At 37.2% G+C, this 72,089-nt stretch overlaps 1 long non-coding RNA gene across 1 annotated transcript; it reads right to left on the reverse strand.

Moving 5' to 3' along the window:
* Positions 1 to 29,475: 29,475 nt before the first annotated feature.
* LOC131424282 (uncharacterized) lies at positions 29,476 to 53,175 on the reverse strand. The gene is made up of 3 exons (XR_009227048.1): positions 52,960 to 53,175; positions 41,905 to 41,973; positions 29,476 to 30,804 (listed from the first exon to the last, which is right to left on the reverse strand). It is a non-coding gene; the product is annotated as an uncharacterized LOC131424282 (long non-coding RNA).
* Between the last annotated feature and the right edge of the window lie 18,914 nt (positions 53,176 to 72,089).

Raw genomic sequence — 72,089 nt, forward strand, 5'->3', positions numbered from 1 at the left:
CTAAAATTAATGTAATTGTTGCCCTTTCCCTTTAATATTAACATGATTACCATATTGTGTCCTCAAAAACTAATGCTCTGTGTCCTTTACTACTAAAATGATATCCATACTATAGAATCTAATACTAACAAAGCAGCTGCCCTGTGGCCTTGAATATTAATATAGTATCCTTAATATAGTATCTAAAATAATATAATTGCTCCCATGTGACTATTAGCACTTACATGATATTCACAATATAGCATTAAAATTAATGAAATAGCAGTTCTGTGGTCTTTAACACAAATGTAATATTTATACTCTATCATCTTAAATAATATAACAGCTGCCCAGTTGTCTTTAATACTAATGTAATATCCATGGTACAACCTCTAAAAATAATACTATAACTGCACTATGGCCTTTAGTACTAATATAATATCCATATTATAGCATCTAAGGGAAATATATAACTTTTAATATTGATATAATATCTATAATATGGCATATAAGCTAATATAATAACTACCATTTGGTTTTGATACTCATTATTATGTCCATAGTGCAGCATGTAAAATTAATATAATAGCTTTCTTTTGGCCTTTAATGTTAATATAATACCCCTGCCATATTATCCAAAACTAATATAATTGCTGCCCTGTAAGTTTTTTGATAATATAATGATATCTATATTGTAGCATTTCAAGCTAATATAATAATCATCCAGTGGCCTTTAATACTAATGTTTTATTAATAGTATATCCTCATAAACTGATATAAGCTGTACTGTGGCATTTAATATAATATACTATCCATATATATCACCAAAACTGATGTACTAACTGCCCTGTGGACTGAATATTTATCCTTATTATATCAAAAATTGATATTATGGGTTGGGGTTGTAGCTCAGTGATAGAGTGCTTGCCTGGCACCATATTTTTATGTGGTGCTGGGTTCAATCCTCAGCAACACATAAAAATAAATAGGTGAAATAAAGGTATTATTTCCAATTACAACTAAAAAATAAACATTAAAAATTGATATTATAATATCAAAAAACCCTATAGCTATTTTTAAAATTTATTTATTTATTCTAATTTATTATACATGACAGCAGAATGCATTTCAATTCATAGCACACATGTAGAGCACAATTTTTCATTACTCTACATTTGTGTCTTCATACATGTAATTATATCCATCTCATTCCATCATCTTTCCTATCCCCATGCCCCTTGCCTTCTCCTCTCTCCCCTTTGCCCTGTCTAAAGTTCCTCTTTTCCACCCATGCTCCCCCCCTACCCCCATTATGGATCAGCATCCACATATCAGAGAAAACATTTGGCCTTTGGTTTTTTGAGATTAACATACTTCACTTTGCATTATATTCTCCAACTTCATCATCATGCAAATGCCATGATTTTATTCTCTTTTAATGCAGAGTAATATTCCATTGTGTATCCTATGGCTTTTCATAGTAGTAAATTACTTATACTTTAGCATCTGAACTGATAATGATGCTGTCTTGTAACCTTTAATGCAAATATAATGTTAATACTGTGGTGCCTAGAATTAAATTGTCCTGTGGCATTTTAATAATGTAGCATCTAAAACTAATATAATACCTGCCTTGTGGCCTTTAGTACTAATATGATATCCATATTACAGCATATAATTCTAATATAACAGCAGTTCTCTCAACTTAGTACTATGATGGTGTCCATAATATAGCATCTAAACTAATATGATAGCTCCCTTATAAACTTTAATATATGTGATATCCATAGTAAACATCTAAAACTCATAAAATAGCAGCCCTGTGGCCTATACTACTTTGTCATCTTAAATAATATCAAATCTTCCATGTTGTCTTTAATACTTATATCATATCCATAGTATAAATTTTTAAATTAATACCATATCTTCCCCATGAACTTTAATACTAATATTATATCTATAACGTTTCATCTAATACTAAAATAATAGGTGCCCTCTGCTCTTTAATACTAATATGACATCCATACAAAAGCATCTAAAACTGTAATAATAGCTGCCAAGTGGCCTTTACTATTAATAGAATAGGCCTATAAATAGATACAATGGCTTCCCTCTAGCCTTTAATACTAATATGATATCCATATTATGGCATCTAAAACTAATATAATAGCTTCCTTCTTGTGGTTATAATTAATATGTTACCCATATTATAGATTCTAAAACTAATACAATTTGTGCCCTGAGGTCTTGAACAGGTACTATGATATCCATACTATATAATTAAAAGCCAATATAATAATGCTCTGTGGCCTTTAATTTTAATGTAGTATTCATATTATAGCATCAAAACAAATGTAATAACTGCCTTATGGCATTTAATACTAATGTGATGTCCATATAATAGCATTAAAATGATATATTAATGCCCTTTGGCTTTTATAATAATACAACAGCTTTAGTAGAGCATCTAATACTGAGGTAATATCTGACCTGTGGTCTTTAATGTTAATATGATATAAACTAAAATAAATATATCTGCCCCATTTCTTTTATTCTTAATATCTATACTGTCTGAAAAACTAAACCTGTTCTGTGGCCTTTAACATAAATACAATATCCATGCTGTGGCCTCCAAAACTAATGTAATTTCTTCATTGTTGCCTTCATTGTAATATGGTGTCTATAGTATAGCATCTAAAACTAATACAACAGCTGCATTGTGGCCTTTAAATCTATTATAATATCAATAGCATGGCATCTAAAATTAAATAAATCGGTGCCCTGTGGCTTTTAATACTAATGAGATTTCAATACTATAGAATCTGCAACTAATATAACACTTTCTCTGTGGCAATTAACACTATTATGGTATTCATAAAATATCATCTAAATAAAATGGAATAGCTGTCCAGTAGACTTTAATATTACTGTGATATCCATACTATAGCACCTAGAACTAATAAAAATCATAACCTGTGGTCTTAAATATTAATGTAATATTCATACTGTAGCATAGTAAACTGATATATGTTCTGTGGTCTTTAATACTAACATGATATCTACCTTCTACCATCTAATATTAATATATTAGCTGCCACATGTCTTCTAATACTGATAGGATATCCATGTTATAGCATCTAAAACTAATCCATACATGCCCTGTGACCATTGATATTAAAGTAATATCATACTACTGCACATAGAACTAATACAATATTTTTTCTGTTACCTTTAATACTAATATAATGTCCATAATATAATATTTAAACTTATGTAACACTTATCCTTTGGCTTCTAATAGTAACAAAATGTCCATAGTATAGTATCTACAAGTAATACTTTAGTTGCTCTGTAGTCTTTGATATTGATATCCATACAAGAATATCTAGAGTAAACATAGTAATTGCTCTGTGGCCTTTAATATTTATGTAATACCCATGATATAGCATCTAAAACTAATATAATAGCTGGCCTACTGCATTTAAGATCAATATAATATCCAAGTAATATCATCCAAAACTAATATAATAGCTGCCTTGTAGCTTTTTTACTGAAATGATATCCATACTATACTATCTCAAGTTAACATAAAAACCGCATTGTGGCCTTGAAAGCTAATGCAATACAGTATCCATAATATAGCACCTTAAACTCATAAAATATGGTCTTTAACATTAATGTAATATCCATACTTCAACATCTAAAAATACTAAAAGTGTTCCCTGGGTCTTTAACTTAATGTAATATTCACACGGTTACATCTTAAAGTAATGTAATATATGTCATGTGGCCTTTAATACTATTATGACATCCATAATATACCATCTAAAACTAATATAAAAATTGACCTGTGGCCCTTCATACTACTATATCCATAGTGCACCATCTGAAACTAACATAATAGCTGCCCTGTAGCCTTTACTACTTATGTAATATTCATACTAGAGCATCTAAAATTAGTGTAATATGTTTCCAGTGTCCTTTATTATTAATGTAAAATCATACTGTAACATCTTAATCTAATCTAATATAATAGCTGCCCTGTGGCCTTAAAATAATGTAATATCTATACTATAACATCTAAAACTCATAAAATAGCTTCTTTGTGGCCTTTAATATTAATATAATATCCATACTATGCCCTATGATACTAATATAATAACTAATGGCCTTCAATATTAATAGAACATCCATAGTATCATATCTAAAACCAATATAATTTCTCCTTGTAGCCTTTGAAAATAATATGATATTCATGCAATAGCATCTAAAATTAATATAATATCTGCACTGTGGGGAGAGGTAATTTTTGTTACATACTGGCTAAGAAGTTATGTACATTCTGCCTATGTGTGAGACTACCTGTGGAGCTGAATTTAAAGGTGATGGAGAATTAATCTGATGAAGAAAATTTCAAGGCAACACCGCATTCAGGCATGAATATTACTTGACTTTTAGCCAAGTTTACTGTGATAAGCAGGATAAGGAAGCAGAGCAGAAAGATTTGAATATCTTTCAGTTTGGCCAGAAAAGTATGAGTAAAACTGGGGCTAAGGAAGTTGTGGTTGCTAAAGACATTATAACCACTAAATAGATGCTAAATACTAGAAGGGACATAGGAGAGACGGCTTGAGGGCACCTCAGAAATTTGCAAGAACATCCCCATCTCAGGATCAAGGTTATAAAATGAAAAATTCCCTTGAAAGGAGACCAGTGAAGCCTCCTGCTTGCACAGAGGTGCCTAGGAGGTGATTTCACTATGCTAGGCTGTCCAGGCACTCAGAGGCTGTTGCAGCCTTTGTCTCAGGAGGCTTGGATGACTGTGGTCTTTAAACTGATTTAATATCTGTACTATAGCATCTAAACCTAATATAACAGTTCACTGTTGCCTTGAACACTAATATGATATCCATATTATCTCATCTAAAATTGATATAATATTTGCCTGTGGCCTTTAATACTAATATAATATCTATTGTAAAGCATCAAAAACTGACATAATAATAGTTGCATTGTGATCTTTGGCATTAATATGATATCCATACTATAGCACCTAAAACTAATGTAGTAGTTGCTCTGTGGCCTTCAATATTCATGTATTATGTGTAGTATAGCATCCTAATGTAGCATTATAGCTGCACTGTGGCCTCCTATACTAATATGATATCCATACTATAACATCTAAAACTAATATAACAGATGAACTGTGGCCATTAACACTAATATTAGATCCAAATCATAGCTTCTAAAACTGATATGAGTTGCCCTATGACCTTTAGTATTAATGTAACATTCTTACTATAGCATTTAAAACTAATATAATACCTTCTCTGTGGCCTTAACATTAATTAATTTAGTATAAACATAATATCATGTTAAACTAATATAATACCTACACTGTGGTATTTAATACTAATATATTATCCACAGTATAGCATATTAAACTAGTACAATATTTGCCTTGTGTTCTTTAATAGTAATATAATGTTCATACTATAACATCTAAAACTGACTTGTGTCCTTTAATACTAATATAATATGGGTACTATAACATCTTAAAGTAATATAATAACTGCATTTGTCCTTCACTACTAATGTAATACCCATACCATAACATCAAAAAATTATATAATAGTTGACATATGGCATTTTATCATAATGTTATATGTATTCAATAGCAACCAAAACTATTAAATTGACATGCTACATGACTTTTAGTATTAACCTAATATCAATACTATGCCATCCTAAGGCAATATAATAGCTGGTCTGTGGCCTTTTATATTAATGAATATTGACACTATAGCATCTAAAACTAATATAATAGCTGTGGCCTTTAATAGTAATTTTTTATACATACTATTATCTTATAATAATACAATTAATGACTTGTGGTTCTTAATACTAGTGTAATATTGATACTATACCATTTCAAAGTAATACAATAGCTGTCCTGTGGGATTTATTATTAATATCCATACTATGGCACCTGAAACTAATATATTAGTGTCTGTGTGGCCTTTAGTGTTAACTCATATCCATAGTGTGGCCTCCAAAAGAAACATATTTTTTCTTTTTTTCTTTTGTATCAGGGATTGAACTCACAGGCACTTAACCACTGAGCCAAATCCCTAGCCCATAATTTTAGTTTTAATATTAATGTGATATTCATAATTAGGCAAGTAAAACTAACATAATAGCTCCATTGTGGCCTCATTACTATTAATATATTCATATGACAGTATCTGAATCTGACATAAAGCTCACCTGTGGCCTTTAATACTAATATAATATCCACACTATAGTATCTGAAACTAATACATTACCATTACTGTGGTCTTTAATACCAATATGACATTCATACAATAGTATATGAAATTAATATAATTGCTGCCTGAGGACTTTAATACTAATATAATATCCATACCATAGCATCAAAAACTATACTATACCATTGAAAACTAATGTAATAGATACCCTATGGCTTTTATACTAATATGATATACATGCTATAGCATGTAAAACTTATACAATAGCTGCCCTCTGTCCTTTAATATTAACATAAAATTCATAATCTAGCATCTAAAACTTATATAATAGGTGTTCTGTGATCTTCAGTATCAATATGATATTCATACTTCAGCATCTAACAATGAGAGAATGTCTAGGAATGATTGGAATGTGGGATAGCTGACTGAAATGAGGACCCTTCCTAAGCATGGTCAGCGCTGACCAATAGAATGAGGGCTTGGATGGAATAAAAGTTGGAAGCAACAGCAGATGCAAGCTCAATTCTTTTTGAACAGTTTTTAATTGCTGCTGTGATCATCTGAGGATATTGGACTCTTGCTACTTCACTCTTACAAAGCAGATGTTGCCAGTGATTCTCCAGAAGCCTTCAGTCTCAGGCTAGGGTAGCACCATTGATCCCTCTTTTTCTGGGGCTTCAGCCTCTTGGTTGTGCAGCTGCTGGTTCTTCCAGCTCTCTAGCCTGCAGATGGCCATTGTGAACTATCCAGCTTCTGATCATGTAATCCAACCTAAGTTCCTCTGCTATAATTATACTTCCTGTGATTCTGTTCCTCTAGAGAACCCTGACTAATACAAATACTAACTGTTGCCCCCAAACTATTATGTCTGTAGAGTGGATGTGATTATATATTTACTTACCATGACCACTTTCTACTATAATAATAACATCTAGACAGTGTACTTCATTTCTTACATAATACCCACACTCTGTTCTCTCATATTAACATAATATTCACTCAGGGGGTCTCCTATTACTAATAATACTAAAGTGGTGTCCACACAATGGCTTCTCCTGACATAATTTCTTACAAATGCCGTGGTTTCACAGCTTTGCCTGAACTGAGTTTTTGAGGGTCAGCCTTGCTAATGACACTGTATGTGTCTATTTTCTGTCCAGGCATGGACCCTGGTTATTTTAAAAGCAATTGGCTTCCTGACATGCTATAAGCTTATAGGATCCCTGCGGTAGTGTTGCACAGTGCTCTGCATTCTTTCACTCACATTCCCCAGTGGTCATTGCTCTTCCAGATTTGCACCTCTATGTGAAACACTGCAGTGTATTTTAATGAATGCAGGGCTACTCCCAGGTGACCTTCACATAACCTGCAGAACAGGACACCAACAAGTTTCTCCATGGAAGTCAGTCCTCATTCTTACCACCTTCCCCAACTGAGAGAAACACTCCTTTTCCACTCAGATCCAGGGTTCTTTCTCTGGAACTCTCTAAGCCTGTCCCTCATTTTTGTGACTCCAACAAATGGAAAGAGCAAATGCATACATTTTTTGAACACCTCCTTTCAGTTCTTTGTGGGTAAATACCTAGGAACAGCGTTGTTGAGTAGTATGGTAATATTATTTTTAACCCTTTGAGGAAACAGCAAACTATTCCACACACAGGCTGCACATTTTGTATTGTTGCAGTATATACACAGATTTATATATAGCAATTATTTTTCTTCCATTTTGTTGGTTGTTATGCCATAATGGAAAATACTTATTTGGTCTATGCCCATTTCATGGCACTTAGGTCCTGACCATTGAATCTATGAAGCAGTGTATCTGTTTGATGCCAATGAAGTGAATGATGGTCTAGGGATCCTGGGTGGCCCAGGATGGGTGGGTGCAGTGAAACCTACCCTGTGATTAGAGGGTTTAAACTTGAGACCTCCCATGCATTTGGGAAGAATTGAGGAGCTGAAGGTTCAGCTGATCAAAATTGAGCAGTAGGGCTGGGTATATATAGCTTAGTTGGTTGAGTACTTGCATGCACAAAGCCCTGGGATCAATTTCCAGCACACACACACACACACACACACACACACATTTGGGCAATGAATTAATGAATCATGGGTACTTAATAAAACATTAATACAAAGCAAAAGAACATGATTTAGGGGCACTCAGTTGCTGAAGGTTCTGGGAGGGTGCTGTCTGGAGAGGGCATGAATGTTACATGCACTTTACCATCTACCTTTTTCTGTGGGTGTTGTTATCTGCCTGTTCAAGCATTTTATTTAATATATGTTTGAAAGATATACTTTATGGTGAGTTGGCAGTACTAAATACACTGCTTTCCTGGCTACTGGGAGCCATTTCAGCAAATGATTCAAACAGAGAAGGGGTCATTTAAACTCTTCATTTGTGTCCAACCCCAGCACCCCAGCCTCTTTTATGTTTTATTTTGAGAACAAACAAAGCTGGAACCATGAGGAGAAAAGTAGGGCTGAGAGAAATGAAAAATCATTGAAGAAACGTTAAGTATTTCTCTTTTGTGCTTCTTTAGTACAAAAGAAACAAGACAAGAGAGGGTGGAAGAGGAATAAAAGAGAACAAATTGATTTTTTTAATATCTGAGGATTGAATATCAGTGCACAATACTTTGCAGCACCAGCCATTTGTTTTTCTTTAATAGCTTTTTGTGGTAAGCCATTCTTATAGACCGTGGCCGCCATTAGAAGATGGCGCCGGCTTCCACTGTGGCCTGTGATAAACAACTCCTTATATGGAGAATTGGCACGCAATCCCTTCCCACCCTATGAGAGAGATCCACGTGGCAGCTTGGGATTGCTATGCGGGAGGCTTTATTAGGCTGTGCTTGGGTGCTCGGCGGGGGGTCGCTAGAAGATGATACTTGAATCAAGGCCTGAATAAACTGCTGAAAGAAGAATCCTGTGTCGTGTTTTCCCTTGCCGGCGAGGGGTCGCGACAGCTTTTTGTTCTATTTATTCAAGTATTTACTGACTTTTATGTGGTGCTAAGGATTGAACCTAGTGCCTCACATGTGCTAGGCAAGTGCTCCACCACTGAGCCCAAACCCCAGCACCCCAGCCTCTTTTATGTTTTATTTTGAGAAAGGTTCTGGCATCACAGCCCAGGATCACTGCCATCCTCATACTTTCCAGCCTCAGCCTCCCTAGTCACTGGGGAATTTCTTTAAATACAAACATGGGTATCAAAGAAATCTGGGTTTCATCTTTAAGTGAAATAAACAAATTCAGTGTGCCTCTGGTTGTATATATTATGAGCTTTGCATTGTCAGGTAATACTGGGTCCTGTATACCTTAAAGTGCTAGCCTCCTGGGGATTGGGAGAGGACTCAGGGGTAGAAACTGTCTTTGGAATGTGTGATACCTGGGATTAGATTCCCAGGATGCAATATAAATGAGTGAATGAATGAGAACCCCCCCCCCCCAAAAAAAAAACCTCAGCAAAATAAGGCATAACAAAATGTTTATTTGATGCTCATAACCTGCATTTTTTTTTAGCAGAGAGGTTAACTGTGGTTGATGTCATAGTATCAAAGTGTGTTCAAGAGAACACAAGTCAAATATGTGTGGAGAATTTTTGTGCATGATCAGGATGAATAAGTTAGAAGATAATTTGGACTTTCCATAATTAGAATCAGGTACGTGTGGTAGTCTATGGTACCAGCAATTACAGAAGGTGGGACTAGGAAGTGCATTAATGCAGGTGTAGATGCCTAGCTTGGGGAACACAGCCAGGAATCTGAGGAGAAAAGGAAAGACTGAGAAGAATGGAAATTCAGGGAAGAAACCATGAAGGAAAAGTAGAGTGTCTCTCTTTTATGCTACCTTTCTTCCTGGAAGCTTTAGGTTGTTGAGGAACATGAAGACTCTTCTACCTTGAGGTGGTAAACATCCACTGGGGCTGAAGCTCAGTGGTAGAGCCATTCCTTGGAATGTACAATGCCTGGGAATTGTACAGAACTACAGTATAAATTCTCAGGGCTGCAATATAAATTAGTGAATGGATGAATGATGACCAGAAAATAATATATGCTGCACCCCCCAAAAAACCCCCCAATTTATGGGATGCTCATAATCTACAAAAAAGTTTTTTGCTTGCTAATCAATAATTGAGAGTTGTTACTGGAAGAAAGGTCTGTGTGACAGCAACAGATGTGGCAGCCTGTGGTACCAGTAGAAGGAGTGGTAGCCTGGTGTTTTAGTCAGGTTTTTCGCTGTTGTGACTAAAAGGGCCCAATCAGAACAACTAGAGGAGGAAAAGTTTATTTGGGGGCTCACACTGTCAAAGGTCTCAATCCATAGACAGCAGGCTCCATTCCTAAGGGCTTAAGGTGAGTGGAGGCAGAACAACATGGCAGAAGAGTGTGGCAGACTTAGTTAATCCCATCAGGGATTAATTCATTGATTAGGTGAAGGCTGTAACCCAATCATTTCTCCTGTAAATCTTCTTACATTGTCTCACATGTGAGCTTTTGGGGGACACCTCACATCCAAACCATAACACCTTGGGTGCCCACAGGGGTGGTATCCTGTGGTCTAGAAGCAGAGTCTGGGGAGTCATGTGAGTGCAGGAGTACAACCTATGATCAGTCAACTGAATGTAGAAACCTAGGAGGAAAAAAGGAGAGAGAGTTAAATTTCTCTCTTTCATGCTGCCATTCAAGAAAGCTAAATAAGGAAAGAGCAGAAGATATAAGGACAAAGAGCAGAAGATAATTTTTTTTGTGGATAAGAGGATGGAAACAAGGGTCATGCTACATCACAGCTCCAGCCTCTTTTTGCTTTTTTTTAAGTTAAATGTTTTGTTTTCTATTTTGCTGCAAATCTGTTGCTTCAGTGTATAAAAATAACACTGGAAAATGCAGCATATTATAAAATTAAGACAGTTTTTTTTTTCTGACATTATGCAACAAATACTTTCCTCCATTCCCAGTTTTTTCCAATGGGAAGATCGTTCAGTGTATTGACACAAATCCAAGGATTATAACAAGACTTTCCTTGAATTATACAACTTTATAAGTAGTTTTTATCATAGATAATGTCATGAACTCTGAATATCAGAGCCTAAAGCCTACTCTAAAAATCATAAGGAATTGTAATTGTGTTTATCTGCAGTTGTTAGGAAGTTAAAGAGTAGATGATGTAGCCCTAGTTATCCTCAATTTCAGATGCTGAGGCTGGGATTTTTTTTTTTAATTTTTTATTGTTGGTTGTTCAAAACATTACAAATTTCTTGATATATCATATTTCACACTTTGATTCAAGTGGGTTATGAACTCCCATTTTTACCCCATATACAGATTGCAGAATTACATCAGTTACACATCCACTGATTTACATATTGCCATACTAGTGTCTGTTGTGTTCTGCTGCCTTTCCTATCCTCTACTATCCCCCCTCCCCTCCCCTCCCCTCCCCTCTTCTCTCTCTACCCCATCTACTGTCATTCATTTCTCCCCCTTGTATTATTTTTCCCTTTCCCTTCACTTCCTCTTGTATGTACTTTTGTATAACTCTGAGGGTCTCCTTCCATTTCCATGCAATTTCCCCTTTTATCTCCCTTTCCCTCCCACCTCTCATCCCTGTTTAATGTTAATCTTCTTCTCCTGCTCTTCGTCCCTACTCTGTTCTTAGTTACTCTCCTTATATCAAAGAAGACATTTGGCATTTGTTTTTTAGGGATTGGCTAGCTTCACTTAGCATAATCTGCTCTAATGCCATCCATTTCCCTGCAAATTATATGATTTTGTCATTTTTTAATGCAGAGTAATACTCCATTGTGTATAAATGCCACATTTTTTTATCCATTCGTCTATTGAAGGGCATCTAGGTTGGTTCCACAGTCTTGCTATTGTGAATTGTGCTGCTATGAACATCAATGGAGCAGTGTCCCTGTAGCATGCTCTTTTTAGGTCTTTAGGGAATAGACCGAGAAGGGGAATAGCTGGGTCAAATGGTGGCTCCATTCCCAGCTTTCCAAGAAATCTCCATACTGCTTTCCAAATTGGCTGCACCAATTTGCAGTCCCACCAGCAATGTACAAGTGTACCCTTTTCCCCACATCCACGCCAGCACTTGTTGTTGTTTGATTTCATAATGGCTGCCAATCTTACTGGAGTGAGATGGTATCTTAGGGTGGTTTTGATTTGCATTTCTCTGACAGCTAGAGATGGTGAGCATTTTTTCATGTACTTGTTGATTGACTGTATGTCCTCCTCTGAGAAGTGTCTGTTCAGGTCCTTGGCCCATTTGTTGATTGGGTTGTTTGTTCTCTTATTGTCTAATTTTTGGAGTTCTTTGTATACTCTGGATATTAGGGCTCTATCTGAAGTGTGAGGAGTAAAGATTTGTTCCCAGGGTGTAGGCTCCCTATTTACCTCTCTTATTGTTTCTTTTGCTGAGAAAAAACTTTTTAGTTTGAGTAAGTCCCATTTGTTGATTCTAGTTATTAACTTTTGTGCTATGGGTGTCCTATTGAGGAATTTGGAGCCCGACCCCACAGTATGTAGATCGGAGCCAACTTTTTCTTCTATCAGACGCCGTGTCTCTGATTTGATATCAAGCTCCTTGATCCATTTTGAATTAACTTTTGTGCATGGTGAGAGAAAGGGATTCAGTTTCATTTTGTTGCATATGGATTTCCAGTTTTCCCAGCACCATTTGTTGAAGATGCTATCCTTCCTCCATTGCATGCTTTTAGCCCCTTTATCAAATATAAGATAGTTGTAGTTTTGTGGATTGGTTTCTGTGTCCTCTATTCTGTACCATTGGTCCACCCGCCTGTTTTGGTACCAGTACCATGTTGTTTTTGTTACTATTGCTCTGTAGTATAGTTTGAAGTCTGGTATCGCTATACTGCCTGATTCACACTTCCTGCTTAGCATTGTTTTTGCTATTCTGGGTCTTTTATTTTTCCATATGAATTTCGTGATTGCTTTCTCTATTTCTACAAGAAATGCCGTTGGGATTTTGATTGGCATTGCATTAAACCTACAGAGAACTTTTGGTAATATCGCTGAGGCTGGGATTTGACTAATGCAGATGTTTGGGCCCAGCCTCTGGAAGCACAGCTGGGACACCATGGAAACAAAGAGGGTTTGTGAGAAATGGAAAGTCCTGGAAGAAACAGTAGGAAAAGTTAAGTTTTTCTTTTTCATGCTGCCTTTATTCATCATGAGAGAGATATGTAAGGAAAGAAAGAGTGAAGGAGAGAAGACAGGAGAAGTGAGTGAATGATAACCAAAGAAACAATTCAGAAAAAACAGGCATTTATGGGATGCAAATTATGTATAAAATGTGTCTTCAGACTAAAAAGTTAATAACTGTTGTTGGCAGAAGACATGTCAAATTGTTCTCAAGAAGCCACAAGTCAGACCTGTGAAGAGAGATTTCATGTAGTATCAGGGTGAACAAATTAGAAGATAATTCAGACCTTACAAAATTAGAAGTAGGCAGGTGTGGGGAGGTCTATGGTACTAGTGATTCCAGATGCTGAGGCTGTTGGGTCACATGAGCAAGTGTTCTGGCCTACTCTGGTTGAATACAGTTGGGATGCCAAAGAGAAAAAGAAGGCTGAGAGGAATGGAAAGTCATGGAAGAAATGAAGCAGGAAAAGCTGTGTCTTCTTCCTTGCAGCCATGAATAAACCAGTATAAATGGAGAAATAAGGAAAAGAGTGAAGACTGACTTCCAGCTGCATACTTAAATCTCCATGTGTCCTGAGTCTCTGGACCTGGCAAAACACCCACCATCTTCAGAGTCCTATACCAAGTTCTGGTTTCACTTTTGTGCTCTGTGCAGCTTTGGGCCAGGTCTGCTGGTACAAGGAGCCTTGCTGAAAGAGCACCATGTTTGCCCATTTGTCTAATTGGTGCCATAGTACCTCTGGGGGCCCAGTAGATCCAGCCTTCATCTTTCTTCCTGGGATATTGGTATGAGTGATTCCAACAGCCACCCCCTTGCCTGGTCTGGAAAGAGCAACCCTGTTTGGGGATCTATGGATAAATGGTCATATTGGACAGTGATCTCTCTGGGTAGAGAAGAAGCTATGTTTTGAGCCTGGGATGAGTCAGAACATACCTTGAGGTTCTGTTGAAGGTCACTTCTGGCTCACAGGAGGCTGGAAAATGAGTTTGAAGTTATAAAATGCTCTTGGGTAAGAACCCAGACTCCATTGTATGCAGCTTGGCTTCAAACTCATTCCAGACTAGGATTCTTGTGGTCATAGATGTTGAGATGTGTATGGGGTCCAGGCTAAAAGTGAGGATTAGGTCCAGCTGAGTGAACACCCCCTAATGCTACTTAGTTACCCTTCAGCTGGGACAATATCCTACTCCCAGAAGTAATATTTGCTGTTAGAACACTGTCCCTGTAAAGGACTGAAGTCCCTCCTTTCTTGTCTTGAAGATGGTGAAGATGGTGGGGGATCTGAGAGTGGGGTATGGGGTTGTTCCCATTTACCAGCATGTGCCTCAGGGCAGCTATCCCTGTTGAGAGCCACAGCGAAGTGGCCCCAGCAAACTTCCAGCTGATTGGCTCACCCCGGCCACAGCAAACTTCCAGCTGATCGGCTCCTCTGCAGTGATGCTCACTGGGCTGTTTCCCCACCCTTTCAGACCACGGAGCTGCTCATTGGGGGACTCTTTTGCCTCTGCCCTCGCGACCCAGCCAATCTGCCTCAAGAGCGGGTGAGGTGCTTGCCAGAAGAGCCAGTGGTGGCAGTTAGGCTCTTGGGGAATTCCTGGAGAGCTCAGGTGGTGCGGCGTGCATCCAAAAAATAAAGTTCATTCCTGTTTGACAAGTGGCTCATATGGGGATCGAACACGCGACCTTGGCGTTATCAGCTCCCAATGCTCAGAGCCTGTTTTAATACCATTAACAGGATATAAAAATGTTCCAGTTCAAGACTGGTGGGACACTCAGGTGTGGTATTCACAATGACTGTGGGAAAAGTGGTTTGATTATTTCAGGTCAAATCCACATTCATGCAAAATTTGCCTTGAATCTCTCCAACCTGGTCTGGAAGAATGTACTCCAAGAATCAAGCAGATGTGGCCAACTACCCCCTGGACAGAGGGAACAAGACCTGCCTTCATATGTTATCCACACTGAGGCCATCCCCTTCTCAAGGTCAGCTATACTGAAGCCCAGCCACCCCCAAGGTCAACAGCAGGAAACCAAATTATATCGTTAACATTAGAGTTAGGGTGGGAATTATGGTTGGGGTTGGGCCTGAGCAAATCTCTGGTCTGGATTTGTGGTCAGATGTTGGGCAGAGAATAGGTGAGGATGGTTTATAGATTAGATATTAAACAGAAGCACATGGTTTGTGGTCTTAGATTTAGGGTTTCTAGGGTGAGGTAAGAGCTAGTAGAGGGGAAATAAGGTTAGTGTTTTAGAATTATGGATAGGCAAGAGAGGTCAGGATCAGGGTCAAATGAAGACTTCCTTAGAATGCAGCATCCCTGAGATATCATCCTCCATACTGTGTTGTTCTTGACTAGCACCTCCTGTGACCTGCTCTGTGGTCCTACTCCACTTATCTCACAGCTTCCCCTGTAGCCCTCCACCTTCTTTTCTCATCTCCCCATTTAGCCCTCCACCACTTCTTTTTATCCCCTCCTGTGTACTCTCCTGTCACCTCAGTAACGGTCCATGAGTAGCCCGTGATCTATCATGGCCTCTTTTTTGGCACTCCACCAATTCTTCTCATCTCATTCTCTATATCCCTTCAACAACACCTCTCAATTTCTGTGTTTTTCTTCACCAACTGCTCTCATCTCCTTTACATCCCTCTATCACCTCCTTTCTCAGCCCCCTGTGTAAACCTTGACCACAATCTATTATAAGCTAATGTTTATTCCTCCACTACTTCCTCTAAAAACTTGTATGACTATGAACCACTGCCTCTCATGGACTTCTGTGTATCCTCCACTTTCTCCTCTTATCTTCTCCCACCCAGCTGCTCTTATCTCCTCTTGTGCTACCCTGTTCTACCTAGTCTCCTGCCTCTTACATTTACTTTCACAACATTCTCTTCCCCTACTCTGTGTAATTATCTACTCCATCTTCTCATCTCCTATGTATCCCTTCACTACCTCCTCTCCTGGTCTTAATCACCAGCTAGTCACACATCTGGTATAACCCCATACTTTCTCCTTTCAAGGCCCTAGATTAGCCCTCTACCCCCTCTTCTCATATTGTCCATGTCTTCCTCTCACATCCTATGTAGCCCTCCACCACCTCCTCTATTTCTTCCTGGTCAGCCTTCTACCACCTCCTCTCATGGCCGCTATACAGCCTCTCCCTCTGTAGCTATCCACCAACTCCTGTTATCTCCTCTGTATTCTCCCACCACCTTCTCTCTTGACATAGAGATTCTGTCTATACCACCTTCTCTTGCAGCCCTTGCAAATTCCTCTGCCACTCCTTTATCTTCCTGGTTAGCTCTCGGCATGTCCTCTTACAGCCCCTGTGTATCCCTCCATTATACCACCTGCTCTCATGGCCTCCAGTGTAGTCATCCACCATCTCCTCACATTCTCCATAGCTCTTCCCCACCTCTTATCATTTTCTGTGTTTCCTTCTATCACCTCATCCCATGGCCCCATGGGTAGCCCCCCTTTTATTTCCTCCTGTGTCACCCTCCGCCACCTCCTCTCATCTCCCCCTGGGTAGCCCTCCACTACCTCCTCTCATCTCCTGAGATGGCCTCTACCACCTTCTTCCTGTGTTTCCCTCACCACCTCCTATCTCCTCCTTTGTCACTATCTATCACCTCATCCTCTATGGCCTCATGTGTAGCCCTTCATTACTTTCTGTCATGACAAAACTTTGCATCCTATGGAAGCTTAGCCGGCCTCAACTCAACTGTGTTCCTGAGATTTTGACCTACTCCAGAAGTTGTTTAAGATTCTTCATATCTTCTAATGACTTGTCCATGTAATTGTTTTTTTAGGTTTTCTTTAAATGTAATTATTTAAAACACATTACCCAGATTTTCATCAACCTTTGATTTTCTTTATTTGTGTTCTGAGTACCTTCAAAAGGCCAAGATGCTTACTTCTTCAGTGCTGATTCTCAGTATTTCCCCCAGATAATGTTAATACTACTTTTGTAAGTCTATGCTTTTCTTCAAGTATTCAAATATGTCACCTACTTACTATATTATTGTGATGCCTTTGCCAACTCTGTGTTCACTTGGTTTTGCTTTTTGTGGACTCACTTTCCCTCTCTTTCCTCCTCTGCATCTTCTGTGAAGAGAATTGTATCGGAGGGATTGGATCCCATATGGCATGGTACAGAATAGCCATCACTGTTAGGCAAAGGTCCTGGAGCCCTTGTGCCTCCCACACCAAGTAATTCTATGTCTGACAAGGACTTAAGCATGTTGGGCCTCTACTGATCTTTGGTCACTGATGATGAGCCCTGGTGAAGAATCAGCTTCTTCCCTGACCTTATCCTATCCAAGATACATTGCATCCTATGTTGGGACCTGGGATTTCTTCTGGATGAAGGTTGGGACCAGTAGAGAACAGGAGCATGAGGAGCAAGTTTGCCTTCCCATCCCTGAACATCTCATCTCCTGTTCCCTGGCTCCAGATGGGTTACATTGAATTCTCTGGAACTTCAATCCCAATGACTTCACCCTTGGGGGACCAAACAAACTACCCTTTCTGATCCCCTTACCCAGGGGATCTGTCAATGGCTTTTTATTTTCCTCCAGTCCCTGTATCTTTTTCCATTTCTGAAACATTTTGCATTTGGAAGATTCAGATGTGGGGTAGAAACCTTCCCATGAGCACCCCCAGATTATCTGTGGGACAGCCTCAGGACTGGCCCCCAGGACCCTCTCTCCTTGGGACCTGGCACAAAAGAACCAGAGCTGGGGAAGTCTTCCTAATACAGGGTTCAGCTTCATCTCCAAACATGCCCCAACCCTCAAAACATGCCCCACTCTGGGATTTGCATAGTGACTGCAAATGCCCTTGGGTCCTGGGAACATTTCCTCTCTGATGCCCCAACTGATGACCTGGACCCATATAGAATGGGGACCAAGTCCTAGGTAGGGACCTGTTTTAGTCAGCTTTTGCCTAGTGTGACCAAAAGTGAGGTCACAGTGCAACTTATTTTGGCTCACAGTTCCAGAGGTTTAGTCCATGGTAGCACACTCTATAGCTCTGAGCCTGAGGTGAGGCAGAATATCATGTTGGAAAGGCATAGTGAGGAAAGCATCACAGGACATGGCAACAGGAAGAAGAGAGAGTTCAGCTCACCAGGGACAAAATATAAACCCCAAATACACATACCAGTAACCTATCTCCTCCAGACTGCCTACAGTTAGCACCCGATTAATCCATCAGTAGATTAGTTCATAGATTAGGTAAAAACTCAAAATCTAATTATTTCACCCATGAAATGTCTTGCATTGCTTCAAAAGTGAGCTTTTGGGGAACACCTTATATCTAAACCATAACATACCAAAGATAAATTTTTAAATAACAAGTCAAAAACCAATGGCTCATGGTACTTTTTGTGTCCATGACTTTGCAAGCAAGGTGCACAGGAAGGTGGATCCCTAATATAGGAGAGCATGATTCCCTGAGCAGGAGGGACTGGCCTATGAATAAGAAGTTCATTAATAGAAGATCCTAGTTCTCAATGGGTTGGTGGCTGGATAGTAACTTGTCATCTCAAGGCTCACTACATCCTTTTTTTCCATAAGAGATCAGCAATGTGTTGGAAGTAGCCATACTTCCATCTAAGATCATGGCTCTGGTGTGGTCACACAATAAACTTTAAGTAAAGGGCTGTGGGACTTCTATGGAGGAGACTAGAAGGGATGCCACAGTCTCTTACAGCTGTCTGTATTTCCTGGTGCAGGTGCGGAAAATACAAGTGATAGCTTGAGCCCTAGTCATTATGGGCCTTGAGGAACTCCAGAAGAGAAGCTGCAGAGGTTAGCAAAGCTGAGATGCTTAGGGGGACCCTGTGTGGGGTCCACTTTGCTCCTGTCTCTGTCCTATTTGATCTCTCCTATTACATTTTAACAGACCCCACATGCTGTACTCAGGAGTGTGAATTGCGTTGCAAACCTCAAAACCTCTAAGTAAAATGACTTTTCTCTTATTTTTCTATCAGAGTGCCTTCCTGCAAACTTTTGTGGATTCAAGAGAAAAATGAGAGCTTGGCCTCCAGCCTTCCTTCTTGTCCTGTCTTAATTCAATCCAGTCACATGCCCCCCACATCTATCAGCTGACGGCTGGAGCACAGGAGGTGCACATCACACCTGCAGAAAGAAGGCATTACTTGTCCTTGCAGAGGGTGTATCCTTCCACTGGCTTCTCCAGGACACTTGTGCTCTCCAGGCTGGGGCCCCACAGAACCACCGCTGAATCCTGAGGCTGGCCACAGCATGGCCACTGCAGGCACAGGTAGGTAATGGCCTGAGGTCTGAAATTCAGGTTCAGAAGGATAACAGGCCAGGAGGGTGGCAGGAGGACAATAGTCACTGCCCAGGATGCTGCTTCCAGAGGTCTCTGAGGCACAACTTCACTCTGTTTACCTTCAGGAAGGTGTCCTCATCTCACTGAGTTGGAGGGCAGTGCTGCTGTGAGCATGGACCAACTTATACTAAGCAGTGATCACTTCAGGCCTGTGGGTCCAGGAACCTCACTGGACCCAGGCCTGTGTCCTGGACTGTCAGCCAGAGTGGATGATCTCCACTTAGGACTGGGTATAGGAATCCGTGATAGTGGACAATGTCCTCTTGATTCTGTGTCCAGGACTCATTCACAGTGGACATTGTGCACCCACCTCTGTATGCACAGGATTCTCAGTCATAGTGGACTGGGTGTACCTGGTCCAGTGCTCATGATTCTCAATCACAGTGCACTGTATGCACCATCCCTGTGTGTCCAGGATTCTCAGTCACAGTGGACAGTGAGCATTCAGTCCTCTCTAGCCAGGACTCTCCGTTGCAATGGACTATGTGTACCTAGTCCTTTATGCCCAGTACTCTCAGTCACAGTGGATAGTGTGCATCCTGTCCTGAGTGTAAGGACTCATAGTCACAGTAGACTGTGTGTACCTGGTCAGGTGTTCAGGACTGTCAGACATAGTGAACAGTGTTCACCCAGCCTTGTGTGTCCAGGACTATCAGTCAAAGTATTGTGTGCACCCAGACCCATGTATCCAGGAATCTCAGTCAAGGTGGACAGTGTGCACCCTGCCCTGTGCATCTGGACTCTTAGACACAGTGGACTGTGTGTACTCTGTCCTTTGTGCCCAGGATTTTTAGTCACAGTGGACAGTATGCACCTAGTCTTGTATGTCCTGGACTATCAGTCACAAGACTGTGTGCACCCAGACCTGGGAGTCCAGGACTCTCAGTCAAAGTGGACAATGTGCACTCTGCCCTGTGTGTCCAATATTTTCAATCACAGTGGACAGTATGTACCCATTCCTGTGTGTCCTGGACTTTCACTCACAGTGGAAGGCTCTACCCACCCCTATGTCCAGGACTTTGCTACAGTGGACAACATTATTCCAGTCCTGAGTCCAGGACCTAGCAGACAGTGTGTACCCAGCTAAGTATCTACCAGATTCTCAAAGTGGAAAAACTCTACCTTGTTCTGTGTCCAGGATGCTGTCTATTGGTCCTGTCCAGGACTTTAAGTCACAGTGGACAGTATGCACCTGGTCTTGTATGTCCAGTACTCTCAATCATAGTGTGCCATGTTCTTCCGGTCCTGAAATTCCAGATGTGTTCTTCTGGCACTATTTCTCCCTCATCATATGCACAGGATGTCCCTATTGAGTGGACAGAAAAGCCCACCTCCTCTGGAAAAACTGTTGAGTGGCTTAATATGGAGACAGATGTGGCTGCCTAGAATCCAGGGCTGGAAGTGATGACATTGTCCACATTCTGCTTAAAGTCACCTCAACTGCCTGGAATCAGGGAAGTGGGAGGGCAGCAGGCAGACAAAGGCAGAGCATTAGGGAAGCCAGGAGATGAGATTCATATTGGGATAGGGTTGAGTTTGGATAGAGACTTGGTTTAGGATAAAGTTAGTGTTTAGAGCTCACCCAGCAAAAATGAGGCCTCCACTTTCCCCTCTTTGATAAATCTGTTGCATCCAGCCTGAATCCACATCTATTTTTCTGCACCAGAGCCCTGATGCTTCCAGTGTAGACAGGAGTCCTGAGTAAGTGAGTCCTGAGTCAGCTGAGTATAGACATAAGAAAACCTAGTCCAATGAGTGTAGATAGTAGGAAACCAAATCCTGTCAGATGAGTGTAGAAAGGAGGAAAATGTGTTTCGAGTCAGCTGAGTGTGTACTGGAAGAGGGAGTGACACTCAGTACTGACCCTAACCCCAAATCTAACCTAACCCTTACCCTGTTCACTATGAGTTTCCTGAGTCAGATGAGTACAGATAAGAGGAAGCCATGTCCTGGGTCACCTCAGTGTAGACAGTAGGAAACACAGTCCTGATTGTGGTGAGTATAGACAGTAGGAAACTGTGTCCTTATTGCAGTGAGTGCAGATGGTAGGAAACTCTTTTGAGTCAGCCAAACATAGATAGGAGGAAACCATTCCTTGAGTCTCCTCAGTGTAGGAAAAAGAAAACTGCATGTTTAGCTGAGTACAGACAGAGGAGAAAGGCCTATCTTGAAGTAGCTGAGTGTAGATAGTAGGACACTATGTTCTACTGCTGAATGTAAATAGGAGGAGGGCACTGTGTCCTGAATGTGCTGAGTGTAGACAGGAGGGCACCATGTCCTGAGTCTACTAAGTGTAGACAGGAGTAAGCCATGTGCTGATTAAGCTGAGTGTAGTTAGTAGGAAGCTGTGTCCTGAGAATGTACACAGGCAGGGGACACTATTCTGGGTACATTCAGGACTTTGGCCCTCAGGACTCTTTAGGCTCTGTTCCCTTGAGCTCCATCAGGCTGCCTGTGAAGGGTGTTGGGCTGGGTACTTCTACAGGAGGCTCCCTGTGGGATCATAGAGGCTCTAAAATCTGTCCTCTTTCTGCACTATATAGCTAACCATAGGAGTGAAAACAACACTTTGTTGTGGCTGTTTTTATGTTACGTCTGAGCTGGACCAACTCTAACGAGGCACTCTTAAGGACTGCCCTCAACATCATGAAGTGCAGAACACTGGGCCTCCTCATGCATAAAGATCTGCAAATACCCTTAGCCCATTCACACAGGCAGTCGTAGGGTCTCTTTATGGGAAAGCACTTTGAAATTTCTGAAGTGTTTAAAGGGCTAGCAGGCAACTCAGGAAAAAGTATTTAAAAAATCTGAGAAAAAATGTCATTCCTCTGATAATCCTCACAGATACCTGAGTAAAGCAGCAAGTCAGTCAAGTCCTGTAGGTGTTCCTACCAGCTCTCCTCCACACTTACCTCCAGGGAAGGAGACCAGAATCTTTTTTTTTTAAATTTTTATTGTTGGTTGTTCAAAATATTACATAGTTCTTGATATATCATATTTCACACTTTGATTCAAGTGGGTTATGAGCTCCCATTTTTACCCCATATACAGATTGCAGAATCACATCAGTTACACATCCATTGATTTACATGTTGCCATACTAGTGTCTGTTGTGTTCTGCTGCCTTTCCTATACTCTACTATCCCCCCTCCCCTCCCCTCCCCTCCACTCTTGTCTCTCTACCCCCCTCTACTGTAATTCATTTCTCCCCCTTGTATTATTTTTCCCTTTCCCCTCACTTCCTCTTGTATGTAATTTTGTATAACTCTGAGGGTCTCCTTCCATTTCCATGCAATTTCCCTTCTCTCTCCCTTTCCCTCCCACCTCTCATCCCTGTTTAATGTTAATCTTCTTCTCATGCTCTTTTTCCCTACTCTGTTCTTAGTTACTCTCCTTATATCAAAGAAGACATTTGGCATTTGTTTTTTAGGGATTGGCTAGCTTCACTTAGCATAATCTGCTCTAATGCCATCCATTTCCCTGCAAATTATATGATTTTGTCATTTTTTAATGCAGAGTAATACTCCATTGTGTATAAATGCCACATTTTTTATCCATTCGTCTATTGAAGGGCATCTAGGTTGGTTCCACAGTCTTGCTATTGTGAATTGTGCTGCTATGAACATCGATGTAGCAGTGTCCCTGTAGCATGCTCTTTTTAGGTCTTTAGGGAATAGACCGAGAAGGGGAATAGCTGGGTCAAATGGTGGCTCCATTCCCAGCTTTCCAAGAAATCTCCATACTGCTTTCCAAATTGGCTGCACCAATTTGCAGTCCCATCAGCAATGTACAAGTGTACCCTTTTCCCCACATCCATGCCAGCACTTGTTGTTGTTTGACTTCATAATGGCTGCCAATCTTACTGGAGTGAGATGATATCTTAGGGTGGTTTTGATTTGCATTTCTCTGACAGCTAGAGATGGTGAGCATTTTTTCATGTACTTGTTGATTGACTGTATGTCCTCCTCTGAGAAGTGTCTGTTCAGGTCCTTGGCCCATTTGTTGATTGGGTTGTTTGTTCTCTTATTGTCTAATTTTTGGAGTTCTTTGTATACTCTGGATATTAGGGCTCTATCTGAAGTGTGAGGAGTAAAGATTTGTTCCCAGGGTGTAGGCTCCCTATTTACCTCTCTTATTGTTTCTTTTGCTGAGAAAAAACTTTTTAGTTTGAGTAAGTCCCATTTGTTGATTCTAGTTATTAACTTTTGTGCTATGGGTGTCCTATTGAGGAATTTGGAGCCCGACCCCACAGTATGTAGATCGGAGCCAACCTTTTCTTCTATCAGACGGCGTGTCTCTGATTTGATATCAAGCTCCTTGATCCATTTTGGATTAACTTTTGTGCATGGCGAGAGAAAGGGATTCAGTTTCATTTTGTTGCATATGGATTTCCAGTTTTCCCAGCACCATTTGTTGAAGATGCTATCCTTCCTCCATTGCATGCTTTTAGCCCCTTTATCAAATATAAGATAGTTGTAGTACTGTGGATTGGTTTCTGTGTCCTCTATTCTGTACCATTGGTCCACCCGCCTGTTTTGGTACCAGTACCATGTTGTTTTTGTTACTATTGCTCTGTAGTATAGTTTGAAGTCTGGTATCGCTATACCGCCTGATTCACACTTCCTGCTTAGCATTGTTTTTGCTATTCTGAGTCTTTTATTTTTCCATATGAATTTCATGATTGCTTTCTCTATTTCTACAAGAAATGCCATTGGGATTTTGATTGGCATTGCATTAAACCTATAGAGAACTTTTGGTAATATCGCCATTTTGATGATGTGAGTTCTGCCTATCCATGAACAGGGTATATTTTTCCGTCTTCTAAGATCTTCTTCTATTTCTCTCTTTAGGGTTCTGTAGTTTTCATTTTATAAGTCTTTCACCTCTTTTTTTAGGTTGATTCCCAAGTATTTTATTTTATTTTTTTGAGGATATTGTGAATGGAGTGGTTGTCCTCATTTCCATTTCAGAGGATTTGTCGCTGATATACAGGAATGCCTTTGATTTATGCATGTTGATTTTATATCCTGCCACTTTGCTGAATTCATTTATTAGCTCTAATAGTTTCTTTGTAGACCCTTTTGGGTCTGCTAGGTATATAATCATGTCATCTGCAAATAGTGATAATTTAAGTTCTTCTTTTCCTATTTTTATGCCTTTAATTTCTTTCGTCTGTCTAATTGCTCTGGCCAGTGTTTCAAGAACTATGTTGAACAGAAGTGGTGAGAGAGGGCATCCCTGTCTTGTTCCAGATTTTAGAGGGAATGCCTTCAGTTTTTCTCCATTCAGAATGATGGTAGCCTGAGGCTTAGCATAGATTGCTTTTACAATATTGAGGTATGTTCCTGTTATCCCTAGTTTTTCTAGAGTTTTGAACATAAAGCGATGCTGTACTTTGGTGAATGCTTTTTCTGCATCTATCGAGATGATCATATGGTTCTTATTTTTAAGTCTATTGATGTGGTGAATAACATTTATTGATTTCCATATATTGAACCAGCCTTGCATCCCAGGGATGAATCCTACTTGATCATGGTGCACAATTTTTTTGATATGTTTTTGTATCCAATTCGCCAGAATTTTATTGAGGATTTTTGCATCTAGGTTCATTAGAGATATTGGTCTGTAGTTTTCTTTCTTTGAAGTGTCTTTGTCTGGTTTAGGAATCAGGGTTTTGTTGGCCTCGTAGAATGAATTTGGAAGTTCTCCCTCTTTTTCTATTTCCTGAAATAGCTTGAAAAGTATTGGTATTAGTTCCTCTTTAAAGGTTTTGTAAAACTCTGCTGTATACCCATCCGGTCCTGGGCTTTTCTTAGTTGGTAGTCTTTTGATGGTTTCTTCTATTTCCTCAATTGATATTGGTCTGTTTAGGTTGTCTATATCCTCCTGACTCAATCTGGGCAGATCATATGACTTAAGGAATTTATCGATGCCTTCACTATCTTCTATTTTATTGGAGTATAAGTATTCAAAATAATTTCTGATTATCTTCTGTATTTCTGAAGTGTCTGTTGTGATGTTGCATTTTTCATCCCGTATGCTAGTAATTTGAGTCCTCTCTCTTCTTCTCTTCGTTAGCATGGCTAAGGGTCTGTCGATTTTATTTATTTTTTTAAAGAACCAACTTTCAGTTTTGTCAATTTTTTCAATTGTTTCTTTTGTTTCGATTTCATTAATTTCAGCTCTGATTCTAATTATTTCTTGCCTTCTACTTCTTTTGCTGTTGTTTTGCTCTTCTTTTTCTAGGATTTTGCGATGAAGTATGAGATCATTTATTTGTTGGTTTTTTCTTTTTTTAAGGAATGAACTCCAAGCAATGAATTTTCCTCTTAGAACTGCTTTCAATGTGTCCCATAGATTCCGATATGTTGTGTCTGTGTTTTCATTTATCTCTAAGAATTTTTTAATTTCCTCCTTGATGTCTTCTATAACCCATTGATCATTCAGTAACCTATTGTTCATTCTCCAAGTGATGCATGATTTTTCCTTCCTTCTTTTATCATTGATTTTCAGTTTCATTCCATTATGATCAGATAAGATGCATGGTATTATCTCTACTCCTTTATATTGTCTAAGAGTTGCCCTGTGACATAATATATGATCTATTTTTGAGAAGGATCCATGTGCTGCTGAGAAAAAAGTGTAACTGCTTGATGTTGGGTGGTATATTCTATATATGTCAATTAAGTCTAGGTTATTAATTGTGTTATTGAGTTCTATAGTTTCCTAATTCAACTTTTGTTTGGAAGGTCTGTCCAGTGGTGAGAGAGGTGTGTTGAAGTCTCCCATGATTATTGTATGGTGGTCTATTAGACTCTTGAACTTGAGAAGAGTTTTTTTTGATGAACATAGCTGCACCATTGTTTGGGGCATATATATTTATGATTGTTATGTCTTGTTGGTGTATGTTTCCCTTGAGCAGTATGTAGTGTCCCTCTTTATCCCTTTTGATTAACTTTGGCTTGAAATCTATTTTATTTGATATGAGTATGGACACTCCTGCTTGTTTCCGAAGTCCATATGAGTGATATGATTTTTCCCAACCTTTCACCTTCAGTCTATGTATGTCTTTTCCTATCAAATGAGTCTCCTGTAGGCAGCATATTGTTGGGTCTTGTTTTGTGATCCATTATACTAGCCTGTGTCTCTTAATTTGTGAGTTTAAGCCATTAACATTTAGGGTTATTATTGAGATATGGGTTGTTCTTCCAGCCATATTTGTTTATTTATGTTACTAAACATGGTTTGTTTTCCTCTTTGATTATTTTCCCCCCTTTACTGTCCTACCTCCCACTGTTGGTTTTCATTGTTATTTTCCATTTCCTCTTCCTGTAATGTTTTGGCGAGGATGTTTTGAAGAGATGGTTTTCTAGCTGCAAATTCTTTTAACTTTTGTTTATTGTGGAAGGTTTTAATTTCATCTTCCATCCTGAAGCTTAATTTCGCTGGATACACGATTCTTGGTTGGAACCCATTTTCTTTCAGTGTTTGAAATATGTTATTCCAGGGTCTTCTAGCTTTCAGAGTCTGTGTTGAAAGATCAGCTGTTATCCTGATTGGTTTAATCCCTAAATGTAATCTGCTTCCTTTCTCTTGTAGCTTTTAAAATTCTCTCCTTATTCTGTATGTTGGGCATCTTCATTATAATGTGTGTAGGTGTGGATCTCTTATGATTTTGCACATTCGGCGTCCTGTAGGCTTCTAGGATTTGGGATTCTGTCTCATTCTTCAAGTCTGGGAAGTTTTCTCGTATTATTTCATTGAATAGATTGCTCATTCCTTTGGTTTGGACTTCTATACCTTCCTGTATCCCAATGACTCTTAAGTTTGGTCTCTTTATGTTATCCCATATTTCTTGGATGTTCTGCTCATGGTTTCTTAACAGTCTTGCTGAGCTGTCTATGTTCTTTTCAAGTTGAAATACTTTGTCTTCATTGTCTGATGTTCTATCTTCTAAGTGTTCTACTCTGCTGGTAGTATTCTCAATTGAGTTTTTAAGTTGGTTTATTGCTTCCTGCATTTCTAGGATTTCTGTTTGTTTTTTATAACCTCTATCTCCCTGTATAGTTGATCTTTTGCTTCTTGGATCTGTTTATGTAATTCATTGTCGAAGTGATCTTTCATTGTCTGATTTTGCTGTCTAATGTCTTCCTTGAGACTCCAGATCATCTGAAGCATGTATATCCTGAATTCTTTATCTGACATTCCATCTGCTGCAGATATTACCTCTTCTAAAGTTGAGTTGACCTGCATTGCTTGTGGTCCTTTCTTTCCTTGTCTTTTCATACTGCTCGCGTTTCTTTCTGCTTGGTGAAACTGTTGTGTTTTTGAAATTTTCCCCCTATATATTTATATTGCTCTTGTAAAGTTGAAAAGTCTTCCTTGCAGGGGCGGGCGGCGGCTGTGCTCCTCCTCCAATTGGGGTGATCTGTCTACCCCGCTGATGGGCCGCTGGGCCTGTTCTGCTGGTTGGTCGCAGGTCTGCCTACCTTGCAGGCGCGGGCGGCGGCTCTGCTCTGACCCTTCTCCAATTGGTGTGACGTGTCTACCATGCCCGCAGACCCCTGGGCCTGTTCTGCCAGTCGGCCGCAGGTCTGCCTACCTTGCAGGCGCTGGTGGCGGCTCTGCTCGGCCCCGACTCCAATTGGGGTGTCGTGTCTGCCACGCCGGCATGCCGCTGGGCCTGTTCCACCGGTCGGTCGCAGGTCTGCCTACCTTGCGGGCGCGGGTGGCAGCTCTGCTCTGCCCCTCCTCCAATTGGGGTGTCGTGACTACCACGCCGGCAGGTCGCTGGGCCTGTTCCGGGCGCGGGCGGCGGCTCTGCTCTGCCCCTCTGGCTTGATGACAAAGTGAGAGAGACTTGGGTGTATGTGACTCACTTTCTTTACCAGGAGACAAACTCTCTATTGGTTTTTATTATTTTTTTATTCTCAATTTCATTTCAGTCCGTGATGTTCTGAGGATTATGTCTTTTATTTATTTATTTTTGTATTTGCTAAGACTTAGATTGTGACCTACAACATAGTCTATTTCAGAAAAGGTTCTACTTCTGAGAAGAAGGTAAATTCAGATGTTTGGGGTGAAATATTCTATAGATGTTTTTTAGGTTCATTTGATTTATAGTATAATTTAGGTTTGAAGTATCTATTGATTTTATGCCTGAATGACCTGCCTACTGGAAAGAGGTATGTTGAATTTATGCAATATTTTGTTATTGGATTGGATTCTATCTGAGATTTAATATCAAGAAGTTTTTTTTTGTTGGTTTTTGTTTTATTGTAATTAGATACACCAGCTTTGGGGGCATAAATATTTGTCATCATTATATGTTGGATTGTTCCTTTTTCCAGTATGTTGTGACTTTCTTTGTCTCTTCTGATCAAGTTTTGCTCAAAATCTGCTTTTTCAAATATGAGAAAAGCTACTCCTTGTTTTTTGATTCGATTTGATGGAATTGTTTTTTTCAGCCTTTTACTTTCAGCCTGTAGATGTCTGTGTCAATAAGATGAATCTCTTGCAAATAGAATATACTTAGATTTTGTTGTTGTTTTTTAATCCATTCTACTAAGGTATGTCTTTTAATTCAGGAGTTGAGATAATTTACATTCAGTTTTATATATATATATATATATATATATATATATATATATGTGTGTGTGTGTGTGTGTGTGTGTGTGTGTGTGTGTGTATCTCCTTCTATTTTGATTTGATATACTCAATTCTATCTTAATTTTCATATAATCAATTGCTCTTTCAGGCAGCATCATCCATTTGGTAGCTTTAGGGTATGTTTCTGATTTCTTCTGTGTGTGATATATGTTTAACTCTTTTTATAGTGCTGACTTTTTAATTAATGAAAGTTTTTATTTACCCTTTGATTTTGAAAGAGATCTTTGCTGGATATAGCAATTTTGTATGGAAATTGCTTTCTTTCAGAATATGGAATATCTCATTTCAGGCCCTCTTTGATTTTAAGGTTTGAGTGGATAAGTCAGAAGTGAGTCTTATTGCTCTATTTCTAAATATAACCTGATGTTTTTCTCTTGCAGCTTTTAATGTTTTTTGCTCATTTACTACATTAGGTACTTCCATTATGATGTATCTTGGGGAGGTTCTTTTTTGGTCTTGTCTATTTGGGGTTCTATATGCATTCTGTATGTGGTTGTTCATCCATTTCTAAGCTTAGAAAATTTTCCTGCTATTATTTTACTGAAAAAATCTTAATGCTTATTGAATCTCCAGATTATCTTCCCCTCAATGACTCTCAAACTCTCAAATTTGATCTCTTCAGGTGTTCCCAGGATTTTTGCACATTCTAATGATGATCTTTTTTCCCCTTTATTTTATACTGAGTGTTCAGATTCATATACTCTGTTTTCAAGGCCTAAAGTTCAGTTTTCTATGTAATCTAATTAGTTGATGATACTTTCTAGTGAATTTTTTATTTGATTCACTGTGTCTTTCATTTCTAGGAGTTCTGATTGATTCCTTTTTAGTATCTCCATTTCTATGTTGAAATGGTGTTCCACCTCCTGTATTTGCTCTCTTAATTCATTCCTTCGATCATCTTTTATTTCATTAAACATTTTAATAATCAGTTTTATAGTAGTCCTCTGGAATTTTATTCATTTTCAGATCTGCAGCTTCCTTTGTCAGGGAATTATAAATTTTGAGGGGAGATTTGTTTATCAGTTTTCTCATGTTTTCCGAAGTCTTGGACTTGTCCATCTGTTGAAATGGATTCCTCTTCCTCTTGTATATGTGTGTGTCCTTCAGTGTGCAGTTATCTTGGTACTTTTCTCTGTTTGGATCCCTTGAGTAGATGTTCAAGAGTGCAACTTGATCATTGAGTTAGGATTTTCTCTCCCAAATTCTATGTGTTAAAGTGTTGTTGAAGCTCAGGTGAGGCTAGTTCTTGAATGGAGTGAGATTTGCTTGCACTTCACTGAGTTGTGAGTATAGCTCACCAACAGGATCTCTACTCCATGAACTTGCAGTGTCCAAATCACTTCCAAGCCTCTCTTAAGAAAAGGGGAAATAAGGAATAGAAACAATAGTAGCAAACAATTTAGAGTTTCAGAATAATTGTCCCATGCCTACTATGACATGTAAAACACTAATTGCTACATAAAGAGGATTATTGGGCTGGGCATGGTTCCACACACCTGTAATTCCAGAAATTTGGGAGGCTGATGCAGGAGCATCCAAAGCCCAATGACAGCCCAGCAACTTAGTGAGGCCCTAAGCAACTTAGTGAAACTCTGTCACAAAATAAAAAATAAAAAGGGCCGGGGATGTGGCTCAGTTGTTAAAAACCACTAGTTTCTAGCTCTGGTACAAAAAGAGAAAAAATAAGAGAAATGGTGGGACAGCACCAACAATAAACAGCTGTGAACTACAGCTAACATTCAACAGCAGGTGTCAATTATATCATTACCATATTAATAACCACAATGACATGAAGGGTGGCAATAGGAATTATGTAAACCAAATAGTTCTAAAATAGTAAAATTATAGTTTCCTACATGAAAAGATAATGAGGTAGAAAGACAAGAGAAAGCTTTAAATACTTAAAAAATGAACAAAGGTAAAGCAGGAGAGAGGTATCAGGTGATGAAGATAAAGATGGAAGAATGGAAAAATAACAAAGTAATAAAAGAGATTAAGGGAGGAAGAGGAAATAAGATATTTAACTATTAAAGGAGGAGGAAGTGAAGGAATAATAAGAGGAACAAAAACAAAGGTGAGAAAAAAAGAAAAAAGTCACACCAAAGCAAACCCACATAAAATTTTACCCCTCCCAAGTCAAAAACAAAATCAAAAGCAGGCTGAACAACAGGGCTGGGATATAGCTCAGAGTGCCTGCCTCGAATGCCCAATGCCATGGGTTCAGTCACCAGCACCACAAGAAAAAAAAGGATGATGAACAACAAATGGGTGAAGTTATTAAAAAGTTATTAAAATGAGCCTGGCATGGTGGCACATGCTTGTAATCCTAGTTGCTCAGGAAGCTGAGGCAGGAGGCTCATGAGTTCAAAGTCAGCCTCAGCAAAAGCGAGGCACTAAGAAACTCAGTGAGACCCTGTCTCTAATAAAATACAAAATAGGGCTAGGGATGTGGTTCAGTGGTTGAGGGCCCTGAGTTCAATCACTGGTAGCCACCCCCCACACACAAAAAAAGTTATTAAAATGAAATAAAATCATATGAATACACACACTAGAACCTATCAACACAGTGAGAACACACACACACACGTACGAACAGAGAATGGATAAAGTTTTTTTTTTTTTAAAGAGAGAGAGAGAGAATTTTTAGTATTTATTTTTTAGTTCTTGGCAGACACAACATCTTTGTTTGTATGTGGTGCTGAGGATCAAACCCCGGCCGCACGCATGCCAGGCAAGCGCGCTACCGCTTGAGCCACATCCCCAGACTGGATAAGGTTTTTAAAGAGGAAAAAAATACAAAAATTATTAATGAAAAATGAAAGACTTCTGTTCAGCTTAGGTGGTCAAAACTGTTGGCAGGCATGGGTGTCCATTGCTTATGCTGTTGCACCATTCTTTACCTTTTTTTGGGGGGGTATGTACCCCTTTAATCAAGGCCTTGCATTGCTAAATCTGAACCCTTCGAGTTTCTCACCAAGCTGGCAGCTGGTGTACCTGGAACCTAAGCTGGTTATAGTTGCTCTCTGCTGCCTGGCCTCACCGTGTAGGGTATGACAGACTGGAGAGTTCCAACAGCTGGAGTTTTGTCTGGACTGACAAGGTCAATGCACTCAGAAGCTGGCATTAAGTGCTGCTATCCTTTTGAATTTTATTGAAAGATACTCAAGATTAGATCCATACCCCCTGTTCCTGAGGGTCTCTGCTCAATGCCTAGGTCTCAAGGAAGAGTGTGGAATCCCCTCGCCCCTTCAAGTCTCTCATATTCAACCACCATGGATGTAATTTTTCCACCATCAGGTCTGAAGTGCAGGATTGCCTGTCTGACCAGTTTCTGGCTTCTTCCCAGCTGTTTGCATGGGCTTCCAGCAACAAAGAGAACTCAAGCCTGTCTCCCATTGGTATCCCCAGCCTGGACCTCCCCGAGCACAGTCCTGACTGTGCCACGTCAGTCACAATGGTCCAGCTCACTGTGGATCCCTGTCAACTGGGACAGGATGGCAACAGCTTTTATGAACTCCTGATCACGCATCTGCAGACTGCCACGAGGTCTCTTGCAGATGGTACCTGCTGCAACTTTCCACTGAACAACCAAGAGATTCTGATTATTTTTACATTGTAAACTTGCAGCAGTGTCTTTGGGTCAGTTGTGATCAGCCTCCCTTTCTGCTCCATAGGTTCTTCCAAACCAAATTTATCCCCAGTGTTTTCCACTTTCTGTCTGTGTCACCCCACCCCTCTGCAATGGAATAGTGGTACTATCACTGTCAGCAAAGCTGGCATATCTAAAGTACTATTTCATATTCTATGTTCAAAGCTTTTGCATTTTTCAAATTGTTGAATTTCAGTGAATCCCCTCTGCCACATATCTCTAAGAAGCAATATTGCTGCTGCATGAATCTCAAGTGGTGGAGAGTGCTCTTTCATCTAATCTGCCATCTGACAATTCCCTGAATGCTTTTTTATATGTGCTCTTTGATTCAGTTAGCTAGTATTTTGTCAAGGATCTTTGCATCTAGATTCACCAAGGCCTGTAGTTCTGATGTGTCCTTATGTGCTTTTGGTATATGAGTTATGCTGACCTTAAAAAATATGTTTGGAAGAACTCCATCTTCTTTTTCTTTCTTTTTTTATTTTTGTAAATTATTAAAGGATAACTGGTATTTTTCTTTAAATTTTTGATAGAATTCAGCAGTGCAGCCATCTGTCCTGGGCTTTTCTTTAATGGGAGAATTTCCATGACTGATTCAATCTCATTGGTTGTTATTGATTTGTTCAGAGTTTTTATTCTTTTATGTTTTAATTTTGGTAAGGTATGTTCCCAGAAATTTTTTTTCATTTCTTCTAAGCTATCAAATTTGTTGGCATATAGTTGTTTATAATAATTTCTAATAATTCTTTAAATTTTGTTGTGTCTGATATAATGAATCATTTTTCATTTCTAATTTTATTTATTTGGGTCTTCTCTCAACTTTTTCTTCTTTCCACTAATTTTGGGTTTGATTTTCCTTGTTATTCTAGTTGAGATGCAGTGGTTAAATTGTTTATTTTAGTCCTTTCTGCTTTTCTGATGTAGGTTTTGATTGCTCTAAATGTCCCTCAATACAACTTTAGCTGTGTCTTATAAGATTTTTTTGCAATGTGGTTTCTCCATTTTTATTTATTCATTTATTTATTTTGAGAAAAAAATTAAATGTCTTTCCTGATTTCTTCCATGATCTACTGGTAATTCAAAAGAAAGTTGTTCCATTTCCATACATTTTTTTTTTTTAGTTATCAAACATTTTCTATAATAGATTTTTACCAAAGTTATTTTCTAGCTATCAAAGTGTGACTACTCCTGCTTTCTTTCAAATTCCATTTGCATGGATTGTTTTACTCACTTTCAGTCCATGCATGTCCTTAGAGGTGAAGTGATTTTCTTGTAAGCAACACATGTAGCTGGGTCTTGCTTCTTTTTATACATTTAGTCACTCTAAAGCTTTAAATTGAAACATTTAATCCATTTACTTTTAAACAGAAATGTTTCATCCATTTACTTTTATGCTCAACATGTTTTTGAGTGTAATAAATCATATGAAAAACAAATTTTACAAAGTATAGTAGTTCAACCAATAAAAACATTACTTGATCATGTAATTTAATGCCAGGTAAGTTGATGGTTTGAAAGGGGGCAGTAAATTGTTAAAGGAGGTATCCTGTACTCTGTATAATTATTTAGTGACCTAGCTGTTAGATCCTTTGTTACTTCCTCATCCTCTTTTAAAGTAGTCCTATAAAGGGTCATGCATGGGAGGTTCTTCTCAGCCAGGCCTGTTGCTATTTATAAGACCCAACTAAAACAAATGCATAGAGTAAAGTCAATTAATTTCCCTTCCTTTGCTGCTGAGTTTGGTTGTTTTGAGCTTTTCTCTCTTTTATTCCTTGGATGATCTTCTCAGCAATTTATTTATTTTAATTGTCTTTCTGAAGAATTAGTGTTAGAACTTATATTCTTCATTCTTAATTCAATGTAAGAAAAATATTAAAGATTTAAGGTTGGTTTGCTGTTCTGTTTTCTAAACTTCAGAATTCATTGTTTTGTTGATTGTGTGGAGATTGAGCCCAGGGGCACTCTATCACTGTACTACATGCTCAATCACTCTCCCCTCTCTCCTTCCTTTTGCTTTCTAGAAATTTCCAAGGCTGGTCTCAAATTGTGATCTTTCTGCCTCAGCTTCCTGAGTCACTGGGAATACAGGATTGCCCCATCCCCACCACAGTGTCTGGCAACCTAGTATTAAATATATTTTAATTGTGAGTATGTGGTTTGTAACTGTTAATGTATTGATGATTACTTTTCACTGTAAAACCCTAAAAAAAGGTATGCATAATTGGTCATAGAGATAAAAGAAAAAAGACTAAACGACTATTATGAAGCATGTATATTTTCAGCATTTTGCACATGCTGTTTATCCTCCTAAACCTTCTCATATTTATTCTTATTCCCATTATTACCATTATTAACTTTTATAGGAGTCAGAGTGTTAAAATAATCAAAGAGAGAAAGTAAAATAATCATAAAGCAAGTCCTTGGGTTTGATAATAGGAACACTGGGAGAGAAATAAAAATGGGCACTGATTTTGACCTTTAAAACTGTTAACTAGAACCAAAGTTGTGTCTGGATGCTCCCTCATCTATAAAAATAAAATGAAAGAACTTAATCCCAAACTCCATTTTTGCATGCATTTTAAACACATGTCATACTACTTAGTTACAGTGAATGGAGTTGCAACACAGATTTATTCAGATTTGATCAGCTTTTTTTTCTGTATCATAGATATTAGAAAATAAATATGATTGCCTAAATGCAAGCATTAATTAGATAAAAATGTGAGTGTCAGGGGGGAGATGGAGATTTGTGACAATACATTGTCCTTTCTTTTTGCCTCTTCTAATTTTAGAAAGCATGGTTTGTAATAAAAGTCCAGAAATGCAGGGAAAAAAATCACAAAATTTGGTAGATCGAATCTTCTAGAATGCTGAAACTACAAAATGATATCTAGTCTTAAATCTAGTGTATGATACAAAGTGATACATTTCCACAGGACAAATATTATCAAATCTCTTTCTGCTGTCTGTCAAACCCCTGGACCCCCAAAATGTAACAAAACCCAGTAAAAACACTTTTCCCCCTCTTTTCATGCCCAGGGCATGTATTAAAGAAAACATACTTAGAAGCATTAGGCCAACCCATGGGGACATGTAAACTACTTGAGTTTATTTTTGCTTTTCTATCTCACCCTGCCCCAGCAGAGGCTTCAGGATTTGTTTTAAGAATAGGTGAAGCCTTCCATGGCACTGCTCTGCTCTTCTCTGGGTGCTTGTGGAAACCTACCAGCTGAATTGCACATAATGAGCTTAACACCTCAGACATTTCAGAGGATAGCTTTGGGGGTTGGAATACTTGCCTCTCTAAGTAAGAGTTATCTCCTGTCAGCCTATAGAAATTTCATAGAAAACAGGAAGTGTCAATAGATATGTCATTTAAAGCCAGAGCTCCCAAGATGCTGATTATTCTGTAAATTGTTTCTGACACTTGGTTGTGACCTGCTATGCTTCAGTGCAATCTACAAATGCCCCCTCTTTATAAAACTTTTCTCACCAGCCCACTTTATTCCTGCAGGTACATCCTATTTTACTTTCAATTTGTAAAACCATTCTCAGATGGTCTACACTAAATTGAGCCAGATAATAACTGCTCACTCGGAATAAATGCTACTATGAGTTCTCCTCTAAGAAGTCTCTTATTTTCTTATACTCACAAGTTCAAAATTTTATGATGAAAATCTTCAAAAATGTCCCATGTTAAAATAAGTTTGCAAAATGATCTATTAGCTAGCTCTCACTAATATAAGATAATTAAATAGTATAACAAGTAGAAAAAAGCATTTGTTTAATTATGTTATTCCAAATATAGTTAACTAAACCTTTTCCCTTACACTAAATACCCCAAGCTAAACAGATTAACATCATTTACCATTGAATTTTTAGTAAACACACTTTGGTAAAAAAAATCATGCTGTTGAAAAGTTTTCTAAAATAACTTGTAGAAATTATTTTTTTAATTATATTACCTGATTTGATACTGCCCTATGGTAAAATGGTAATGAAAAATTAAAACATGGTTGAATAATGATTCTGCTCATTGTGTGCATCCATTGAAGAGCTAAAAATTATGATCGGGACAAAACTCTGTAGAACATGATGTAGATGGTCCATTTAGAGCAGCACAACATGGCAGACTTATAATGATAAGCTTAAAAGTAGAAAATTGTTGAAATACCACAGTTGATTCATATGCTTTTATATTCACTCAATGCTGTATCTAGTGTGTGATTTCTGTACACAGCATAAAACAATATAGACTAAATATGAAAAAAATTATTATAGTTTAATTTATAATATTATGTTTAAAATAGTTGAAGACTGGATTACTTATAATTGCTAATAAGAATGCAAAATGGTACAGTCATTCTGGAAAATATTTTGATAATTTCTTACAAAATTATACATACATTTATAATTAGAATATGTGATACTATTCTATATATTAATTTTAGGTAAAGAAAACTTAGAATCCCAAAAAATACATATGTTTTCAGCAGCTATGTTCATAAGGCCCCAAACTGGAAATAAATCAAAAGTTCTTTGATTGCTAAATGGAAACAAACAAATGATACACATATGATGGATCAGGAATAAAAAGAAAATAATTAGTGATACAATAACTAGAGTGGCTGTCAAATGAATTATTTGAAGAAAAGGTAAACAGTTAAAAGTTAGATACTTCATGATTACACTAATGAAAGATGGAGAGAGAAAAACTATAAGGATGGAGAACAAATAGATGGTTGCCAGAAGTGAAGACTAGGGATAAATTTCATCAAAATTAAATAATATAAAGGAATTGGGGGCAATAAGGGGCCTAACCTGTAAATTTTTGTGGTGATAGTTATACAACTCATTTCATTTTTCATAGCTCACAGAATGATTAAAATATGTTTTTTTGGTTTTATGTTGTATAATTTTCTAAAATAAGTATATTAGATAAAATAAATAACAAAATACTAAGTGAATGGAAATCTAACATTAATTTTAAAAGTAACTTTACAACTGATGTGGTGAGATCCTATTAAACATAGTAAGACTATTTAAAAAGTCCACAATAACATATAGCATGATAACTTTTCATAAATGTATGTTTATTACAAATACATTAAATTCATACCAATAAAATTATGGTAATCAAGGAAATTACAAGCATAGTTTACCTCAGTGGATGATAGAGAAATGGTAGAAATGTATGCATGTGATTGGATGAGAATTATTGCCAGTTTTCTGATCTTTGTTTCAAATAGTGATTTGGGGGTTCCTATTGCATTCTTAAATATTTCTATAATACATACTGCTTGAATATATACTATCCTAAATGACAGTATTAAATAGGCAAGTATATACAACTCAGCAATAAATTAATGAAATAGAAAATGTAATTGACAAATTCTTCTCCTAGGCAGTTGAAGCAGAAATTATATAAAACATAAAATGAAGTTATTAAGGAAACAAGAATAAGAAGCTATGTATGTCTGAGGTAATGCCAAGGATTTTAGGAAAGATGATGTATATTATAAAGACACTTTTATTTCTGTGGGTTTTTTATATCCCATTGTTAATTTGCCCCAAACTGTTAATCAAAGAATTATGACACGTTGGTACTTAAAAGAGAAAGTCAATGCATGCATCTTGGGAAGTTAAAGTGCTGTGTGGATAGAGTTCAGAAATCACAAGAAGCAATAGGGTGAGAGCAGCTGAGAATTGAAATCTCAGAGCAGGCATTTGCAATATGAATTAATGAATAAATTCCAACAACCTGCATCCATGTTATCTTCAGAAGTTCAGGCAACCATTAAACTTCCACAGGAAAGAAGTTTGAACTACAAAACTGTGCTCAGCTACTGAAAGCACATTTATTCACAGAAGGCTGTGAAATGGGAGACATCTGGAAGAAATTTGGACTCTCATACCAGGAGACTTCTTGGATAAGACATATTTTAAAAAGACAAATATTTGTCTTTTGACATATGATTTTGAAATTCTGGGGTCTTACAAATATCCATAACAAATTACCTCTATATATAGTTTCTCTGCCCTGGTGAAGAAAATGAGTCATTCAGATTCTTTGTGGACTTTGTAATTCAGGTAATCATTTCTTATTTCTGCAAAGTGTAGAAAGTTTATAGAAGTTATAGAAACGTTTATAAATATCATATTTCCTAATCCTTAAATGAGATACTCTATAGGGTGCCTTTTATTTTCATCTGAGTTCTGAGTTTGTAAAGACTAATATAATTTTGTGAAGATTAATCATCTAGACTTCAAGAATTTGGAAGCCTTGTTGACCATGGTTCTTGAATTGCAAAAAAGGTGCATGGCTCTGATCTCGGCGTCCTTAGCAAGGTCTCCTACATGTGCTGTTTTAAAGAAGGTAATAGTGACAAGCCATGAGATAGGTCCAGGTTGTTTGAAGCTTAAAGCTTGCTGAAGTTTAGAAAGCCATCCTTAAGAAAAAGAATTTTAAATTGCCAATTCAGAACTAATGACAGGGAGCTGAGGGCCTCTAAGCTTAGCCTTCCTTATTTTCACCGGAAAATGAATAGTATTTGTATTTAAAATGTTTCCTCCCTTAAGACCACACGAGGGCGCCATAATCCCAGTAGACTTAGTTTGGTCTCCGGTGCTTTCATGGGTTTATGCTGAAAGGAGAGCTCATTTCCGTCTGCTTATCCACCACATAATTTGTCAGAATTTTGCCCAAGGGGATTGAATTTCCTTTTCACTTTTCTATAGTTTATCTGCAACAGATCAGGAATTTAAAATTTATATTATAAGGTTTTATGTCCCCCCCCCTTTTTTTTTTTTGGCTTTTGCTGTACTTAGGAGTGGTCTGAGAGGCAGTTCACCACTGAGATGCAACCCCAGTCCTTTTCATTTATTATTTATTTTTGAGACAGGATCTTGCTACCTTGATGAGGATCTCCCTACATTGCTAATGAGGCTGGGAACTTGCTATCCTCCTGCCTCAGTCTCCTGAAGTCACACTCACTGAGTTTACAGGCATATCTTTTATTTTTACATGTATGTATAATATTTTTGTCACTAAGCAAACTGACTCAAGCTAAACCCAGTCTAGAGTTAAGAGTCCTTATTAGGACAATAGATATTTACTTTAAAAATATTTTTAATTTATTTTATTTATTTTTAGGTATCAGGGATTGAACTCAGGGGCACTCAACCACTGAGCCATATCCCCAGCCTGATTTTGTATTTTATTTAGAGATGGAGTCTCCCTGCATTGCTTAGTGCCTTGCCCTTGCTGAGGCTGGCTTTGAACTTGAGGTCCTTCTACCTTGGCCTCCCAAGCCATTGGAATTACAGGTATGCACCACTACACCCAGCAAAAAGAAATTTATTGTAATGTGTAATTAAGGAAAACCAAATGTGATAAGAATTTTTCTTTCTCTATACTTCATGTAACACTTCTTTTTAAACTATTATTTAAAGTCTAACATATGCTTTGAACAATTAAGAAGGGGAAAAGGACATATAATATAGTGGGTCAGAGAAACAATAACCACACCCCCAAAAATGTAAATTTGAAAGTGTGACAATTGCTACAAAGGAAAATGCCTAATATTTTGAGACCCTATATAGGAAGATTAATCAGAAATTACTCACTTCAAGAAATGCCTAAAGCAGGTAATTTTACTGAAATATTAAGGATTTGGTAGCACCACATAGTTGGAATCTAATGTAAAGAAGAAGGGGAAAGTAGAACAGCAGAAGGAAAAGTCCTATGCTTATACTGACAGTGGTTTTCAGAAACCAGTTGTTTTAGTCAGTTATTTCACTGCTGTTACTAAATGACCTGAGCAGCACAACTGTAGAAGAAGAAGAGTTTATTTGAGAGCTCATGGTTTCAGAGGTCTCAATTCATATATAGTGGGCTCCATTTCTTAGGGCTCCAGTTGATTCAGGAACTACATGGTAGAAGAGTGTGGCAAAGGGAAGCAGCTTATGTAATGATCAGGAAGCAGAGAGAAAGGTCTCCACTTGCCAGATACAAATATATACCCCAAAGCCATGCCAAAATTCCTACCTCCTCCAGTTTTACCCTGCCACTCAGTTAATCCCTATTAGGGGATTAATAATATTAATAATCACTGATTAGGTTAAGAATCTTATAACCCAACATTTATCCTCTGAACCTTCTTGCATTGTCTCACACATGAGCTTTTAGGAAACACCTCACATCCAAACCACAATACCAGTGCTGGAGCATGCTCAGAACCCTCCTACAAAATAACAAGTTACTTCAACTTCTACCATCCACCATTAAGGAAAAAAATTGTACAATGATCACTCTGCCTCCCTGGATTTTGGAAGAAACATATTCAAAAACTGGGAATTTTGATAAATCTAGTTTTTAACCAGCCCCAGGGCAAGAAGAGGTTTATAGCAGGTCCCAGCTGTGATCAAGCTACCCTCTTCTTTGGCAATATGACCATGCATATACCATACCACATCAGCTATCTTGAATAAAGAGTGAACCATAATAGGAGAGTTTTCATGCAGATCCTTTGCTTTAGACAAGGTCACAATATTTTTAACAGAGTAACATCTCTTAGCATATTATATTTGGTGCTAATAGAAAAAATACCTCTAACCGCTGAATATCAAATGACTATGTGGCCAGAAGATCCTATTAAGAACAAGTACTATTAGATCCATCTTTTAGTCAGACAGACCCAGAATGATCTCATGGTAAAATAAAAGTAGGATCTATGAGGTCCAAAAATGTCCAAGGTCAAGGTTAATAGAATAAATAAATGACCAAGACTCTCATGATACTTACCTCCTTTGTTCTGATACCTAATCCTTGGCACAACTTATCTATAGCTTCATGGAGGTTTCTTATTGCTAGCTGATAGAGGAGAAAAAAGAAAAAGCACAATTACACAATTTGGTTATCAGGAGGGAGCAAGTTGAAAATTGCATCGATATCCCACTGCTAATCTTCAGCCCACTTCTAGAGTACACATGAAAGAATCAGCACTTCCAGTCATCCTATTTGTGTACAGACAGAAGTGGCCCAAGGAAAAAAATTACATTGACTCTTGCATATTGGAAATGTTTAACCAGTTAGCCAGAATCCTGGAATGAACAAGATTGACGAACCAAGTACACAAAGAGACATGTATGGGAGTTGGAACAAACTATGAGGCTGTATTTAATCACATGTGGTTGTCAAGCAAAGGAAATTCATTTCAAAGAGGCACTACAAAAACAAAGTGGTTAGGATATCTTGACCAGGAAATTCCAGCTCAGCTCTCCTCTGACCTTAGTGATGCCAGCCCATTAAGGGGCTTTTGAGAAAAAAACACAGTTGCAGAGGTAGAGACTATGCCAATAGCATGGACTTCCTCTTACTGTCTCTACTTCCTGTCACTCAAGCTGACCTAGCTATTTCTGCAGCTGAATGTCTGATCTGCCCTCAAAGTCAACAATTCTGAGTTACCAATATAGCAAAATCCTTCCACAAGACCTACTAGACACCTGGTGGGAGGTGGATCATATCACACCCATCAATTCTAAAAAGGGCATTGACTCATATTGACTGGAATTCACTTATGTTCAAGGTATAAATTTTCTTTTATTGTCTCTAATATTTCAGCCAGCACTACTATCTAAGGGATTGCAAAACATCTAATGTACCAAGATAGGATCTGGTGTAGAATTACCTGAGAAGACTAAGGGATTTATTTATTTATTCATTTTAGTAAAAAAATCATGTGATATTCTATGAACATGGGATGGTGGTTTTGCCATATATTGGTTGTACCACTTAGCACATCTTTCCAGAACCCACCCAGCTTCATGGAATGATGAAACACCTTTCTGAAAGTACAGCTGAGATGCCAAATTGGAGATGACACCCTAATGAATGGTACATTATCCTTCAGTGTATGGCATATATTTTAAACCAGTGGCCATTATGTGGTAGCATGTCTCAAGCAGTAGAATATGTTGTTCCTGAAATCAGGGTATGGAAGTAGAAATGGCTTTGTCATCCTTAGCCTAAATTTTTTCTTTCTTTCCAGAAGTTTAGACTCTGTGGGTTTAAAAGTCCTGGATTCCACATGAGAAATGCTTCCACCAAGAAATATAACAAGAATTACTTTATAGATAATATACATAGAGAACAGCAGGCAAAAAGGGAATCACTCCTCAGGCAGGGGCAGATGATTGACATTGATAATTATGAGGCAGTGAAGAAGAGCTGGTGAGGAACACATGTGGAATTCAGATGTCTCCCTAGAGTGTCCCTTCATACTCTTGTGCTGAACTGTAACTGTAAATGGACAAGTACAGTAGCCTTGTCCAGACAAAGGCATGAACTCAGAAACCTTAGGGATAAGGGTTTAGCAAATTCACCCCAATTGCTAGTTATGGGGAGGAGAATTCCACAGGAATGACCCTAAACAGTAGAATCAGACACAAAAACTTTGACTCTGCTTTGTATACAACTAGAGATATGAAAAATTGTGCTGTATATGGGAATATGTAAAATGCATTCTGTGGTCATATATAACAAATTAGAATAAATAATAAATTAAAAAACAATTGAATCATGACAAAGATAAAATTTTATTGACAATGTAATACATGAGCTTTTACTTGTTAAACATGCAAAATTTCTACCAATCTCTGTAGATGTCACTGTGATGAGCTACTGTTGGGGTTTGAGTGTGCAGAGTATAGCTCCCTCAGGCCTGACATTTTGCAAGAGCTGTGGTTGTGATTTAGGTCAGCTGAGGCAAACCTCAGTTAGGAGGAGGAAAAGTTCTCTTCCCCTTATCGCAAGTCACAGTTCTGCATGGTTTGGCCAAGAGGAAGAAGCTTCCTGCATACTTATCCTGGGAACAGTACATTCTGAAGAAACAAATGCATCCTCAGGGGATTAGATAATGTCTACAAAGAACTTTAGGAGGGTACTTATCAAATAAACAGGAACGATTTGAATTTAGCTCTGTGTATCCGCTGAGGCATGATATTTGGGCAATGTGGGTAACGTGATATTGAAGAATTGCTTGCTTTGTTGGAAGAAGTAGATAAAAGGAACTTGCAAATAAACCTCAGCATGCAGTTGCAATTGCTGCCTTTGCTCTGCATCCCCTGTGTCCTGGTTATTTCGCGACCCTTACCCAGGGACCCGAACGCTCTAGACGTTCACAAGCTACCTCACTGATTTTGAACTAAAGGAAAAATAATGTACTCTTATTACAGAAGTAAACAAGGTGATGGGAGAGAGAGAGAGGGGTGGGGAGGGAGAGAGAGTCTTATTTTTCTTCCAGATTTTATGGCTACCATGCAATATGGGTGGTGGAGATAGGAACTGACAAGAATCAATTATAACCTTAGAACTACCTGTAACATTTGGTGCTATGTAGTTCAACCCACTAGACTTCCCTCATAGATTTTTCTGGAAAGAGTGACCAAGAAGGATCCTGGACAAACTGTGCTTATATGAAGTATACTTAACATTAAAAAGCAAGTACAGCCAGGTAGAAGGAAAGATAACCTGTAGTAGGAATGACAGACATCTTATTCTTTTTCCAGCAGTGGCACCCATCCCCCAGATGCCTCCAATGTTACCTAACAATGATTCACAGATGTGTAATTCATTGGAGAACTGCTCTCAGATAAAACAACTTCACCTGTCAAACTATAAATGATCCCACCCAGCCCCACTTCCTCTTCAGTGAGCAGACCTCATCCAAAGAGTGGTGATCCAGGGTATAAAAGGCTATTTGCTTCAAAAGGGAACTAATTCTGGGATGTAATTTTTGTCCCATGACTTCTCTTTGGAAGTAAATTAAAATTGTGCTCTGCTGAGACTATATTTGTTTAATATTTTAATCCTTACCCACTCCTGACTTACTCAGTCTTCTTCAGAGGCACTTCCTTTCAAGAAATCACTTGATTTTATCTGCCTCTGCTTCCAGAGAACCAAAGTAAGACAATCAGTGAATTGAATGCATTTCATGTATTAATATAAATGATATTTGCTCTTAGTTCTGTAATATTTTATTTACGCATTCTGGTTTTAAAGAATTTTGTTTGTACAGGTTTTGCTACATAGCTTGCTTTACTTTGATGTGTGAGGTGACAATCTAAAAGCTTGAATTTTTATTGGGTTATGATGGGTTAGCATCCTAAATTTTACACTTACTACCTTATAAATACTGTTTAACAAAACAGGTGATTATCAAAATGTGAATATATCTTCTTCCCCATCTCTTTTCAATTTTCTTATTTGGTCCTGTAGTTAATTAAATCTATGCATATAGCCAGTATTATTCCTTTATTTTTTGATTGGTTTCAAGGTTTTCTCTAGTAACTTCTTCATGAAGGGCTCACAGAAACTAAATTTCTTGAGGTTTTACATATTAGATTATTCTTTTCTTTATATGAAATTGACAAGGAGTGGTAGACTTTTATCTTAAAGACTTTATAAGAATTGTTTCATTGTCTTCAAGAATTGAATGCTGCTCTGAAGAAATCTAATTAAATCCTTGTTCTGTTTTCTATTATTGGAGATTTGATCTCTGTCTAGATACAAAAGAGTCCTTGCTTCCTGTGTGAAGCTAATCAATTCTTCTAGGACCTGCCACCACTTACTCTGATTTTTATGGCTTCTTGTTATTTGTACTCAGTGTGTCCTGCCAATCTGAAGATTCAATTCTTGTTTTATTTCTAGATTTTCTTATGTACACACACAAGGACACACATGGCACATGCGCATATACACAAATATACAGGTGTTTATTTTAATCATTCTTGTCTGAACTCTCACTATCTAAACTCAGGAATAAAAGATCAACATTTAAAAAAAAGATTTTGGCATCTTAATGTGACATTATAATTTATGGTGATTATATATTTTTTTCTGACTTGCTCTATTCCTGATATATAGCTCCTGAAACTCTTGGTATGGGCTGGAGTGTAGTTCAGTGGTAGAGCACTTTGACTAGCATGCACGGGTTCTGGGTTTCATCCCTAGCACTGCAAATTGGTGTGGGGGAGGATAATTGCAGCATGAGATTTTTGGAGACAAAACTCCAAAAATGTTAATGAGATGAATAGTTACTGGCAACCCTTAGATGTTTCAGAATGAGTCAGGCCACCAGATAGACCAACATATAAACTGGACTCTTAGGACTTTTGATTTCACTGTCCAATATCCATAGAGGAAGAAGAACTGAAGTTTAAATTGATCACCAATGGCCAATGATTTAATCATTTATGCCTATGTAATAAAAATTCTATAAAACCCAAAAGAACTGGATCTAGAGAATTTCCAGATGGCTAAACCTGGAGGGTGATGTGCCTGAATAGAAACTGGAGCTCCATTCCCTTTCTCCTGTACCTTATGCTTTGTGATTCTATCATTTGATTATTCACCTGTATCCTTTTTTATATCTTTTATAATAAGTAAGTGTATATTAAATGTTTTCCTAAGTTCTATGAGCCACTCTAGCGAATTAATAAAACCTGAGGAGGCAGTCAAGTGAACCCCAATTTTTAACTGGTTATTCATAAGCACAAGTTGCATGCTATACTTGCCATGGTCATCTGAACTGGGGACAGTCTTGCATGGTGGAGCCGTCAACCTGAAGGATGTGACACTATGTCCTGGTGAAGACTGTCAGCATTTAAGTGAAGTAAAGTATACTCAGCTGGTATCCACTGGAGAATCTGCTACAGAATCTGATGCAAAATTGTGTCTGGTGGGGTAAAGTCCCATTGTGCATTTTGGTGACCATAGAGGAAGCAATCTAAGATAAATGCATTCTAAGAAGTCAGTAGGAGACACAGTCTGGGGTATTTTTTCTATTCACTCAAGAACAGAATGGTTTCAAATATTAATTGTAAAAACACACATTCTTGTATAGATTTATTCTGTTGTTTTTTCCTTCAGGGGTACTGAATTATAAATGTGAAATTTCTTTTATCATTCATATGTAACATCTTTTCTGTAAGTCTCCATCTTATTTTGCTCCTCTTTCTTAGTTCTAATCAAATGACCCTTATGTGTGTTTAGAAGCAGCACTTCTTATTTGTGTTTTTTTTTTCTTTTTTGCTGCATATAAAGTGGGTTTATGATAAAATGGCTTCCAACTTATTTTCACCTGATGAGACAGAACAGCCCCCCACACACAATTTACAAGACCCAGGTTGCTTACAGGTTAAGCATCAAGGGTCAACAGAAGCCTAGGATATATTGGTGCAGGGAAGCTGCATGGGGTGGATGAAATCTCACTGGTGTCTGTCCCATTTGCTAAATAATCCAAAAGAGCAGTCACCCTGGCTTTCATACCCCAGGGATATTGATTAACTAGGCTAAAACATTGCAAACCATCCTGTTTCTAGGGGCGACTGAAGCAAAACCAGTCCCTCTTTATTTCAGAATTTTTCATTCTGGCACATTCTACAGTTATTCTTGAGCAAGGAGCAGGGAGAAATGGGTCTGTCCAAGTCACCTGGAGAACTATCCGGCCATAGTTTATGCGATTTTATAACTTTTCCCTTCCATGTCTTTCCTAAACCCCTGAGAAAGGATTTAACATCCACCTGCACCACACACACACACACACACACAATGAAACAAGGTCACAAAAAATTCTTTAGTCAAGGAAAGTTGAGGTGTGAAACTTTAGTCACTGAGGTCACTCTGGGGTAGCAGGGTAGGTTTCTGCAGACTATCTGATGCCATAAATATAATAACCCCAGTAAAAGCCTCTTCCTTCTTATCACAATTCTTATCTAAAACCAATGCAATCTTAATAAATCATGTCAAACTGTTGTAAAGTCTTTGTTTTGTTCTTAACCTACAGAAATTCAGACCTCTAGGCTGTCACTCGAGAGAGCACTGATTCTAGGTGACAAAATTCATTCTCTGCTGAAGACCATCCTCAGTTTGGTTCAAGTAAATGGTTCTCCTACTTAGTGTTCTTCAACTTTCCCAAAGTAAGAGCTTGGAAACCTTATGGCTTACATTTCACCTCCCTTTGCTATCAAAACATCTTTTCCCTAAATTCCTTTTCCTTTGCTTTGAACTCTTGTTCTAGAATAAAACTATTTTTTTGTTAATTATTTTGACTTATCTTTCTTTTTTTCTTTTTCTTTTTCTTTGTTAGTACCAGGGATTGAACCCAGGAGTGCTTAACAACTGATTCACATCCCAAGCTTTTTTTATTTTTTATTTTGAGACACAGTCTCATTAAGTTGCTTAGGGCCTTGCTACATTGCTGATGCTGACTTTGAACTTGTGATCTTGCTATCTCAGCCCCCTGAGTCTCTGAGATTACAGGTATATGCATGCACTATGGCTGGCTGGACTTACTACTACTACTATTATTATTTTTTATTTATCTAATTATTTTTTGTAGAATCTTAAGTCACTGACTTCTTTTTTTAAACACAGCATTTAAATTATTGACTTTTCTCTCAAGAACTGCTTCAGTCACATTTCAGGAAATTTCTCATGTTGTATTATCATTATCATTTTGTTTGTAAAATTTTCTGATTTTCATTATAATTTCATGCCTTGTGGGTTACTTAGAAATATGTTGCCTAATTTCTAAATATTTGGAGGGTTCCTAGATATCTGCTGTTATTCTCTAGTTCCACTGAGGTTAGAAAGCATACTCTGTATGATTTAAATTCTATTCAATTTATTAAGTCTTTTCTTTTTCTTTTTTCTTTTTGTATGACTCATTATATGAGCCAACATGGTAAATTTACAATGCATTGAATGTAAATTTACAATTTTACATTAAAATATATTTTGTAGTTGTTGGGTATAGTATTCTATAATTATTATCTAGGTTGTAGAATATAGAATAATGACCCCTAAAGATGTAAATTTCCTAATCACCAGAATCTCTGCCTATGTTAAAGGAGAATTGCTGATGACTATAAATTAAGAATGTGGGATGGGGAAACTAACCTGACTTATTTGTTTGGGTCCGATAGGAACACAGTGATGTTTATAAGAGGAAAGGCATAGGATCAGAGAGAGGAAAAACAAAACAATGTGATGACAAAATCAGAAGAGTCTGAATATACCAAATTCTGAACTTTGAAAATACAGAGAAGGTCTTCTGGAATTTAGAAAAATGCATTATCCCACAGAGCCTCTAGGGGAAGCACAGCCCTGCTAGTTCCTTGATTTTTGACCCAGTAGAATCCATTTTGATGTTCTGTCCTCCAGAACTGTAGGATAATAAAATCAATAGTTTTAAGCCACCAATTGGTGATAATTTGTATAGAAGCAGTAGAAACTAATGCACAGGGTAAGGTGATTGATAGTGTTGTTCAGATCATCTCTAGCTCACTGTATTTTTGTCTGGTTCTCTCAATTGCTCAAAGAGGAGTGCTAAGTTTTAGAAGTGCATTTTTGTCATTTTTAATTCTGACAATCTTTGCTCTCTGTATGTGGAAGCTCTGTTATTAAGCACATACATATTTGTGTATTTACACCACAGACTCTATCTTGAGCAGCAAATAGTATCTCAATTTAATTCTCTTATGTTTCACTAGAGTTTTTCCCATCCATGCATGTTTTGGGGGACAGCCAGAGAAATATGGAACATATACAAACAATCGGGGCTTCTATTCTCTGGCTCTCTTCTTTCCAGGATCTCCACCTCAATTTCCAATACCTGTAGTTGCTCTTTTTACCAGGACCCTAGGCCTGCAACCCTGCTGATATTCTGAGAGGGTTTGGTTGTCCACCAACAGAGAAAATAAGTAAATGATATAAAAAGAAAATTTTAATTTAATCATAGTTTGCACAGAACTGGAAAGGTTGCTAACCTACTTTCTTCAGTTGTATAGGAATTCTATGATTTATAGAAAATCTAGTTACAGGTTAGTTCAGTAGTTTCTAACTACTTAAGCTTATGTTTCCTTTTAACTGTTTACATTGAATTGAACTTTGGTTTACTTATGTAGGAGATCAAGTGGTCTATTGAACTCCCAATTAATAATTTTTCAACAAATCTCATCATAGAGGTTCTACCCTCATTACTTATTTAATTACTTTGTAAAGGTCCCACCTTCAAATTCATCAAATTCCCAGTGTGATTTGAAATATGATTTGTGGGATGTAGGGAGCACAGACATTCTGTCCTCAACATATGTTAAAGGATGGTTACTTCAGTATCTGCATAACTGGGGAGATTGTAAAATTATGCAATTGTTTGTGCATAGTTATATATGTAAGCATCCAAAGGTTTCCAGGATAAGATGCAATTTGTAAACTTTGACTCTGGAGATGACAATTCAAAATTCCTCTAAATTAAAGCACACATTTTATAACCCCTAGTATTTATAAGGCTTCCATAATATTTTCTCTTATAAAGTAAGTCCTACATATAAATAAAAGCTGAATACAGATAGTTCCTGGCTTGCTATGGTTCAACTGACCTTTACCCTCTTCATTCTGAATGTTGGATATATCCACTGGATAATATGCCTCTATTAAAATATTATGTACTCTTGGCTGAAGGGAAAAAAAATCTCTTCTTCATCTCTTTTCACAGAGAGCACTGTCATCAGAAAGTTAGACTTGAGAATCTAAAAGAGTTCATGGAAAAATTTCACTCCCTCAATAGTCTATCATCTTTAGGACGGTATGGAAACTAAATGTATGCAGTAGACACCATGATTTGCATTTTGATATTCTCCCAGGGTAGCAATGTGCAGTGCAGTACTTTCTTGTGATGCTGGCAAGCAACAGGGAGCCTCAGTTCCTGGGAAGCACCGACACATGGGTAAACACTCATACTGTGTTGCCAATAAGCTATATGAACATTCAATGTATGATCATAGAATGGGCTTTACTTTCAATGGTTTTGCCCACCCATAGGCGAATAGAAGTGTTCTGAGCACATTTAACAGAAACTAGGCTAAGCTATGATATTTACCAAGTTAGGTATACTAAATGCATTTTTGACTTCATGATAATTTTGGCTTATAATATTTTCAATTTAATTTAATCCAGAGTTGAAAATATCTGGATATAATCTTATTATAAGATGAGAAACTTCTTTACCTTGAGAACTGAAGAAGAGAATCACTTTGTACAAATTTGAGCTCATCCCTGTAAGATTATTATCGTGGAGCAGAATTCAATAGGAGTTTATTTCCTGATGAAGGTAAATCCTAAAGCACAACACATCAAGCAACTGAGACCTTAAATTGATTCTCTTCTTCTGAATAGCCTAGAAATCAATGTCTTTCATAGATCCTGGTTCAGGTAGAGAGGGTCAGGGATAAGCTAGAATGTCCAAAATTTCCAAGTGAGAGTATAAAGGCTACAAATGTGTACTTGCTAGACCTAATCCTGATTCATTCATTTATTTTATTGAATTAAATTAATCTTCTCTTTGAATAATTGCATTTAAATTTTATAATCCTTACAAGGAGAAGATTAAGTAAATTACATTAATATTAAAAAGACATAAAAATATTTTATCTTTTTCTCAATAACTTAAAAAAAACTTGCTTCTCATGTGACACACATCATTCCTTAAAAATAATGGAATATCTGTCCAACTGCAAATTGTTTTTCTTGGCTGGAATTTAGTACAGGTTGCAATGGCCTTTCTTCTCTGCCAAGAAAAATATATTAAAATTAGTACTTTTTAAAAAACTTTGAACTTAATTAAAAAATGGATTAAGACAAAATAAAATCAGCCTAGAATGTAGTAAAAATCAGGCTGTGCTAAAAAGTACAGTTTGGGGAAAGTGTACAATTTATTCTTCAGTAATAGTTACTACTTTATGAGCCTCTTCATTTACTTAGGCTAAATTATGAGTGCTATCTACTGTGGGTGTCTGAAGAATTTACTGTGATAGATGCCAGATAACCTCATTTTGATTTCATTTAAATTATTCTTAGGGTTGCCCTAAGCCAGTAGGAAAATGAAGACTTGTAATCCTATAAATATCTAATAATTATGATTTTTGAGAAATATACATCCTGGAGCAAGTGAAGAAATGCTGTGCTGACTTGGTGATGAGATATAGCAGGGCCCAGGATAAAGCCTGCAGGATGTTTTTACATTTCCTGCACTGCTACATCCTCTGAATTTTCTAGAAGTACTCCTTAGGCTAAGCCATCCTGGTAAATTCTAGTAAGTACCTTGCCCCGTAATTGATAGACAGTTGGTAATCAATATATGTCATTTGTCTTCCTCCAGATTTATGTAATTTAATCAATTTAGTCACTGTTAAAATAGATATATTAAAATATTTGTTCTACACTGAAGATATATAAGAATAAATTTTATTTAAAGTAATTTTAATAAGCAATATTATGCAACTGTGAGTAAAAACCTTACCCTTAAAAATGACATGAAACAGCCAGCACCAGACTTACAAGAATCAATAACACACCTTTGAGAATATTCCCTAAAGAAATACTCACACAACAGTGATTCATTACAAAACTGTAATGTGCTGTTGAATAACTACTCAAATTTGGCCCAGCATTCTTCACATGAAGTGAAATCTTTGCAGAAGATGAGCCAGGTGACTCAAATCAAAATTTCTGCTGAATCATGAGCCTGCTGCTACTGTTGTTTAGAGGCCTTCTGACAATTTTCACTTTACTGCAAAAAAGAAAAGCCATTTTTCACACAAGTCAGAAGCCACAGGGGCAGCAAGCTAGTAGAGAGTAAAATATGAACATATTTTTTGCTTAAGCTTGTCCTATGAACATTTTCAACTCATTTGTGCAAGGCAGATGTATAGGCTATGCACTTTTTTTTTCTATTTTCTATGCTTTTCACAACCTCAGAGGTGAGTTCAGCTTACCCATATGTAGTTATATTCTTACCTGCACATTATTTGAGGAGAAATATTCACCATTCACACTTCAAATTTCTGAAATAATATCAACCACTTTTTTTTGCATTTGTTTTGGTGCAATAAAAAATTTTCATTTACATTTAATGGTTCCATCAACAAATTGCAATGATCTTTTAAGCTGAATTTCAAACCTGACCTTCATTTAATGAAATTATGCTTCCTGTTTTGTTGAGATCCACAGCCTTAGCAGCCCCAGAGAACTTCCAGCTGTGAGCTGATTGGCTCCTCTGTGGTGATGCTCATTGGGCTGTTTCCCCATCTTTTCAGAACACAGAGCTGCTCATTGAGGGACTCTTTTGGCTCCGCCCATGAGACCCAGCCAATCATCCTCAAGAGTGGAGAAGTGGGGGTTGAGAGGCTCTCCAGAAGCCAGTGGTGGCAGTTGGGCTCTGAGGGAATTCTGGAAGAATTCCTGTGGTGCAGCGTGTGTGTTCTAAAAATAAAGTTCTGTTCTGCTTGACAAGTGGCTTGTGAATTGTGCCCAGCCAGACTGTGGCACTGTTTGGCACTAGAAATTTTTGTCCCCATTTCCGAAACCACTTTCCATCACAGTCCTCAACTAGGACAGAGAAGAGCCTGGGAGACTTCAGGGCTTCTCTGGGATGATCATTGCTCCCCTTAAAAGGAGGATTTTTCACAGACCCAGAAGTCAAGAATTTTGCCAAATAAAATTTCTAGGAATCTTTATGATACCTAAGGTGATTTCAGAGTAGTCATAATTGTTACTAGTAATTTTTAACCAAAGACATTATAGAGTCCTCTTTTGGTTTGGGGTTTTGACAGATTGTACACAAAGAACAGTTTTCCCATTAAGAAATATGTGAGACATAAAACAATTACATCAATAACATATAAACATTTTCCTAACATTATACTTTTTAAGTTGTAATAAATGGATATGAACTATTTTAGACTAAACTGTACCAAAAAAAGTAATATTGGTCAAAGAAGAGTAAAATATAACGACTAGAGAATATTGAGTAGCTTACTTGAGCAGAAGCTCTGAAAACCCATAACTAGAAGAAACACTTAAAAGGATGAGTTCATGCTAGGGGCTCATGGGGTAGACTAGTTTGAGAGTTAAAATCTTCTGTTATCCTGTCTAAGGAGCTGCCTATACTTTCATGGGTTTACCTCCAAAAGCCCCAACAGGTTCTTCAAATATAAATAAGAGAGCAAAAAAAAAGTCTTGAATTTGGCTGGAGAGAGGTAGAATATACCCATTTTGAAAGAAGCCCAGAGAGTCCTCACAACAAAAGCCTGCCCAGCAAGGAGAAAGACTGCACAAACAGGACTGCCTAACCCCAGCTTTCTCTAGCTTTCCTGTCTTACCTAAGGGGAGAAATAAAAGGCTATTAAGGACCCATGAAGGTCACAGCCCCAAAGAGAAATTTTGGAAGGTGGATGATGGATTAAAATTTAGGTCTAAGTTTTAAGCAGCTATGAGACACCTAAGTGCAAGTATCTAGGCAGTAAGTTTGTATGCATAGGATCTCAGATAAGGAATAAAAGTAAATATATTCACTTGGGAATAATCAGGATAAAGATAGTAGAGAATACTGAGTCCACTGAACCATCCAGCTGGTATGATCATACAGGGCAAATGGTGGAGTAAGAAGTTGAGCATGTGAGGGTGGAACCTCAGGTGACACCAGCTCTTCAAGGACTTACAGAGGAAAAGAGTTATATGGAGATCTAATAAGAGCATTATGTGGAATAAGAAGCAAGAGAGCCTGTGGGAGATGAAGGAAATTGCACAATATTATTTTCATACTTGTTGATGGATAAGAGGCAAATTGAGGGTATGATTAAGAGGCAAGTTAAAGATAGTATAGAGAAGGAAGAAAACACTAGAGAGATATGAAGATGTCAATGAACAAAGATTTTGCCTGAAGAGTGTGATATGATTGTGAAGTTTCAGTTTATGTGATGCTGAATGTTTCCTTTCCAATGAAGAGCTATATAAGAACAGAAATTAAGATGGTTGAAGTTGTAAGGACAGAAGAACTATAAGCCAGTAGTGGACCCTGCATTGATAATGACACCACTGAGGAAAAAAAGGAAGAAGAATGTAATATTGGGAGAGTTGACACAGTTATGATATTTGTAAAGGACATAATAACAGATGTAATAGTTAGGATCAGAAAAAAAGAATACTCTCTTCTCATTTTTCTTACGTAAGTGACTGAATTTCCAGCCTACAACCATGTCTTTTAAATAATGTTATATGAATAATTCTCATCCTGAAATTTATAAAATTGCTTAAAAACAGAGTGTTTTTTTTATATCAATGGGTGGCTTATATCTTGTGTAAAACATCACTCAAAAAATGAATAAGGACCAGAAATGTTTTTCATTATTCTAATTTTCTTAAGTATCTTCCCTGTGATTCAACTGATAAATATTTTGAACTTCAGGGAAAATAAGATTATCTCTTTGGTAACAAATTAGAACTTCTTATTTGATAACAAAGTGATGTGATCCATCTTAAAAAGTAAAATTTTGAGGAAACTTGAAAAGGAAATTTTAAACAAAATCATTTAAAAACAATTGTAATTTTCATATTTTCACTGAATTATTATGTTTAACTATACTTTGAAATGAAACATATTCATACTCAGACAGTGTGTGGTAGTCATTTTTTACAACATTGCCATAAACACTAGTTAGCAAACACTAAACTACTGCTTCTAAGGGAAACACAGGTGTGGTCCTATGAATTTCTAGTCACAACATTTTTTATGTTTATGTTTGTTTCTTTTTAGACATCTTATTAAATATATATAATTGATGTATTAACCTTGAACTCATTGCTAAAATATTTGAATTCATGGCTGAATGAATTATTTAATGTATATTTTCTCTATGCAGTATATGACAGCCTTCTTATACCTAGAAAACATTAGACAACAGTTGAATGCTACATTTGGGAGCCCTTTTAAATTACAAAATTGCCAATAAAAAAGTATAAAAGACCACACTAAGGACATTGGTTTATCCTGATGAAAGATAAAACAGGAAAGAAAACATCACCTTGTTTATCATGCAACTCAAAATTTTTGCTACTGTACATATCCATGAATTTGTGAGAAAGCATATGGAGAATTGTTTGGGGTTACAAAGAATTTTAATGAATGAACAAAATTGCACATATGGGATCCATAAATAGAATATGTATACATATATATGCAGCATACATATGTGTAAATAAACATATATGTAGAATCAATGTTCTATTTGATCTCTTTTCAAAATTTTTTTGGCTTAGTGAGTTCATTTGCTTATTTTTTCACCAAATATTTTTAGCGAATTTCCTTTCCTTTCCATGTGTCCTGGTTACTTAAGTCAATAACTAGGAATAATCGTTGACTTTATCCATGTCTCTGAATGCAATGTATCACCAAGAATTCATTAGAATATTTGGGATTGTATGTAATAAGATTTCAACTTGAATTAGTTTAAGCATAGAGTATAATTTATTTTAAGGACTGAGGAATGATTCATGGAATTTTTGGAAACCAAGATAAAAATCAACTGGGCTTTAACATTGATCTGGAACCAAGGATTTGACACTATTCAGCCTATTTTTCTTATTTCTAATTCTGTCTTCACATTCATGTTCTTTTTGCCTTTCATTAGTTTCCTGTACAGTGAATATAACAGAATATAGACACTCAGTTTATTGAACAAACAAAATTTGTAGATTAGATGCCATGTTTTTTCACCCAGATCAATTTCCAAAAAACCATGGAGTATAAATTTTGTGGTTATCAGAATGTGTCAAACTGCTTTTGAATGAACTTTCTAGAACTGAATGTTTTTCATCAGGCAGGATGAAATTTATTGAATGAATATAGCATTAACAGGTTTTCTTTGTAACCATATTTATAAAACCATATTAACTTGTATCAACTGTGACCCTGAAATTACTTATAGGATAGTTAGACAAGGAAGTTGTTAAATGTACTATAACATATAGGTATACTTCTGCTACACATACTTAGCAATGACACAAATAATTTTTGATTATTAAAAATAACTCAGAAGAATTTTTAATTAATTAATGTTTTTATTTATTTTGCCATCAGGGATTGAACCCAGGGCCACTTAACTACTTAGCCACATTCCCAGCCCTTTTTCATATTTTTTATAGAGATAGGGTCTTGCTTAATTGATGAGGCTGCCTCAAATTTATAATCCTCCTGCCCCAGAATCCAAAGATTCTGGGATTACAGGCATGCTTCATTGCACCTGGCTAGAAATATTTTTTTTCATTAAAATAAACTATGAAATAAAAATGTATAATTTCCTAAAATCTTTATTTAAAGAATATAATTTAATTTAAATATACCTTAGATTAGGATATACTTTTATTTACGTACAAAGAGCTAAAATTGTATATGGTAAAATTCTGAAGTGAAAAAAGGAATAAAGTTTTAGATATAATAACATTGGCTAATTTTACATAACAATTTAAACTCATTATAATAAGTATAGATACTTTGCATATAAATGAATTAAAGTATAAACTTTTCTCAAATTTAGTCATCTAAATTGTAGGTCTAATTATGCACTTTGGTAAACTGAATTACTATGTAATTCAGTTAGTGCATTATTTGTGTCCAATTTATGCACACACATATTTATATCTATACCCCTATCTCAGGTTGGTTTCTATAATCACAGATTCTCCTCTTATTAATTTAGCTACCTAGCCATTGTAGGTATGTGGTAAGAGAATCAAGCTAATGTAAATATTAACATTTATAAACATACACATACAAAAAAAGTACCACTTAGCAAGTAGGTTAGTAATTTCTATATGATTGACTCCTTATTCTGTCCAATTATGTAGATAAATTAAAAGGTTATTATCAAAAACAAGTTCAAATTATTGATATTTGTCCATACTCCCACTCATCAACATGCCTAAAATTCAGTACTTATGAATGAGCTTTACAAGTTATAACACAAGCTTTTTTCTACCACCCATATAAACAAACATTATCTCTAATATTGAATGACATCTTTCCACCAACATCTTTCACATTGTTAAATATTGTTTTATAATTAATTTTCTCATGGGTGACTCATGCCAGTCATTTCAAGTAGAAGTGTGAAATTATAACTGTGCTTAGAGAAAGAATTTTTACCAAAGGAGAATTTAAGCAATATTTGCAAGTGCCAGAGATTTTCCCAGGAATATCTGTGTTGTGAATTAAAATTCTGCAGCCAGAGACTAGATTTGAAATGCTGGGGAAAACAGATCAGAGAGAAGAAGGGCAAATAATTCTCCATGACAAGCACTTAATTAGCATCTTAATGGGGGTATCTACACTCCTGAGAAGAAGTTGTGCTGATACATGACCTAGCTTATAAGAGCAAGAACTGCAGTTTCTACTTTGTTTTACAAGAAGCCCTAGGTTCTGAAAAAGAGCAACTGGATGCACAAATAGTATTTAGATAATATCCTGACAGATGAATCTCCTTTGCTGCTCAGTGTTTGCAAATAATTAGAAATAAACTGTCAAAGTATATGGAGAATTAAGTGCAGTAAAGCTATGAAGAAGGACTTGTCGTTACTATGTTTTTGTTCTATGCATTATACTAGATGAATAACAATTTCACTAAGAAAATTGAAGCAACTAAAAAAGCCTCTTTTCTACAATCCCTTGTAGTTGTGTATGTACCCAGATTCTAACTTCTCTCCTATTTCTGAGTTTTAAAGAACTCTCCATGCATCTGCTTTAGTCCTATCACCTATGTTCCAGGCAAGGTCATTACTCCAGCAATGATCTCTCTTCTCTTCTGTAACATTGATCGTTTCTTCTCTAAGACATCGTACCACTTGCACACACATATACTGTTATTTCCTAGCTTAAAGAACAAAAAGACCCTCCTAATGCCCTCTCTTATTTCTGCTCTATCTTTTAGATCCTGAATCATTTCTAATAATTGGAGTGAAACTACTTTAAAGAGTTCTCTGTACTCCCTATGTCTCTAAATGTTCCCCTCTGATTCTCTCCTGAATGCACTTCAACTTTTTGTCCCCACTACTTAATCAGAGCTATTTTTTTATCAAGGTCACATTGTTAAATCTCATAGTCACTTCTCCATACTCAACTTTCCTGACTAATCAATAGCAATGGACACATTGTCTCTCTCCTTTTAACACTTGCTTTACTTGGTATGCAGAACAACACATTGGCCTTCTTCTGCCTTCTCGGCCCCTTTGTTTGTTTGTTTCTGTCAGACATCATAATTCTGAAAGCCTGTTTTCTGCATCTTCTCTCTATTCCTTGTGATTTTATTGAGTCTCGTGGTTGAAAATACCATCCATATGATGACAGATCTCAAATCTCTGAATTTCAGACCATCTGCCTTCTTGACATCTCCATTTGTTAGGTAAACATCTCCATTCTAACATGACCATATTTTGTTTCTAATATTTACCTCAAAACCTGTTTCTCCTGTGGTTTTCCCCATCAAAATTTATGGTCACTACATGCCTTTGCTACATACCTTTTAGCAAAGGCCAAAAGACTGCTTTTAGTTTCTCTCACCCCACCTCTGTGACAATTCCTATTGATTCTACTACCAAAGTATATCCAGGGATCAAATACTTCTTATCACCTTTCCTGTCACCACCAGCGTCTAACCAACAATTTTTAGTCTGTAGTATTCTAATAGCTTCTTAACAGTCTTTCTTCCTTCAACTTTGACTTCTATCCATCTGCCACCTTTAGTTATAAAGAAAGCGGCTAGAAGGAAGAGCATGGTGGTGCATGTCTGTCATCCCAGCCACTTGGGAGTCTGCGGCAGGAGGATCACAAGTTTGAAGACAACCTAAGCAACCGAGAAGGACCCCATTTTTCTCTCTATATATAACTGGGGATGTAGCTCAGGGATAAAGCACCAGTGAGTTCAGTCCCTAGTATCAAAAAACAAATGAATAAAATAAACCAGCCAGAGGTCCTGGTAAAAAATGAATCCTATCATGTCATTGCAATGCCAAAATAATAATAATAATAATAATAATAATAATAATAATAATAATAATAATAATTTGCTTTACAGTTGGAGTAAATGCCAAAGTCTAATATGACCTACAATACTTATCTCCTTCTTTCTGTATGTTCTCCTACTATTTCCTTCTCCATCTGTTTCAGCCATGTTGAACTTTTTTTTTTTTAACCATTGATAAATATAATTAGGTTCAGATTCAACTATCAGCTTCATTTCTATTGATTTTATTTCAATGAGCAAGTTGACACCAATATCAGTTTCTTAATTTTCAAAGTAGGAATAAAATATTACGTCAAGATATTATAGTATTTTATATGAGATATATTCATATATATTTTTTAAACACTTAGTAATTCATGTTTCAGAGAAGACGTAATAATAATCAATAATAACACAAGTTATATGAACATTTTAGCAAGTCAATTGTAACATACTATGGGTTCTGCCATATCAAAGCAACCAGGCACAACAATAAAAATAAGCCATTAAAAATATTTCATAATTAAAACACATTGACATATTGCAGAGTTCTAGATAGAACTCTTCTAGTTCTATCTAGAGTTGTGCCTACTTCCCCAAATAACTTGGAAGTAATGAAGAGTGTTATCAACTAAAATTCATTCATAAAAGTCAACTTAATGCATCAGTTCAAAAACCATACAAAACTTGCCTGAAATTCTTTTTTATTATTAGATTATTTATTTATTCTAATTTGTTATACATGATGGCAGAATGCAATTCATTTCATATTACATATAGAGAGCACAATTTTTCAAGTCACTGATTGTACAAAAAGTATTTTCACACCATCTGTGTCTTCATATATGTACTTAGGGTAATGATGTCTAACTCATTCCACCATGATTCCTATCCGCTATTTCCCTCCTTTCCCCTTCCTCCCTTTTGTCCTATCTAAAGTTTCTTCATTCCTCCTATATCCCCCCCATTGCCATTATGAGTCATATCAAAGAAAACATTCAGCCTTTGATTTTTTGAGGATTGGCTTGCTTCACATTATATTCTCTGACTTCATACATTTACCTGCAAATCCTATGATTTTATTCTCTTTTAATGCTGAGTAATGTTCCTTTGTGTATTATATACCAAAATTTCACTATCTATTCATCTACTGAGGAGCATCTAGGTTGGTTCCACAATTTAGCTATTGTGAATTTTGCTGCTATAAACGTTGATATGGCTGTGTCCCTGTAGAATGCTGTTTTTAAGTCATCTGGGTATATGCCAAGGAGTGGAATAGCTGGGTCAAATGGTGGTTCCATTTCAAGTTTTCCAAGGAATCTCCACACTGCTTTCCATACTGGCTGCACCAATTTGCAGTCTCACCAGAAATGTATCAGTGTGACTTTTCCCCCACATCCTCTCCAACACTTTTTGTTGTTTGTATTCTTCATACCTGCAACTCTGACTGGAATAAGATGAAATCTTAGAGTATTTTTGGTTTGCATTTCTCTAATTTCTAGAGATGTTGAACATTTTTTAATATGTTTGTTGATTGATTATATATCCTCTTTCAAGAAGTGTCTGTTCAGTTCCTTGGCCCATTTGTTGACTGGATTATTTGTTTTTAATGGTGTTAATGAGCCTCAAGCCTATACATATCCTGAGTGCTTTATATAGTCTAGAAATTAATGCTCTATCTGATGTGCTTAAGGTAAAGATTTGCTCCCATTCTGTAAGCTCTCTATTCACCTTACTGATTGTTTCTTTTGCTGAGAAGAAGCTTTTTAGTTTGAATCCATCCCATTTATTGACTCTTGGTTTTAATTCTTGTACTATAGGAGTCTTATTAAGAAAGTTGGGGCCTCATCTGACATGATGGAAATTAGGGCCTACTTTTTCTTCCATTAGGTGCAAGGTCTCTGATTTAATTCCTTGGTCCTTTATCCACTTTGTGTTGAGTTTTGTGCATGGTGAGAGATAAATGTTTAACTTCACTTTGTTGCATATGGATTTCCAGTTTCCCCAGCACCATTTGTTGAAGAGTCCATCTTTTCTCCAATGCCTGTTTTTGGCATCTTTGTCTAATACAAAATAACTGTAGTTATGTGGGTTAGATTCTGTGTCCTCTATCCAGTAGCATTGGTCTATAGGTCTATTTTAGTGCCAAAACCATGCTGTTTTTGTTACTATTGCTCTATAGTATAGTTTTAGATCTGAAGTAGTAATGCCACCAGATTTACTCTTCTTGTTAAGGATTTCTTTGGCTATCCTGGGTCTCTTATTTTTCCAGAGGAATTTCATGATTGCTTTTTCTATTTCTATAAGGAATGCCAGTGGGATTTTGATTGGGATTGCATTGAATCTGTACAGTCCTTTTGGTAGATGGTCATTTTGATAATATTAATTCTGCCTACCCAAGAACAAGGTAGATCTTTTCATCTTCAAAGTTCTTCTTTAATTTCTTTCTTTGGCATATTGTAGTTTTCATTGGAGAGGTCTTTTATATCTTTTGTTAAATGTATTCCCTAGCAAATTTTTGAGGCTATTGTAAATGGGGTGGCTTTGCACAATCTCTTCAGTAGAATAATATCAGAAAATTACTTGTATTTGATTTTCCAATTTATTCTTCATGCTTGGAAAATTTTCTGATATTATTTCATTGAAAAGACTGTGCATTCTTTTGGTTTGAATCTCTGAACCTTCCTCTAACTCAATATATCTTAAATTTTTTATTTTGATGGTATCCCATAATTCTTGGATGTTCTGTCCATGGTTTCTTACCATCTTCACTGTGAGGTCAACTTTATTTTCAAGATTGTATATTTTGTCTTCATTGTCTGAGATTCTGTCTTCCAAATAGTCTGTTTGCAATGTTATCTATTGAGTTTTATAATTGGTTTATTGTTTCTTTCATTCAAGCATCTGTTGTATTTTTCAGAATCCCTATCTTGAAGTAATCTTGTGCAACCTGTATTTACTTTCTAATTCCCAAATCATTTTATTTCTTTATGTTCTGAACTCCTTCTCTGACATTTCACCTACTGCACTATCTATGGATTCTATTGTTGGTAGTGTCTTGGTTTGTTTGAGGCACTTTCCTCCTTTGTTTTTTCATGATTATCTATGTGTCTTCCTCTCTTGAGTATAGATGTAAGGTATTACATCTTCTGTCCTATTGTCTTATAGTGTGCTTACAGGTTACCAATACCTCACTTTTAAGGGAGAGATCAATATTATAGCACGCAGTGTGCAGCCATATATCAGTTGGCTTCTATTTTTACATTTACAGTTTTGTTACTATAAACAGAAATGATGAGTTCAGTTGTCTTCAACCATATAGTCAATAGGATTGCATAATGGTTTACAGTTTCTGATGGTAGAAGGGGGGACTGGAAGGTTGGCTGAGATGTTTATGAAGATGTTTATAATATGAGAATAAAAAGATATTAAATTATATGACAAGTGAGAGGGTAATCATAAGAAGGTGGATGTTAGTAGGAGAAACAAGAGATAGGCAACCCCATGCAAGACTTTCTGTTACGTCAGCAACATGATAACTCTTAGAACCCCTAGTAGAGAAACCTCTGGTGCAGCCAGGCCACAGGGACTTTGGTGATGTCTTACCAGGTCCTTATTGTTGTCTCCTGATAGAAGTGGTGATATCCCAGTTTTGTGGTAGTGGCAGCCTCAAGCCTATACATATCCTGATGTTGGGCTGTGGAGCCAGGCTTTTGTGAATAAGGAACCCCAGTGCAGGATGGCTCTCCACAGAGGCTTGGAATGACTCTGCCCCAGAACTCTGAGACCTCAAGGCCTTTGGTTCTCCTTCTGCCCATAATGCTTTTTGCTGAATGTCCACATGGTCAGTTTCCTTACTTCCTTCAGGTTTCTGTTCTGAGGACACCTGCTAAAGCAAACCTTCACTGACCACTCCTCCACACTATTTTTTCCTAGTTTTTATTTGTTCTTTTTTATTTTTACATGACAGTAGAATCTATTTTGATATATTCATACAAGCATTGAACATATTTTTTATTCTAATTTGGATCCTAGTCTTGTGGATATGCACAATATTGTGATTCACTGTGGTATATTCATATATGTACATAGGAAATTATGCCAGATTTTAATATTCCTTGACCTCATCCCCTGAATGCCAAGTTCTTCTTCATTGCTCTCTTGTTCTCCTTCACATTTACTACTATATTTATTTATTTATTATGGTTATTGAGGACAGATTTTTTCTACTATATTGTAAAAGCTTGGTACATTTTAGTAGCACAATAAGATTTTTTTCAAATAACAAACTAATGTTTGTTGTTGTTATTTATTGGCTTGTGCATGTAATAAAGAGAACAACAGCATAATCCAACAGCATTGTAAAGTTCTTGATAGGTAAGTTTTTTTGCTTGCATTCTATAAATTAGAACTCTGAGTTTACATAAAAATCTTACATAAATAAAATCTTACATAATAAAAATAACACATAAATAAAAATTGGTAGCAATATTAAGATATAATTAGTCAAATGATAACAATTCTTAATATCCTTTTTATGAAAAAAATAGTCTCTAAAATAAAATAGTCTCTAAAATCAGTCTTAACAACAGTTTTAGAAAGGTTCATATATAAATCTCATACATAAAGGAATGATCTTGACTCAGCTGAAGGGAACCAATGTGAACATATTGACATAGATGTCTTTGAGAAGAATAGCTTTATTAGAAAGTAGGAACTTCTCAGTTTTCTTAGAGAATGGTAAAATGTCATCACACATGGTAAAATATTTCCTAATGCTGCATAAAACTCACTGCATGTATCCTCCTTGAATAGGGTCTAAATAATTATTGCTACCTGCTTTTTACCTTATTTCCATTCTCTCATGTTAATGTCCCCAAAATTTATGTGTTGAAAACTCAATTCCCAAAGCAACACTGTTAGCAAATGGGACCTTATAGAAGGTATTTATGTCATAAATGCTCCACCTTCATGAATGAATCCATGCTGATTTTAAAAGGTCTTGGGCTGGGGCATAGAGCACCTGTCTAGCTTGCATCAGGCGCTGGGTTTAATTCCCAGGAGCACTTCCCCACACCCACACATACACACACACCACACACACAAAGGGTTTAATAGTGCACGTTCAATTTCTTTCATGTGCATGCTCTAACTCTCTCACACACACCGTTTTGATGACTTATGCTATTATAATGCAGCAATAAGTCCTTCACCATATTATAGCCTCTTGGTCTTGAATTCCCAGCCTTAGGAAATGTGAAAAAGTTGTGTGTACATTGGTTTGGGCTGACATGAGATGGCTCAATATTCTAAGAGTTTCACATAAAAGAGAGACTTGAGCTTCACTTTTTTTTAAAAACAAATATTTTGTTCTGACCCCTGAATGTAAAAGTGTTTAATTAAATATTTTTTATGGAAAACAATGGGAATATGCAGAATGAGTATCTGAACCAGCATATTTAAAAGAGTTAGGATCTTTTAAATCATACTGGGAAGGGGGCTCTTCTGTAGCAGAACAAAAAAATCAGAGGTAATATCTTCAACAAGTTATTTCCTAAAATGGCCTATATAGTGTCCCATTGTACTCTGACATTTTTTTATGTTCTATGCAAGGTTCCAATTGTCAACTTCCTGATTTACATAATTTATAAGAAGCTGGTATACATAAGTGTGTTCTTTTTTATCAGAATAAGTAACTTGAATGTGTAGATGTAGAGATGCCTAATTTATAGGAAATGAATCATAAATATAAATATTTATATTATGGTGGGAGCTTGATCTGGGTAGACAAGATGCTCTAAATCCCTCCTGGAACTACCTCTGTGAGCATTGGATTCCATTCTCTGGAAGCTTGAAATGTCACCAAACAGCAGTGTGTCGAGGGGCACCCCAGCTTTATTTCGGAGCAGGGAGAATGATTTATGGAGGTAGAGTAGTGATATTCACCACTAGATGCCAAGCAAGAAAGGAATTTGTGAACTCAAGTCCAAATTAGTGAAGTCTGTGCTGTATACACCCCCCCCCCCACACACACACACCAAAAAAGAAGAAGAAGAAAGATGAAGAAGAAGAAGAAGAAGAAGAAGAAGAACAACAACAACAACAACAACAACAAGAACAAGAACTAATGTCCAGGCATGTAGTCTCGAGGATGCTGTAGATGGGTTTCTCTGGATGGCTGTGCACATGTGTTCTGTGACTCATAGCAGACTGGGTGAGTAAAGGATATGCTTCAGCCTTGGGCACAGCCCCTCTGCCCCAGTGGCCTCAGCTCCTGTAAAATATCCTTGGTGCTTTTCCAAGTGTTGGTTTCTAAAGTGCAGAAAGTTTTTTTTGGTTGTTTCTGTTGTGACCACATCCAGGAAGTTAAGTCACAAAATTCTTTTGTCTGAGCTAATGTTATTCTTAGGCAAAATAGTGTCCCTGAGAATGGGTAAGTAAAAGATGGAAAGTGTTATGTTGGCTCAAGTAATAGAATCCATCCTGTTGACTCAGTTGCCTGTTCTGTGATTTACACAGAATCCCACTGTGCATAGTGAAAGCCTCTGTGACCAAGATTATTATGAGAACTTCATATTTTTTTCACATTGTCAGGAGGCATGAGAAGGGCTGCCTCACAGTGTTAGACCAGGTCATGGGCACTGGCAGGCAGTAGGTGCATGGTTAATTTTGAGGTCTGCATCACTGCCAAGTGCAGCTGGAGTGATGGGGGTTTCTAGTATCTTCTCTTGGTGACTGTAGGTAGCTAATGCCATGATGCTACTGTGATGTGTGGCAGGCCAGGAACTCTCTGTGCAGACTGAACATCCCTAGAAGGGTGGACCCTTAGAAAGACTTGGTTCCATTTGAGTTGGCAATGTAGTGTTTAACTTTGATGACAAGAGTTTAATAACCTGAAAGCAGATGTGGAAAACATAAAGTCCATGCAAATGACGTGGAGGCAAACCCTTTTCCTACCTGCCTGCAAGACTGCTCTAAGTCTTCATGGCATACTATGAATAAAAATAGCAGAAGTCTTATCACAAAGATTCTGTGGATAGCTAGATGTGGAAAGAAAGTAACTAGGTTATTTAAAGCCAGAATATGTTAGAGGTGGAGCTCTAACACTAAGGATGGTCCTCAGTGTTCAAATAGTACCTTTCTGGTAATTTTTGTGAATGCTTGTGACAGAGTTCATCTCCACTTGCCCATGAGAGGGAAGACATGGCAGAAGGCTTTTTACTCAGCCTCTGGAGTTGTGATGCCATACTCAGCCAGGGGCCAAGGGAGAATGCTATGTTTTGCTTAGTTTCTTTTCTCTCTCTCTGTGGAGTTCAGGGATAGTGAATGGGCCTTCTGACCCTAGAGGACTTTTATATGTGTACATAATTATTAAATACTGGCACAGATTTAGGAGTCTTTTGGAGATTACTACGTTTCACATCTGGTTAATGTGAAATTATTTCTCATGAGGGCTCACTCTTTGTTGAAATCAGAGCTGAACAAAGCTTAGCTAGATCTAATGGCTATAGTATTTTCTTCCAAACAACAGTCCGTAGTATCCAGTCATCATTCAGGCAGTAAGTACCAGCTCTGTACTAGGCTCTGCAGATAAAATGATCAATAATATGGCCTGACTTTTAAGGGCTTGTGGTTCCATTAGTGTGATATAGCAGCTTCACAGCAGTTCATTTTATGTACACTTAAAAAATAATATCTTTATTGTGAGGTACTCTACCCACAATGAAATTGACTTGTGAAGTACCTAATTCAGTACTTCCACACTGTTGTGCACCAATCACCACTGTCTATGTGAAATTCTTCTCTATCCCAAAAGACAACCACTTACTCAATTGTAGCCATTCCCATTCTTACTTCTTCTCTAGCTCCAGGAACCATAAATTTTTCTTTCTCATTAATTTTTTCACTCTGAAGATTTAATACAGAAGAATATACACTGCATGGCCTTTTAACACCATTTGTTGCCTTAACTCAGCTCATTTTCTTTTCTCTTATCTTTTGATGACCATCATATACTTCACTGAGTCATTTTATTTGTACTTCTATGGCCTGTGTTCTGTGGAGTAAAAAAAAAAGGCACACCTTTCTTCAACTAGTACTTATCAGAAGCCTCACTTTTGTCATTTTCCATGGTCCCTGTTACTAAATGAATAGTCTGATAAAGGTAAAATGACAAAAATAAGCAAAGCATAAACACATAAACATAATCAAATGATCAGAGAAGACTTGTCCTCAGATAAGACATTTAAACCAAAATTTGAAGAAGGATCCAGTGACAGAAAAAATGAGGGTAGACACTGGGCACAGCATTTGCAAAAGAGCTAAGGTGTGCAGTAGTCTGGTGAGTTCCAAGGCCTGAAAGATTGCCAGAGTGGATTCAGTGCTATGAGGAGGGTGGCCACAGTTCAGAGAAGCAGGCCCAGGTCACCTGGGGCTTTGTCTTTGGACACAGGTTTGGATTTTTTTTCAGATGCAGTAGAAGGTTTTCATCCAGAAGACTGCCATGATCTGATTTTGCTTAAGAAAAACTGACTGCTCTATGGATAATGGATAGCAAAGGTCAAGGGGTAAACAATATTTGGGAAGCTTTTGCAGAAGTCCTGGCAAAGGGCACTGGCAGCCTTGGTTAAGACAGGGCAGAAGAAATGAAGCAGAGTGAACACATGGAAAAGACATATCAAGGCCCATTTACTCACCTATTGCGTACCCATCACCTGCCACCTGCCACCCATCCATGGATCACCCAATGTTAGCCTGCAGACTGCTCACTCACTGCAGGTGGATCATTGATCACTGCCCTTTGATGCCTGCAAGTCCATTGTCATAGTACCCACACTTTTGTTTACATATGACCACAACCATCTTGGGACACACACTGGACAGTGCAGGTTTGCCATCAACATTGATGCCATTTTGAGGCATGGCCACATCAGTCTGGGGACACTGGCCAGGGCCTGAAGATATATTGGCATGCTACTTGTGGGTCTGGTTGCACCTGAGGTCTTTCTGTTGGTTGTGCTAGTGGCCACCATCTGGATGCCTCTTTGCAGGGTCACCCCTTAGTGTAAGTGCATCTCTTGTGATCTCTCTGCAAAATGAAATGGCACTGAAATCTTGGAACTGGAGAAAAGCAGAGTCTGGGGAAGCTGAAACACAGGTTCATCAGATTGCAGCTAGGTTTGTGTGGGCCAGTCTGAGTCTGGAAAGCTGTGGAAAGCCAGAGACTAGGAGCAGTTCCTAAGGGGGAGCTCAGGTTGAAGAAATTGGAGAAACCCCGGCTCGCTCCAGCCCAGTAGTCTTGAACTGCCTGGGTAGAGAAAGGGCTGTCTACAAAGGGTGTAAAAACTGAAAGAGGATGTAAGAGCATCTTGCTATTAGATCACACAACCAACAGGTCTGAAACCCACCAGAATGAAGCCACCATCAAACTTCAGAAAATTCTATCTATTGGTGGAGAAGAAATATTGAGAAAAATTTTGAAAGGAAATAGAAACCATCATTTAATTTTCAATTGAGACTTTCCTCCTGGCTCTCATATTTCTATGTTCTTTGAATGCAATTTTTTTTATTTGTCAATTTATTGAGGATCCCATGTCTTTAAATTATATTAAATTATATATAATTTATATTAAATTATACATATATGTATATATAGAGAGATAACTAGCACAACCAGTAATATGAGATTATATATATATAATTTGCCTAAATCTGTATATATTTTTTCTCTCACATGTCTGTCTTCCTAGATTCTCTTTCTCACTTCTCTCATACTAAAATCAAACATCAATTAATTTTTTTTACTTTTACCTCTATATTCTTTTTTTTCTCCCTTAAAACACCACATCTTACAGTACTTCTTTTTTGTCATTGTCCATCATTAGAAATTGTTAACCCTTTTAGAAAACTTACTATTTATATTGTAGACAATAGTTTAGCACATCATTTCTGTTTATTATGACAAAACAGTGGCTGCTTTAATAGGAGCTATTAGAATTAAAGGTGTATATTGTTTGCATTGGGTGCTAATAATATTGGTCTTCCCCTTAAATGTGAGGTACTGCGTGACTTCAGGGACACTATAAGACTACAGGGTAGAAACAGCTGCCCCAGAGTCATACTGCTAGGTGGGAAAAAAACACAAAAAACATGAAAATCAAGACATCAAAGTGCCTAAAAAAATCCAGCATGTTCGAACAATGGAATCTATAGATGACAGAGTAGAAGAAATATCAGAAGAGAAATTTAGAAGATACATATTTGGCTGAAATTTGAAATGAAGGATGATATAGTAGAGGAAATGCAGGAAGTAAAATATCACATCAATAAAGAGGCAGAGATTATGGAATCAAACAGAAATCTTCAAATGAAGACAACAATAAACCAAATTGAATTTTTTTTTTTAAAGAGAGATGGGAGAGAGAGAGAGAGAGAGAGAGAGAGGGAATTTTTTAATATTTATTTTTTAGTTCTCGGCGGACACAACATCTTTGTTTGTATGTGGTGCTGAGGATCGAACCCCAGGCAGCACGCATGCCAGGCGAGCACGCTACCGCTTGAGCCACATCCCCAGCCCCCAAATTAAAATTTTAATGAAAAATATCACTAACAGACTAGACCACTTAGAAGAAAAAAAACTTCATGCAATGGAGACAAAATATATACTGTTTTTTGTTTTTTTGTTTTTTTTTTTTTAGAGAGAGAGAGAGAATTTTAATTTTTTTTTTTTTTAGTTTTTATCGGACACAACATCTTTGTTTGTATGTGGTGCTGAGGATCGAACCCGGGGCGCACGCATGGCAGGCGAGCATGCTACCACTTGAGCCACATCCCCAGCCCCAAAATATATACTCTTAAAAATGAAATCAATCACACAAAGAAGATGGTAAGAAATTATGAACAGAAATGCTAAGAAATATGAGATAAGATGAAAAGACTTAAATAGATGAAGTCTTGAAGATACAAACCAAAGTAATGCATAACCTTTTATGAATTACTAATATCAGAAAATTTCCAAATCTAGAGAATAAAATGGAAAATCAACTACAAGAAGCTTACAAGACCCCAGATGAACAAAAATACAGCAAAACCACACCAAGGCACATTATAATAAGAGTGAATAACCAACAGATTAAGAATAGAATTTTAAAGCCTGCAAGGAAAAAAATACATATAGGGGTAAACCAATTTAGATTTCAGCTGATTTCTCAACCTAGACCCTCAATGCCAGGAGGTCCTAGAATAACATATATGAAGCTCTAAACGAAAGTGGATTCCAACTAAGATCTTTATATATGGCAAAATTAAGCTTCAGATTTAAAGATGCATGCTCTGAGAATCTGCCATATTTGGCGAAGGACAGAGATAACATGCCAAAAGAGTGCAGATTGGGAGGAGGCATCAGGAGAGGTTGGTGGCATGCAGCCACCAGAAAGCAGCCTTTTCAGCTGATTCCACTCTTGCTTAGGAGTCTTGTCTCAGTAAGAAGTGAATTCTGTACAGCATGAGTGAATAAGAGATGAGCAAAGCAGAAGCAGAGAATGGGAGGCATTAGGTAGAAAAGTGAGAAGCAGAGAGCAAGCGGTGGGTGAGCCTGTCTTTATAGTCTTCCTCATTTTTATACAAAATACATGTATGAAGATGTGAGAAAAAAAGAATAGCATTACCCTAGATTAGGTAGAGAGAAGTGATGGGAGGGAAGGGGTGGGGAGGGGGAGATAGGAAGGAGAGTAGAACAAAACAGAAATTATTATTGCTGTGTGTGTATATGTGACTTCATGACCAATGTGATTCTGCAACCTGTACACTCAGAAAAATGAGAAATTATATCCCATCTGATTCAAATGTTTGATATGTCAAGGTCATCATTGTACTGCATATGTAACTAATTAAGACAAATAAAAAAGACATATAACTAATAAATATGCAAAAAAAAAAATCCGCTTACAACAGACTCAGCTCAACGGCCTGGTTAGGAAAAGGTTCAGCATCTATCATCATTAATTGGAAAGCCCCCTGTGAAAAATGTGCTGTGAAAAGATTAGAAAATTTAGAATCAGACAACCCTAGCAGCACTAGTTCATCCTTTACCCA

Source organism: Marmota monax, unplaced genomic scaffold, assembly GCF_021218885.2.
Source record: "Marmota monax isolate L192 unplaced genomic scaffold, Marmota_monax_Labrador192_F-V1.1 WCK01_AAM20220418_F8-fsc00195, whole genome shotgun sequence".
NCBI lineage: Eukaryota > Metazoa > Chordata > Mammalia > Rodentia > Sciuridae > Marmota > Marmota monax.